General features: G+C 39.8%; 1 protein-coding gene across 3 annotated transcripts; it reads right to left on the reverse strand.

Moving 5' to 3' along the window:
- Positions 1–16,435: 16,435 nt before the first annotated feature.
- PDCD6IP (programmed cell death 6 interacting protein) lies at positions 16,436–46,892 on the reverse strand. Of its 3 annotated transcripts, none has more exons than XM_050971283.1 (18): positions 46,585–46,892; positions 40,562–40,616; positions 38,727–38,796; positions 35,534–35,661; positions 34,798–34,951; positions 31,548–31,648; positions 29,769–29,885; positions 28,711–28,933; positions 27,865–27,988; positions 27,041–27,218; positions 26,519–26,630; positions 25,264–25,433; positions 24,271–24,519; positions 22,847–22,981; positions 21,883–21,977; positions 20,442–20,574; positions 19,875–20,080; positions 16,436–19,012 (listed from the first exon to the last, which is right to left on the reverse strand). In XM_050971283.1, the coding sequence occupies exons 1-18, from the start codon at positions 46,788–46,790 to the stop codon at positions 18,847–18,849; spliced, it is 2,622 nt and encodes an 873-aa protein (XP_050827240.1). In that variant the 5' UTR covers positions 46,791–46,892; the 3' UTR covers positions 16,436–18,846. The 3 variants fall into 3 exon arrangements, with proteins under 3 accessions (XP_050827240.1, XP_050827239.1, XP_050827241.1); XM_050971282.1 differs by having other exon boundaries at positions 29,769–29,900; XM_050971284.1 differs by lacking the exon at positions 19,875–20,080 and having other exon boundaries at positions 18,924–19,012; positions 29,769–29,900.
- Between the last annotated feature and the right edge of the window lie 20,179 nt (positions 46,893–67,071).

Here is a 67,071-nt window from a genome sequence, read left to right on the forward strand (position 1 = left end):
TGGAAGCCCTAATCAGACCCTATTGCTCACTCCTGATCTGCTGGAGTTCTTTGGGGGAAAAGGTGAGCCAAGCCTTTCAACACTGCAGAACTTCCTAAGATTTTGGCTACCAAGAACAAGACTCTGTTAAGCTGAACTTGCTGCCCTGGGTGAGTCACAGAAGAGAGAGATCAGTATTTCCTGGTCTGAGCATTTGATCCAAGACAGAAGTGTCATTTGTTTCACATTTGCTTTCCAGTCTGAAACACAACTCTACCATTCTGAAAAACATATTCCTCCTGCTGGTCCTGATATAAGTTAGGCATGGTAATAAGGAAAAACTTAGAAAAATACTTTAAATAGTCTTTTCAAAATTTTTTAAAAGAAGATATATTTGCAGATGAGATGTCATTTGAGAAGCTGCATTCTGCTGTGTAAAGGGTATTAGAGAAAAACACACAGCATACCTAAGTTCAGGCACCGTGATCAAGGTATAGCTCTAATAGCAGGGGAAACAAGGAAGAGAAAGAGAGCATCTCCTCTCAGGGGAAAAGCAGTCTCACTGATGAATGAGACAAGATGACTAATAGCTCAAGGAGAGCAGATCAAAGGCTGAAAACCAAAATCAAAATACTAATACTAGCTGCCCAGGCAGGTGACACAGGCACAGAGCATGGCACACAGACCAATGCAGGCAGGTGGGAAAGCAGCAAGCTGACTTGCTCTGACCTCCATCAGGTAGGAGAAGAAGAATATCTGAAGGTCAGGCTGCAGCACAAAGGGGGTCAGGAGGAATGACAAGCCATAAAATCCAACCTGAATAGTTGCACACTGGTAGGAGCAAGGGTCCTGTCTTTGCTATCTCATAGCCAAGCCTAATGAGGCCCCAGCTTCACCAGCTAAAAACATTTTACAATCTTTCCTCAGGGCAAAGAACATTTGAGCCAAAGGACACTGGCACACCCAATTTTGCATGATCCTGTGTCAGAGAGCTGATCGTCTCCCAGGGCAGGCTTTAGGAAACTTGAAGACTTACTGGTGAAAGGCAGAATGTTTGATTTAAAAGCTAACAACAGAACTTGCACCAGAGGGTGTGAAGCATATTATTCTTTACACAATCATGCTGACTTGCACTGGACTGTTAGTAACAAATAAACATCAGAGAGAGAAAATACGTGCCTCCTCAACACTGCTGGGCCAAAATGCTCTCTGCATGTCATCATATGAAACAATGCAAGTTACAAAAATATGTGCATCTCAGCTAAGACAAAGCACAGCAGTACCTTCAGCCATGGAAAAACTCACATTGAAAGCATAAAACTCACACAGGTCTGGTACCAAAGTTTAACAGTACTGTTTGAGACAGATGCAGCTGCTCAGTGGCCTTGAGTTTTGTACAGGAGAGGCACAAAAGTTGTCCTGCCAGGTAAGAATCCCTGATAAGTAATCCTGATTAATCCATCAAATTATGACAGCCTTCTGAAAGGATAAGAAATGCTTCAAACTTCACGCTTCAAGGCTTCACAGTTGCAAGAAATCATCTCTTGTCAGCTTTCTGCAGGTTAAGTCAACCCCACAGTTACTGTATCAGACAGGTTGAAATCCCTTTCCAGTTAACAAATGCCCTTGTTGGCTGGGTCTAGAAGAATGCCTGTGAATATTTATGAATGAGGTACTGTGTGCAGAACAATGCCCTTGTGTGCTGTAGTGGCTTTGAGGGATGCATAACCAATGTGAGAAGGATATACCACCTGCTGGAGGTGAATATAAATGGGGTCTAAGTCAGAAGTGTATGGAGCGGGAGTCAAAATGTTTGTTTAGGGGGATTAGAAAAAAGAGCGACATGGCATTTAGGATGTCATTGCAGGGAAACCACAGAGTGTCACCACAGTCTTTCCTGGCTACTGGATTTCCCCAAAATTGCCAGTACAGACCAAGAAGCAGCAGTGCCGCCTCAGCTGGTGATCTGGGACTGGATACTCAATGCTGGATACCCAGAGCAGATTCAGAAAAGGAAAAAAGCTAATGCGTGAAAGCAGAGGGAATGTAGCTGGGCTATACAAACTACAGAGTTGTGAACATGCTGATACAGTCAAAAAATAGTCTCTCTTGCTTCTCACCTCCCCTGGAGCCTACACACAGATGTTTTCATTAAGGTATTAGGTACAGCTCATTTTAATGGTGTCAGGGTATTTGATCGAGCATCACTGTTTACAGCACAGGAAGAACACTAGCAAACTGGAAAATTCTTTTTCAGAAACACAATGATTAACAAATTGTTGAAACTTATACTCTGAAAAAAACCCTTTGTTTTTAATAGAGGAAAAAACATGACCCCATTGTGACAAATACGGGTGTTCCCCCATTTTGCTTGGACTGCAGGCACCAGGCAGTTCTCAGGGTAATAGCATTTATTTGGGTACCTTATAGTTCACTGACACAAAAGCATCCCAGATTTGTCAGATTCACTGAAATTCATGCTGAACAGCCCATAAACCTTGGGGGGGGGGAACCCAAGCTTGTTTTCCTTTCTTTTTTTTTCTTTTTTTTTTTTCCTCCCTGGCAAAGCAATGAGGCAAGATCTTAAGCAACATCTTGGAAGTAAAGTCACAAAAGAAAAGCATGGCATGAGTAAAGACAGACTTGAGTTGTGCTTGGAATCTAATTTGCTGCCAAGGAGTTATTTAAAGTTTCTCAGAAACTCCTTTTAGCAAAGTTACTTCAGATGCTAGAGGTGTAAGATCCATCCGGATAGAGGAAGTTACTCCAATTAACTGTGCCTTTCAGACATCCTTTAACTGAAAGGGATAAGGACTGGGCAGCCTGAAGAGAGCAGTCTGCCAACAGGGACCCTGCTTTAGCTCTCCCTTGAACTTCAGTGACACCTTCAGTTTCTCAATGTGACACGTTGAAGCTTCCAAGCAGTTCCTGGGTCCCCAGTTTTCTCCTTTTTTGCTGCATTTACAGCTCTGGTGGTGTCTGTGCATTTGTGAGGGCTCAAATTAAATACCACTTCAGCCCATAAGGAGATATGAAAAGGCATTTAGTGTTCTACACCCACTCCAGCTGGAAGACCTCCTCTCCACCTCTGGGATATCTTCTTTCCTAGATCATGCGTATTGCATTAGGAACTCACTCCTGGATATGCAGCAATTTGTAACTTGTGTAAACTAAGAAACATCTGCTCTGGGAGCTCTCTCAGATGAAACCTGCTTAGGCCTCCCTGCAGTGGTCCCTCCACAGTCATCATGGGGCAAAGTGGTACCAGCCCTATGCCAGCCCATGTGTGTCCCTTTGATGGGACAAAAAAAGATGCTTCTTGCTCTCCCGTCCTATTCTTCTTCTATAACCCCACACCCCTGTCCACTACAGCCTCACCCACCCAGCCCCTACCTCCTTATCCAGGCTCAGACACCTGCTTGCACCAACGGCCCACAGGCCTGAGCCTTGGGAGAAACATTTCCACCCCAACTAGTCCACGGCAATCATGTGCTCATGTGAAGAGCCTTCTCCTGCAGCCTAGCATCTACAGATGGTTGGGAAAAGCCTCTCCTCTTATGTTGTGAAGCCTTTTCTAAGAAAGATGAGGTCTAATTGTTGCTCTGCTGCTGAAGTAGGAAAACTCCCAATAGGGTGACAGGCAAACAGACCCTGAACCACTGGAGAGAATATCTACAGTCCCTCATAGGTATGTTATGCCAGATTCCTGAGGTGTTGTCTGGAAAGAGGCACACCAGCTAAGGAGGATCTCATATTTAAAGAAAAAAAATTAAAAAGAAAAAAAAAAAGAGATGAGGGAACTGAAGAGTACAGAAGAAGAGGTATAATTCGAGGTCTGTGGCAGCTCACTGGAGGCTGGTTTTCTGATCATACATGAGTCCTGCATGTATTTTTTGTCAGTAGAGCCTGTATCATCATCCAAAGGAAACTGCAACAACTCATCTTAGAGCCAGGTAAATTGAGCTTGGCTTAGAAGATGTTTTGTATCAAGAAAATAAAACAAAAGAGAAATACCTTTTTTTGGCACAGCACACAAATGCATTTACATGTCTTGCCTGAAGCCAAAATGTCACGCAAGACTGCAATAGGCAACCTATCTCTCAGATAACTTTCTTTTGAAATTTAGTTTCCTGAAAAGGGTCTGTGTTGCTCTGAAGAGGGCACAATTTACAAGCAACCTCTCTGGAAAGTTGCTAAAAACCATCTCACACTACTGCCAACTGCCCACAAATCAAAAGGATGAGCAATCAACTCAGCTGGCTGAGGATTTTACTGACTTTTGCATGACTTTGTCTGACAGGAAGTTGGATGATCCTTATGTTTGGAAGAGATGAAGGGATTGCTATGTTTCTTTGTTTCATGTAAAAGAGCCTGAAGCATATCCAATGACATCGCATTTTGCTTGCATTTGTTCTCTGAATATACCCCTTGAGACCATGAAATTCATGCTGAGGAAAAAAAAAAAACAGCAGAAGAAAGAAGCTTCTGAACCCACATCAAAATATTTGAAAAATCTGATGGGGAGGGAAAGAGCACAAGAAGTCGCAGTGCAGCCTTCTTGTCAGGAGACTTTCAGAAAAAGATCTGGCAAATTAATGTCACCAGGATGCTAAAACTCCTATCACACTGGGAAGGAAGGGGAAATAACCCAGTGGTAAAACCAGGGAATAGAAAAAGATGTTAAGGGCTCTTCACTGCAGCACTTTACCTTCTTGTAATATTTTGCCCTCATCTCTATGTGCTGGTGTCTTTTGATCTGTGTCCTCCCTATGTCAGTTCACAGAGGCCTGGAAGGCGACATGAAGAGCAGAGCAAACCATCCAGCCCACATACAGACTGGAAGAAGATGAGGATTCAGGCTCCAAGGACTGACACAGCAAGTATAAAAGGTGCCTTGGCTTTTACCCACTGGCACCCTGAGACTGTTTGTAGCTCAAAAGCTTTGAACCTAAAAGCATTTTCGTCTGCATTTCAGGAATGCCTGTGCTATTGATCTGCCTGACTTGAAAGCACCAACTAGACTGCTTAGCTATTCATGCCAGCTACTGAAAGGCATGTTTGCCAAAAGAGTAAGGTAGACTCTAAAACTGGTCATGTTTCAGAGGAGAAAACAACAGCAACAACACACCAACACTAAAAGGCAATCTGGAGAAAGACAGTGGTGCTCCAAACCCACCAACACTTAGCCATCACAGGGTACTTGCACCATATTTTGCATCCTGACTGCATCAGGCTCAGAAATCTATTTTTTCTTCTTTATGCATTTTTCTTGCTATTTTTATTTGTCCTTTTTTCTCCTCACTTTTTTTCCTCTTCCCCCTTTTTAAAAAAAAATCTTTTGCAATAACCACAGATTTTAGCATATAAAAGAAATTCCAGCTGCACAGCCTCTCTGGACCTGTTTAACCTGTGCCAGCCTGTCAGCCCCAGCAGGCTGCATAGGCAATGATAGGCAAACCATCCTTCTCTCTCCACCAGCAACCTGTTTCCCAGACTTCTGTGCACCACGATGGTCTGCTGGGAGATGTGTTACTTGTGAGCAATAACCAACAAACCACACCACCACCTTCACATTGAACCCAAGCTCCTGCCTGAGACACTGCTGGCCTAAATATTTAGTACTTGTTAGCACAGATGGCAACTCTTATCATGCATTTGGGAAGGAGGAAGAAAATCCAAAATAAAGGTTCTTATGCGGGAGAGCCATTTCACATCTGACACAGGGTGGCAAAGAGTCACAGTTAGCAGAACTTATAGACCTTAGAAATTATGCAGGTGGCTGGAAAAATCTCATCATCTCCTTGCGCAAGCAGGCTGATGCACCAGTGATCCAAGAGGTAATTCAGCAGCAGAATAGAGCACTGCCTGACCCTGCTCTGCTGAGCAGCAAGCTTCAGCTGCTTCTCTGCATATTACCTCTCTCTGCAGGTTGCCACAGAATGGTGCCCTAAATTCTGCCAAAGCTGCTAAGTGAAGAAAAAAATTGAGACTTTTGTTCAACCCCTAATCCCTCAAACAGGCCACCAGAAGAAATGTTGCAGTTTGGCTCTTCAAGGAGTAAGGCAGGCCGTGACATTTACCAGGCACCCCTTGCAGCCCAAGTCCTACAGCATCCTTGTGAGCTCAGCAATCTGTTTGTTAGGTCTCTTACAATAGTGCTGCAGAAGGATGAAAGACCTTGTCAAAAATTAACTTTTTTTTTATTTTCAGGAATGAGCCAGCTCTGTGCATTGAGAAATATTGAACAGTTTTGATAGTCAATAGCAAAGACATTTGAAATCTCATTGCAGCTTCAAGCGTTTTAGCATCTGGAAGCTCAGCATATTCCTCCAAAGGTTTGCAGGTGCAGAATTAACCAGAATACATCAGCTCTCTTGCAGACAGCATCATTTCTGATATCTTCAGAGAAAACCACATGGATCAGGAGGATTATTGTGGTATTAGCTGCCCTGATTACATTCCCCACAGTTTAATAACAAGAGCAGTGAGAATATAGGTGTATCAACAGAGTTTTAGATTTGTGAGCAAAGAAAGTTGGGGGTTATTAGCAGAATGTGAGAAAAGGTCACGCACTCAAATATGCCTCTGAGGATACAACTGACAATCTGTGGGGCAAGAGAAGTGATTTCTCAATATAGCATCATGTGTTTTCTGATAAGAAGCAATAGGGACTTTGTTAGCAAAGCTGTAGATCCATCTTGTCACATCCAGAGGGCTTTGGCTGTGAGCTTAACTCATAAAAAAGAAGGCAACCACATTTTGTAACACCTGCCTTTTATAGATAGTAGCTACAGTATGTGCACTCTTCACATTACTATTTACCTGCTGGTTTTGGCTGGGACAAAATTATTTTTTTTTTTACAATAGCTCCCATGGGGCTAAGTTTTAGATTTGTGCTTTCAAAAACAGCATTGATAGTTCAGCAGTGTTTTAGTTAGTAACTGCTTAGCAGGGCTTACAGAGGGGTCAAGTCCCTTTCTACTTCTCATATTGCCCTGACATTGAGGGAGGCCAGGAGTGCCCAGGTAGTTGGAAGGCTGACCAAAGGGACCCATATAACCTATGGCAGCATTCCAGTATATAGAGCTGGGGGGGGAAGAAGGAGGAAGTGGGGACATTCAGAGTGATGGCATTTATCTTTCCAAGTCACTGTTACTTATGATGCTCTCCTAGGGATGACTGAAGACCTGGACCGCCATAGGAAATGATGAATGGGTTCCTTGCTTTGCTTGCATGTGCATCTTTCACTTTACCCATTGAACTGTCTTTATCTCAACAAATTTTTCTGTTCAGGTTTTCTCCCCAGATCCACCATTCTGGGAGTGAGTGCCTGTGTGCTGCTTAGCTGTCAGCTAAGGTTAAACCACAGCATAACTGCACTAGTCCCTAGAATTTTTAATCATTAAGAAGAAACTTACTTTCATTGGATATAAAAAGCTAGGAAATGTGGTCTCAGAAAAATGGTGGCTGTTAACTGCATTGTTGCTCCTTCTGTCTAATGCTTTCCCCGAGGAGGTATCCTGCCCTTTCCACAGAAATTGTTTGGTTGGTACTTTGTGGAAGAAACCAAAGAGGTAGCTAAAGAACTTCATAGGCTGAGATTACGAGCAAGTAGTGAGATTAAACATATTTTTCCCAAGCACATTTACCAAAGATAATACAGAATAAGTTTACAATCATATTGTTCCACATCTCTGTGCTAGTTAAAGTGCAGAAGACAATCTGTAGTGCATATTTTGTATCTAAGCAACTGTCAGACTCTATCTCTTCTAATAAGAAAGGATATAATTATATGCTGCTACTTTAATTAGCAGCAGATGCCTATGTTTATGAAATAAAATGTAAGATTTTTCTAAAGTGTAGAGCCTTGCTTATGTGCAACTTACAGGAACACTTTGGCAGCTTCTGAAGGCTTTGTTTGGCCATGTCAGTGTGCTTCGGGCAGGGCACACGGCACTCACAGTCAGTTCCTGTGCTTTAGACCACTGGCTCAGAGCCCAGCTGTCCCGAACACCCATTTGGGAGAGCTGCAGGTCTAGGACAAATCAGCGTCTAATGTGCCTTTTTGACACTCCCTGTGCTGGCATGAAGCAAGTTCTTGTCCCTGATTCAAAGACCAAGAATGCACAGCTTGCTCTGGACTACCTACTGCAGTGGCCCAGAGGCTGCTTTCTGCAAGATGTGGTCACAGAGCAGCCAACACAGAGAAAAATCCTTAAGATGAATTTCTGATCTCATCGAGGTGCTTCAGCAGCACATAGTGATACAATGCAGCATTTTTCTTCAGAAAGAATAACAACAGGGGCTATTGCTGAGGGTCCTTCTTTGCATATAAGAGGAGAACAGTACCAACAACAGAAAATAAAATCCCAAAAACAAATGCAAACAGAGAATACAGATGAGAATAACCTTGTCCACGATAGAAAATCCTTGTAAGATGAGTCTCTAATTTCTATTATTCAGTATTTTTATCCTTGTTTCCATGGAAACAGCACTTGTGCAATGATGCTGTCCTGCAAGAGAGTGAGTGGATGCACGCATAATTCTATTCCTCTGTGAATTCTTCTCCTGGTCTCCAGCAACTTTGAACAAACCTACCAGTAAAGCCTCAGAAGCAAAAGGTTCTGAGGACAGTTAAATGGAAGGAGTTTTGTGAAAGCTATCAGGCAAAGGAAAACAGATCTTGTAAGTTTTCCAGCCAAAGAAATCTCACTAGATAATAGAAAATTTGCACAGGAGGAGAACAAGGCCACACCTGTAACTGCTACATCTCCAGAAGGTGCTTCCGTAGGAAAAGTCCATAATTTCTTGAACATTCAACACCTTCTCACACTGCCTGCAACAAGGCACAGATCAGTGGAAAATCTGTTCATGGGTTTGGAACTCAGGGCTCCTGCTTAGAAACTGTCATAATGCAAGAGCCTGCATGAAGGTTTAGGACGCCCACAGAATAATGTCTTTGCATGTTGATCCCTTGCGGTGCCTTGTCTTGTCACCTGCACCCAAAGAAAACAAAGCAGGCAACTAAGTTTGGCCCATCTTTCCTTTTCTCCAAAACAAGACACCATGCTGCTTTTCACGGCTATGTACACAAGAAAAAGGACAGGTCAGATCATCACAGTAAATTTAGGGAAAAAGCTGAGAATCCATCAGTACATTCATCATTTCAGGAAAATAAGAAATCCTTTAGCATACCTTTGTATTCATAGTTTTTACGCTCCCCTGTCACAGCTGGTAATCCAATTACAAGAACTAAGTTACACAAGGCTGCACCCTAGTAGGCTGCAAGAGCATGCGTACAACCCGCACCTTTGTCTTCTTTTCCTACACTTCCCCATCTCTAATCCGCTCTCTGCCGGCACTGCCAGCCACTTCTCTGCTCACTGTGGTAGATGCTGTCAGCAGAGACACACACCAGATGCTTTCCCACAGAGCCCAGTTTTGCTCTTGCCCTTACTCTGCAGCTCTCAATCAGAAGTCAAGATCATACCAATTGCAAATTTCTGTTTGTGTTTGGTCTTCCCCGTGCACAGCGTTAACTCACAATGTGCAAAGCAAAGCTGCCACAACAGGTATCACTCAGAGCACATATGGAGGCAGAAGGATCTGCTTGAAGGAGACACTTGCAAGCTGGAGCATTTGCATTTATTCTAAAGATTTAGGGACTAGCTTACCATGTAAGTTATTTGTGACAAAGCTTCATGAACCTAATCTTCAACATGGTTTAAGAAATCATCCATGATTAAGACCAGCTGTATAAAATCACTGTGATCTGCATTAATCAGCATTCTAGGAGATGAAAACTCTGTTTACACCTACAGTCATTTTCAAAGTTGAGCAGTATTTGAGGATTATCCTTTTCACAACAAAGGCTTTGTAAATTCTACTATGCACAGACAGTTTCAGTAACCTGTGCACAGGTAACATTCAGTAACAGGGAAAAATCAACTGAGTGTGGTCCAAATGCCTGCTCATTTTCTGTGCCATGTGATATGAATATTAGTGCAACTGTTCAGGGAGCAGATCTCCTCAGACCACCCCAAAAGACAGCAAGCACAGCTCAAGGGAAGCACACCAAGTCACAAGAAGTTTCTACTTGTACTAGCCTGAGCTTTCAGCTCACCCCCTCCCACTCCTCTCCACAGTGGAGGCCACATAAAACACAGCCACCACATGCAACAGGAGGCAAATAGTCTAGGTAAATTCTCCCTGAGCATAAACTGTACCATAACCAGCCTCTTAGAGCATGGATCATATTCAAGGCCCTACTGTCAGCTCTTTATCATGGCAGAAAGCAGTACAATTTAAATAATCACCTTTAGGACTCTTTTCCTTACGAAACAGAATAAACAGCTATCCAAAATTGTGAATGAAGAAGACTCCCATGTATGCTATTACCTCCTCTTCAGAGATTAGGAAAAGTTTTATACTCGCAAGGTTATTAAATTATAGTGTGGGTCATTGCTATCAGTATTTTACACAACCCACTGCCTTTCTTTCTGTTGACTAAAAATAAAAGGCACAGGGTGTTATTTCACAGAAAACTAGGGTGGGGTGGAGGGGGTCCATTGTTAAGCTCCACTGACAACCCTGTGGTGAAATGCCACATGCTTAACATAGCCCAAGTGTGTGTGTACGTGGGGAATGGCAAAATCCAGAAAACATTCTTCTTCTAGAGACTTACTGGTAGCATTCCAATTTCTCAAATATTTTCAGAAAAATCTTTTTCTGTTGCAAAGCAAAACTTCCTCTCTCATCAGCCTGCATCAATTTTGTTTTGACTCTTAATGATGCAGCTCAAAATTTTCCACACAAAGCCGGTGATGCTGGTGAGTGGTGGAGATTTAACAGCAGTGCAGTGCAATGCGCGGTGGATGCATTATATGCCTTTCCATATAATGCCACCTAGCGCTAGGAACTGCCAGGCACACTCGGTTAGGTATTCCTTCTACATTTGGGGATTGGAAATGCTCTGCAAAGTTTTGTTTACTTCAAAGCAAAATGAAATAGCGTTTCAATGTGGCTGTATAAACACATTGGAAAACAGCAAGGTGCCAGGGAAGTTTTTTTAATCTGAACCTACATCTGTTTCTGTGATAGATCATATACTCCTTTCCTGCTTATGGAAATTAATACTTGCTGGAAGGTGCTGGCTAATGAAAAATTTACTAATAGAATATGAAATGCTCCTTCACTAATGAAATGTAACTAGCAACTGCAAGAGGCTGATTAGAGAAGAAATTCAGCTTTCTTAAATACTCCATTTTTAAGATACTCCTGTCTACCACCAGGACTTAGGCTTTTGCACCTTGACCTGCTGTATCTCCTTTGCTTTACAGGCTGAAGTTTCATATCACCCCTTTTTGACTCCAACACTGGACACTGGCATGTAAGCACTTACCTTGATTCCTCTACTCTGGTCACTCCATGGATTATCCTACTTATTTCTGAGACATAAATACTCATTACAGCCAGCCTGGACCAACATTGTACATGATCTGCTGCATCTTCTGTCTTCCCTTCTAAAGACCTTCTCTGCCATCATCAACCCCCAGCTTGCATCCAGCTCTCTAAACTCACTGGATGTGGAGGGATAGAATGAAAGAAAATAAAGATAGTGCAGAAGGTAATCTCACCCTTGAGGAGTTGCAGCTGTAATAATCATCAAAGATCAGGAACAGGCCTGCCCTTAACAGGCCACAGCTGTGTCTAATAAGGATGCGTGCTATACAAGAGTGGGTTAGCTGAGTGAGGAAAGAGCTATAGTTTCTTAGCTGTGCTAAGAAGAAGTAGTCAGTGCTGTGAGGAGCTGCCCATGAAAAATCACCAAGAAGGTATGGAACTTTTGCACCTTTTGTATTAAGATGAAAACAACTGGATGCAGTTGTTTTCATCTTAATACAAGGTGAAGGAAAAATTAGTTTCCTTCACCTTTAAATTTCTTTTCTGACCTCTCTCTCTCTGTGCAGCTAAAGCTGCTTTTCCCCCTCACTTTACCAACATTGATTTTTCTTCTGTTTCAGTTAATATTTCAGTCCTTTCAGCTTGAATTCTGCATTCCTTGCACCACCTAAAATGTTATGATTCATGCTGTCAAAGTCTTGGGGCCTTTCTTCCATGCTTCCTCCTCTTCCTAAACTCATTTGATTTACCTCCTGTTTCCTCAGCCATTAGCAATCCCTCCCTCAGCTCTTCTTCCAATCTCTCTGGCCCCTTCTCCTCTCTGACCACTTAGACATCTTGCCTATCTAAGTGTTTTTCATCCCCCTGCTGCAACATCTGCTGTTAGCCCCAACAGTGTCAGAGCTGTTACTTCCAACACACTTCTCTCCTGCCAGCAGCACAGGACCCTTTTTTCTACTCCTTCTCTTAGAATGGGCCATGATGACACCTACCCTCCACTTTGTTCCACTGTCACCTCATTGCTGCAGCTCTTAAACCTAATCAGTTAATTTTGCATTACTCCAGGTAAGCAGACATCTTATCATGCCAGATGAGCTTAAATCACACTGGTTATATACAGAAAGACACTATTCAAGTATGCAAACTAAAAGTAGAAAATTCCCAAAAGATATATAAGTCCAGAAGGCCAATAAAGCAGTTTAGGATGACCTGAAATCTTACTTATTCCTTCACCTTGGCAGCACAGTGCTCCAAGTTTGGCATGCAGCTGATCAGGAAGATGGATGCAGGCAGCTGACATAATTGTCCCTGCATTTGGCTGGTTTTATAGTTCAGGCTCCAGGTCATCAACCAAGGAGCACTCATGGTATCTACACAAAGTTAAATTTGATGCTGCTTAATTAAAAAACTATTTGTCTGTCCTTCCACCAGCACAAACTTCAAATCTCTTTCTGCATATATTCACACCAAAAAGATCTGTTGGTTACACGGTTTCAGTCTGCCCTCTGCTGCAGTCTCAGCAGGCAGCTCTGTGATGCTGCTCATCTTCTGTGAATGTAAACAGGACAAACTGGATCTGTCTTACAACTCAGATATTGTGCATGTATACACAAATGTATATGCAACTCAGAAAAGTTTAAACTAGAAAAAAGTAGGAGGTGCCACCAGGTGTTGTTTTGGGGAGAGTTAAAAACCTTTAGTAGGAAATAGCAGAGAAACAAGATCTGGGTAGGCCCACCCTCAGGCAGACACCACTGCAGTGAACTCCCCAGGTGTAAGGTAGTTGGCACTTACAGCCTCCTACCTCACACACCACTCCACACTCTTGCTGTCACACACTGAAAAGCGGGCAGACCAATGGCAAATCTGTTAGATGAAATAACCTGTAAATGTTGTACCAGCCATAACACAGGGCAGTTGTCTACCTCAGGCAGCCTCTCTGTTGCAGTGGAAGCCATCATTAGCAAAACCACACTCTACTGGACACTCTACTCACACGCCATGAGCAAGTCCTCCTGCTGTCTGCTTTGGCACTAGGGTCATAGGTCCATAAAGGATCCCACTGCTGACATTGAAGCCACAGGGGTCTCCCACTGCTAGCAACATGCTAGCAGGACAGGAGAAGCTGGAGCTCAGTAATGGCAAAGGAAGCCACTTGCCCTTATACTTCCTGTAAAATAGCCCAGTGCTTTCTGCCCAAATCACACAATGCTGCTTGTCCCCAACAATTTCAAAGACATCCTTCCAGTGAGCCTGGGTCAGGCTGTGTCATGGGACAAAGATTACTTGAGATCAAGGGTTACTTCAGGTCAGAGGGCAAAGCTACTTGATGCCAAAGACTATTTTCTAAGGCAGATTTCCAGAATGAGACTAGTCCAGCCTCTGTCACAAGACAGAAGTTAATTGAGGTCACAGGACATGGACTCCCCAAGGAAAAAGGGTACTGGAGCTCATATACTGCATGAGGCCAGAATATAGAGTTTGTGCTGGGTCAAAAGTTCTTCAGAACAAAGATTACTCAAGGTACAAGGTTCTGCAAGGTCACAGGGCCAAAGTTAATTTATTTCAAATGTTACTCCACTGGGACAGAGCTTACATGAGGTCAAACCTTACTTCCAGTCAAAGGTTAATTGAGGTGACAGATTCCTCAAGGTCAAGAGTTAACTGAGGACACAAGACAGAGGATCCTCAAGATCAAAGGTTAATGGACCTTGAAGTCTAAGGACAGATGTCCCTCAATGGCAAAAGTTCCTCACAGTCACCAGACAAGTTACCCTAAGATAAACATTACTTTAGGTCACAGGACAGGTTACTCTAAGTGAAAGGTCACTTGACCTCAAATCTGGCTTTGGTATAAATCTCACTAGTGCCCACAATGACTCCATAGCCAAGTCTCAGCACATTTTTGTCACCTGGATGCTGTCAGCTGTTGCGTGCAGGCGTCCCAGGAGCACAGCCCAAGACCAGCTGGGTTGCTAGGCCCATACCCATGTGCATGCTCACCACCTCAGCCTCCAAGGAAAGGGACTACAGGCAAGCTGCCCACTGGGAATGGCCCTTCCACTGCTCCGCCTTCCCAACAACACACCTCACTTGGGTGGAACAGGCTACCTTCACACCAGCAAAAACTCCAGCAGCTTACCAGCACCGAAAACAGCACTCCAGCACCCAGGAGTGCTTGAACTTAGAAGTACAAAAGCAAATGGGTGTTGCCATGGAGAACTGCTGAATGGATTAAAGGTAAAAGGACTGAAGGGAACAAAAGCAGTAATCTGAGGTGAAGGTTTAGTGCTGATTTTACAATGGCAGTTGCCTCTTCCTTTTCATGCTTCTTCACAACCTGGTTAATAAAATTGGTGGCCAGCCTCTCACAAGGATTTAGAAACATTAAAAAAAAAAAAAAAAGGGCAGCACAATATACAATAATCTGAGATAAAGTTGTTGGCACCAGGTACTATTACACTCATTTAGGGGAATTAGATGCAAGAGTAAAGTCATAACTTGAGACTAGCAGTAACTCTGTGCTTGCCAGTAAATTACCAGAATTCCAAATTTAGGTCCAAATCGGAAAAATCTCAACTTGAGTATAAAGTTTAACTGTCAGAACACAAAAGCATAAGGAAAAGTACTTAGAGCAGAGCAATTAAAAAAACTAGTTCATTTTTTTTAATCTAGCAGTACTTAGCTATCATGATGAACAAAAAGTCTCTTTTTAAAAAAAAAATAAACATTGACCATTTCAAATATACCTTTCAAAAGTCATGGTAAACCTAGAAAGTCAGCACATTGGGTAATGCTAGTCAAAAGCAGCAAGAACCTCAAATCTTTCCCCATAAACAATACAAAAAAGCAATTTTGAGTTTTGCTCTGCTGTAATAGCTAATCTTTTCAGGCACTGAAACTTTCCAAATAGTTTCTTTTAAACTATACATAGTGAACTCTTGAAAACTCAGGTAGTTTCACACAATAGTATACAACCAAAATTCAACCCACAATTGCTCAACTTAGTCTATTTTAATGTTCTGCCAGGATAAATGCATCCAGAAAACAGCTTCTGAGATGCAAGTCATTTCAAAACTGAACACATTTTAGCAACAAGCAAGCACATCTCTCACGTAATGCAGAGGAGGGGGGGAAAAGTTTTCCAAATCATTTTCTTGATTTTCAGCTACCTGACAATGGGTGACCTCGTTACAGTATGTCAAAGTTCAAATATTGCCTCAAGGTACTTGGAAATAGCAAAGGACTTCATTCAGTTTAATTCAAAATAAATCTCACAAATCAGCTCTAAAAGCACTCAAAACAATGGGATGAAAGTAAAAGAATCACCATTAGCTGGCAGTGTCACATTAGTGGTCAGGAAAGAAGAAACTTTTTCCATATGGGCTGAAACCATGTTAATAAAGATTATGGAAAGACCTGCTAGCCTTGCAACAGTTTGGTATTTCACTGATGATCTGCTATTAGCTTGCTTCCTAAAACTTGCTTTTCTTACTAATTGCATTGAAAGCTTTTATGCAAGATGAAATAAATGCTTAACTTCAAAGTCGCTGAAAGGACATGGTTATAAACTTCTCCCTCCACACAGCAATTGAAACAAGCATGGCATTACAAAGCCTTTAAAACAAACAAAAAAAAAATTAAAACTTAATTGACTTCTTGGAGTGCCCATGGGGACTGTTTATTTGCTGCAATTAGCTGCCCTAACAAAACATTTTCTTGAAACTCATGCTTTAATGCCCATGATGCTGGGGGTCTCATCTAACCCAGCCTGAACACAAGTTCACAAAAACAAATTAGGAATACAAGTTTCTGAAGGCACAGAACCATTAAATCAATCTTAATCATCTCCTCCTCATATAAACAGAGAAACACTCCATCAGCTTTGGAAGTAAACACAACTACCAGGATCTGAACATGGCTGTTATTACCAAGCTGTAGCTGATACGTCTCCACCACAGCACAATCGTTCTTGGAAGCCCATAACTTGTTTCCATACTTTCCAAAATAACGCTTGTCTGAACCCAAAGGAGTTGAGAGAAACACCATGAAATCAGGTTTTCTAACTGATTTTTTTTAATAAACTATAGAAGAACAAGGTAACATTTCAACCAAAGTCATGACAACTGCATGCTTAAAAGCAGATACATAACGTGTCTGGATTTTTCTGTTCTCTTTAGGAAAAAAAAATGAGAAAAACTGAACATAATGCATAGATTTCTACACATATTCAAATAATAGACTATAGCAAGCAGAAACACAACTGGAAAAATGTTTTGACAGTAATTCCAAATCTATGAAATTTTAAAAAGGAAATTTCAGTTCTAAGAAACTTTAAGCTGGAACAAATGACTTTTTTTATACAGCATGAAAATACGTTTTATCAATTGAGGCAGTAGAAACAAACTTACACAATAGCTCAAATGTATCTAATTTGTGAACTGAAAAACCTACAGGCCATGGCAGACTAAAAAGTAAGAATTTAAAAGGTTGCATTAGACTTGCACTTGCACATAGACACAGTGAAATTAGTGGAAAACTACTGTTTTTCCTGTTACAATAAAATCAGGTTCTGATTGCTGTTTCCAAACAGTTATCTTCCTAGCTTTTTCTCATTGTCCTCGCTTACCTCATCATCAGGGAAAAAAACAAAACTGAGAGGTTTCTGTGCCACCCATTCAGCAATGTTTCTGAAGAAATGCAAAGCACCTGTCTTTGTGCAGCGATTTCATCTACAGTGCTGGATTCCCTTACTCCATCATGTTCCCCACATCACTGAGTTTCTACAGATTAACAAATTTGTTTAGAATTAGGTACTCAATACTCAATAAGTTCTATAAGGGGTGCTCATTTCTACCTTTTGATCCACACTTTCTGCAGGGGTTAGTGAGTATTAAAGACAAGGAGTCTTCATGCAGTAATTGGGATGATCACAGAGCAAGAGGAACTTGAGACGAAAGAAAGGAGCTCATATGAATACAAATGCTCCTTTCTTTATGAGGAAGAATATTCATGATCCAGTGAGGTTTCCACCCAGATGCTACAATAACTGGCATCTCTAAACACCCTACACTAAAATATACCTCGATATCTTAATCAGGCACTTTAATAAAAAAACAAAGGAGTAACTTTTTGCATCACAGCTACTGTTTTAGTTATTCTGTAAGGCCAGAACATGTTCTATGACGCATTCAGAAAATTAACTGTCCCACAGAACCAACTCTTATCCAGGGCTAAATGAAAGGAGAGTCCCTCATTAGACAAGCCTGTTAGAAAAAGAAAAGGCTGAAAAATGGTTAGCAAATATTTGGTAGAAGCCATTAACCCCAAACTTAGATTCTTCACTATCTTATGTAAAATGCAGTGCAAGGTTACTTATCCCTTGAGATGATGGATCCAAAAGTAAACATTCAATGTGCTTTAATTCACAAGATTCTCCCCCCCACCCCCCCAAAAAAAAAAAAGTTTTCCACTGATAACAAGCTCCCTGAGGGAATACATCTATTTTTTCAAGGGAAAAAAAGCAATCATTTAAAAAGCAAACTGCAAAGCTCCAGCAATCAATACTTGCCCTATTTTGAGCCATAACACATTTTCCACCACCATTTCTTTGGAAAACACAAGTTAGAACAACTACTCACTGGTCCTGTAAGAGGACCCTGACTTCCCTTCTTTTATACAGTATCCTGCAGATGACAGTAACCATTCTTAAAAAATGGTAATAAATGTATTTCAGTCCAGTACACTTCAAAGTTATAGGAAAACTCTACCTGTAAGACTTATCTACCAACACTTAAAGGGTTAATTATAGATTCTGTCACAAAAATACAGACTCATGGAAAAGAGGTGGAAATTCACTTGTAAGGCTAAACCCTTGAGAACTTCTTTGTTATGAACGTCAAGGAACAAATGAAACAATCTACAGACATAAAAACCACATTTTTATGGTAATGAGAATGCCAAGTGTTTAAACCGTTCTTAAGTAATTTATTTCTTTTTACTGATGATTTACAAGGCCTTGATTATTAGACAAAATAGCATATTTTAACTAAACTAAAAAAAAATACAAACCAATAGAGTATAGAAAGAAATGCTATATGGTTCTGTAGAATATATCACACCCAGTGCACACACCGCTTTGTTTTTCTCATCTGAACCTATTTGTTACTGAAGAGGACTTTTGCAAACAAATATTTTGATCTAACCAAAATGTACTGTACTGCTTCCAACCACTGAATTAGGCTCGAATTCTGGCATTAGTCTATGGTCTAAACCATTGCAGTAGATTTTTCAAAGCGTTTAGTGTCATAAAAACTGATCTAGACATTTTGGAGCAGTCAACAAGAGACAGGTGTTATAGCTGCATACAGTTCAGTATGGTACACTAACGGAAGCTAGAAGTTTTAGTACGCTTATTGCCAATATCTCCCAAATTTTAACAAGCAGAGCTTCTTTGCCGAGACATTATTGCTGATAATAAGGTTGTTGAGGAAAAGGGTATCCAGGTTGTTGAGGTGGTGGATATGGTGGCTGTCCAGGAGTTTGGTACACAGGTGAGGGTGCATATGGCAGATTATACTGACCATACATGTATGGATTATAGCCCATTGGCACTGGCATTTGGCAATACCTGTGGGGGGGGAGAAAAAAAAGAGCATACCTGAGTTGAAAAACACTGGTGATGGTAATTTGCAAAAACAACTCATTAATAGATACAAGCACACATGCAATCTCCATAATTGCTTTCCTTTCATTTTGCTTTGAGTGCAGCAGGGAACGTGGTAACTTTCCAGAAGTGAACATGAAAATTACTACAGTGTGTGGAACAGAAATGCAGACAGAAGGTGGAGTAAAGGCAACTTGCTGGAACTAGAACTGATCTAAATTAATTCTCAAATGTTTAATAACGTTGTGCATATTTCAACATTTGCTGAGCCTGCTACCAAAGGAGAGCACAGCTGCCTTCAATTCCTTGTGATGACACCAGAAAGATGGAAAAAAGCATAAGAAGAAAGCACTACTCAACTGGAATTTTCTCTGTATTTTTCAGTATCATGGTATCATACTAAAGACTTGAAAAATGAGATATGTCAACAGTTTTGAGATAACCACCACCAAATGATTATGCAAGTGTTGGCAATAATCAACAAACCATGGTTAAGGAAATGCAGCCCTATTTTCCTTCTCCTTTAAAGAAGACGAACTGTAAACACTTAAAACGTACATTCCCACAAAAAGTACAAGCAAATGATTCCTACAAGAGTTACGTGATTAAAACTAACAAAAAAACAAACAAACCTAACTCAAACAAAAAAACCCCCACCAACCAACCAAAAAACCAACCAACCAAAAAACTAACAATTAAAATAACCCCTTCCCTCAAACAACCCTTCAACTTTAACAATAACTAATGTTAAAATGTTACACACCAAATAAAATGCTTTTAAGTAACAGGAAAACAAAAAATCAACTTAAGTGTTCCTGCAACTTACCCTGGGTAACCAGGATAAGTTGGGTAAGGTGGTCCCTGTGCCTGTGAAGGTGCAGTGCTTGCTGCAGGTGCACTGGCTCCTGGAGTAGGAGCTGGAGCAGCAGCAGGAGCTGCAGCTGTTCCAGAGGGTGCTAATGCAGAAGGGGAACTGCTTGCTGCAGAAATCACTGGTGGTGGTGGCCGTGCTGGTGGCTGTGGTTTAGTCCCCTAACAAGAGAAAGTGAATTAAGCTGGAGCTTATTTATCAAAGTCTTGGAATCAAAAGCTGTGGTTATATGATTAATTCATTTTTATCTTCATTTTAAATAGACATTCTCTATTTTGTCTATACAGATAATGCAAAGCATCTAAATGGCACTAAGCTTTTAATTTCAAATCTAGAAATTATGAACATGAATAGAACATACTTCTCTGCAAAGCCTTAAGATTTTGCCGTCTATTTCACTTCAACACATTTCTGACCACACCAGTATACTAAGGAGTGATACACACTAATTACAGATCCCTTTAGAGTTCTCAAGTACAGACCCAGTATTTTCAACCCACTGATTCTGCAGCATGTATTTACCACCATGGTTCTTGGGGCTGGAGTGGGAGCGGGCGATGCTGCCGGCTTACTTCCTGCTGCTGGCGTGGTCTGATATGTGGGCAGCGGAATGGAGGGTGCGCTGGGCTCCCTAGCAATGCTTTGCTGCAAATCTCTATTAAAAACAAAAGAGCAAACATGCAGCTTAGTTTAAGAATGGTTTGTTATACACTTCAGCCAGTTAAGCCAAAAAAATGCAGTAGAGTATGTCTAATATTTAAAGCATGATCACTGAGTTAGCTCAAACTAAATCTGGAGTCCAAATCACTTCCACAGAAACCATCCTTTAGCCAACTCTCTGATTAACTGTTACATTTATTTTCTAATAATGTCTTAATGTACTAACTCAGTACTGGGTACAGATCACAACATTAGCCAAAACAGTGAAAGAGCACAGCAAGACTCAGCAGAATGTTCTATCAACACTAACCCTACAGCCTTAACACTGAACATAAACACAGCAGAGGTGTGAGATATTCAGCCTCTCCCTTAGCTAGGCACCCTAACAGCTTCCAAACTACATGAATTTTGGAAGCCAAATAAAGGCAGAAGGGGTTGTAATTCAGACTTTGTTTATAAGCACAGAGCCCAAATGAAAAATAGCAATTCTACAAAGGATGAAGTTTGGAAAAGTAAAAATTGAGGGTTGAGCAATCCCTTTTTAAGATGGCAAGTACACAGAACAACTGCATTTTCACCAACCAATATTTTAGTAACAAGTCCTCTTATAAAAGGCTACAGACTTTGCTAAAGAACACTATTTAATGGCAAACCTTTTCAATTATGCTTTCCTTTTAAGAGAAGAGCCTAAAAATCACATCTGAAACATACTATGCTAGGTCTGATCTCATATAGGGAACAATGACATCAAACAATCTTCCTCACATGAGGGACAAAATGTGCTTCTCTCCCCAGCATTGTAAGCAATCCACATATCTAAGCAATCATAAAGTATGAGACTAGAGCAGACTGCAAAGCAGAAGTAGAATACCAGTGCTTTTCCCCCATCACACTGAAAATATGGAAGCAAATCTTATGATGAAGCATTTAATTTCTGAAACTAAAGTGAAAGAAGGAGCAGGGTGTGAAAATCAGAAGTTCCTCAAAGGAAATAATAAAATAAAATAACTAACAAATGCATGCAAAAAAGAATAGAGAGTGAAATCATAACATGAAACAGATTTGTGTTGAACTGCACATAGGAACAATAGATCAGACTTCAAAGTAGATTTTTCCATTTACTTCTCCTATCACTTCCCTAGGAGAGATGAGAGTAGGACTAGGATTCAAGCAAAGAAGTGACAGGAAGAATAGGTGTGCTAAGCCTTTCTCATTTCATCATAATAAACATGTCCCCAAAGATAAATTTATAGTAAATACTTTAACATTTATGCAATGCTTAAACAGAACATTGAAATCTTACTTAAGCAGTTCATCTCTTTCAGTCTTGCGAGCAAAGATAATGTCACTGCACTTGTTCTGGAATTTCAGCAGGATTTCTGTCAGCTCATTGTAAAACTAGTAAAGAAAAATAAAAACACTATATGCTCAATCAACACTTTCATACTCCATGCTGGCATACTTCTACATACTGATCCAGCTATTGGTGTTGTACTATTACAGTACCCAGAACCTGTCATCCCAGTAAGGTTTGCTTTTACATTCTATTTTACTTTTCAAAACCAAAATTTGTCAGCTGCTGTTGCCCGTCACTATAATAACAGAGAATTTTGTGGGGGTTTGTGTGTGTGTGCATAAATATAAAAATACTTTGAGATAACTAAAAAAAATACTAAAACCAGAGCAAAACTAGATCACTTCTGGTGATGAACTATTTATTTTTGTAAAGGATAAATGTTTATTTTAAATTTTATTGCTCTCAGTTCCATGCATTTCATTTGAATAGATATCTCAGAGGTTGGGTTTTTTCTGTCTAATGAGCTAGTACATAAGCCATAAGACACAAGCCCAGATCAAAAAAAAAAAAAAAAAAAAAGAAGCTAAATACTGCTCTCATTATTTCTCATGTATGCAGTAACATTATTTAAAACACCAATTTTATAAGGTGATTAAACACCATGGGAGAACAGACAAAGAATTTCTCAGATAAAATGGCTCATCTGGGTGCTTCAGCATCATTTACTCAGCTGTAATTAACAACTTGTTCTGTTGCTCAGAAAAGCTTACTTTTCAGATAGGAACAAAGAAGCATTTCATAGCTCCTGCAGCAATCAAAACTCAAGAAACTCACTATCCTTGCTTGGGTAGTAAAATCCTCAAAAATGCACTTGTCAGCTACCGTGTCTCCAAAGTTTATTATGATTTTTGATTCACATCTCATTGTATACATAAAAAAAGTCATTTCAATCCCTTAAGCATTACCATACCTTTGTGCCTTCTTTTAAATTGGCTACAAGTTCCACAAAGTTGTCATTTGCTACAGCTAAGTTCTTCAAGACTTCTTCTCTTAAATTAGATTCATTATTTGATTGTTTCATCTTTGAAAAATCCTGATGCGCATTCTTGAAAGAAGAGAATAAACAGTGTAAATAACACAAGCTAGTTCCATGTAAGATTCTGTATGTTTTGTTTTCTTTCTCCTCTTGGTCATCGCTTCTCTTTTCCCCAATACCTGCTGCTCCTCATCTCCCATCCACACTGGACTTCCATACTTGCCACCTGCCAAGTGCAGCAGGTATTATAATGTATATTTCAGGCCTGTACATATATTAACTCATTGGCAGTAGGTATCACCATTTAATTACCTGTTCTGTGGTGGGCTACCTTTAATAATTCTCAAGTTCATCCTGCAGACTGACTTTCCAAGGCTACACTAATTAGGCTCTCTCCTGTACTAACTTCCACTGATATTCATAAAATCATACTAAAAGTCAGTATTTTTAAGAAGCATTACTTCAAATTTGGATGACACTGGCAAATTATTAAAAGGACAGGGAAAAGGAAAACTTTCAGAAGGATAACCTATTTACATCTCATTTCTTTTAGGAAAATAAACAAACAAATTTAAAAGACTCTTTCAACTGCCAGAAGCCAACAAACTTGAACTCCGGGACATTCAAATATTAAAGTAATACCCACCAGGATTTTTTAACTATGTTGAGATAAAAAAATATCCAAATATGATACCCTTGCTAAATATGGTGTATATTAAAAAAAAATTTCCCCCATTGGAAAAAGTGTCCATTTCTACTCAAGATGCCATGATCTTTTCTCCAAGTACTAAGGCCTCCTCTTTTGCCAGATGTTTCAGGTATCTGTCTCTGATAAATTAAGACTGAATTTATAAATAAACTTTGAGAAATGCTATTAAGTTTTACTTCAAAGAGCTCTGCACATACTGGAAGTCAAGCTTATATTGTAAAGAGCAATTAGGAATAAACCAAGCTAGACTTCAGAGACCCAAAATGCCTTCTAGTAGATATTAAGGACAAGTCTCCTGTTATCCCAGGAAAAATTAAAATGGAGTGAGGGGATAAAACAAAAATGCAAAAACTTTTTAACACACCACTTAAGCTTCTTTCAAGGACAAAACCATCTGCAGAATTGTGCCAAGAAAAGGTCCAGAAGAATTTACACGGGAGCTGTAGGGAGAGCCTGCTAAACATTCCCATTTCTTTTTTGTGAATAAAAAGACATCTATGTATTTTTCAGTGATCAAGGCATAAAGGAGTATCAACTAACATACGACAGAATAAAAAGCAAAACAGACTAGAAAGCAAACTGAGACTAGACAGGTAGAAGTACCATTGCTCTTAGTTTAGGAGAAAGAAAAACATGCAAAGTGGTGTACCTGAATGTTTTTGAGAAGTTCTTCCTGCTTTTTTAGGGACTCCTGCACTTTCTGTGTGTAATTTCCATAAATTCTGTCCAACTCAGTCACAGAGATAGCCTCCTCATTTATAGCACCATCCTGTGCAAGCGCAGTCAGGAATTTGTTTGTCATGTCAAAATTTACAGATTTCAGGTCATTTTCCAGTTGTTCTCTCTCCTTCTTAACTTCATCCAGACTGGCCAGCAAAGTTCTTAAGACATTAACAACCTAGAAAATATAAATGTCCTAAGTGAGACGGTTTTGAGGAACTACTGGGGAAGTATAACCTATTATTAACTTGTTTCCATCTTGCATTCCTCACTGTTACTGGCAATATTTCTGCATGCATACTTATTTAGGAATGTGTTTAAGGTGAAAAACCGGAACAAAATACGACCAAACAAAAGATCCTCAACCATTTCTCTATCTATATTATTATTCTACAGGTTTGCTTTTGCTGCATTACTGCAAAATGTTTGGGTTTTTTTAAGTTGATCAGATACCATCCAATAGGATATTCTAAGATGGCAGCAAAGACCACTGACTTCAAATCATCACTATGAGAAAAATAGTAATATTGCTGTAGATGAGCCATTAACTTCTTGGAAAAGCAAATTGGTGTAATTGCCTAATACTTAAAATAAACTTTGAAATACTGAGCCATGTCTTATGTTGTCCCAAGAACCTGAGCACTACATCCCACTTCCCTACATAACAAAAATATTCATTGCTCCTTTTATAACAGTCAACCAGTCTTGTTGTCCATGGTGATTGACTTTGCTCACATTCAATGTAACAAACTATGCTCAAGAAGATTTTAAACATGAAGATACATTTCTTTTCCAAATGTTAGTTACCTCATGTCTCAACTGAGACAGAAATAAATTAAATTACCAATTCACGTATGTTTACTTTGTTAAGACAAACAGCAAGCACTTCTATTCAAAATAGAGACAAATTTCACTGCTTTACCTCATTTCCCTGTAGTGTTTTTGCTGGGTTGGCAGAAGGTATGGCTGCATTGAGTTCTGCCTCTGGCTTACACAGAAGTGCAATCGTATCCCGGTGAGTCTGATAGCGCTTCTTCACCTGTCCATCTGCTTGCATAGCTTTATTCAAAATATTATGGTAATTGGCTCCCTCTGGGGGCAGGACGAAAAAAAGACAGTTTGTAAAATTTCAAAATTTGTTCCATCCAATCTTGCACCTGAGCACTTTCTGTGCTTTTCAGCAAGCCATCATACATTTTTATAAACCTGCACAATATGTAAGAATTTTATATAAACTTAGACTTTCAAATCATGTTTTAAAAAGTGCATAAACTAAGCCCCTATATTAATTCTCCCATGAAGCATACAAAGGTATACGAATAAACACTGCTTTGAGCTACACTGCAGATTTAAACCTCTGTAACTTTGCAAGACCAAGTCAGTGGTATCAGTCCCTTCTTAACTTCAAAAGACAACACATATTAGGCATGCAGAAAGAGTGATATAGTGATGGTTTTAAGTAGTTTGACTTAACTTCTGGGGAAAAAAAGTCCTACCAAATTAAAGAGACAACACACTGATGGAAAAAAAAAGTTGACAAAGAAAAATACATTAAAGTATTTAAGAGGCAATTGAAACTAGATCCTTAAGAAGGCAGGCATTTTTCATTTAATCTGTTTTCTGAAACTTTAGCATGCACGTGTATAAAGCAAAGTGACTCAAAGTCCCCAGGCAGTGCAAAGGAGAGCTGCTTTATTGCAAAAACCAGGCCTTTTAAAGCAATTAGCCAGTTATCAGTTTATACAGTTTTAAGGCACAACAAGACCAAGTCAATCAACCGTCATACACCACGATGTGAACATGTGGCAGTCATGCAGCACATCTCTCATGTCTCTCTACCCCTATTCCAGCTGAGTCACTCTCCCAGCGTTCCCTTCTACCTAGCCTAAGTAGCCTGAGCCATGATTTTACAAGGGCAACAAGACCATTATTTCACAAGACTTTACCTATATGCAACATGCACATACACACCAAGAGTGCAAAAGCAGCAGCAAATTTCGTGCTGTCACATTTTCCTTCCGCTCCAAGTAACAGTGCAGACTGAAATTGGGATATTTTGGCATAACCTGCCTCAAACTGAAATCAGTGTATTTATAGATAATATTAGAGCCTTGAAAACTACTTTAATTTACACTATGGACGTCTTTAAAACCTAAAGCATGAAACATGGACTTCACCTGCCCTCAGAGGCTTATAGAGTTCACTGGATGGTGTTCTTTGCCAGCGTTCTTTGAATTTTGTTCGCAGGTCATTGTCTGTAGCTTCTTCTTCATCTAATAATCTCAGAGACTGCGAGAGTAAAATGTTACATGCATTAGGAGCTGTTTTAAACATAAAATAGCTTCAAAATATGCAACTAGTGTAGACAACAAAAACTGGCTATACATTCTTCTAAAATATAACTTGACAACTAAAAAACAGGCCTGAAAGGGACAAATTACTCAGATTTCTTTAGAATGTTTTCCCAATGCTTCCCCCTCTCCACTAAGATTTTTAAAAAGAAAATATTTGAATGGAAACATGGACATGTGATAGCACAGTTTTTTTATGGGCTGGACACTTAAACAGCATATTTTAAAAGTGTTATTAAAGTTATAAGAATTTTAATAATTGTGCACTTTTTCTATTGTCATTTAATGTGAAGCATTCCATGGAGATGTATTTTAAGAAGGTTTTAGTGTAGTGGATTTTGGGCTTACTTCATCTAGAATTTCTTTGTTCCTTTGCAGCAGTTCGGGCAGATCTTTAATCAGCTGATCAACAGTCTGAATTCCCCCCTGCTCAATCATAGACTTAGACTTGTTCAAAATAGACTGAGGAACAGTATCACCAGATACGTCTTCAATAGCAGCAGGAAGATTGAGGGAAGCCAACACACTGAAAAAGTAAACAAGTTAAATAAACAACTTTTATCCTGAAAATAACACTGCTATCTAAACAAACAAACAATCACACAGTCAATTATAATGGAAATGGAGTGTAATGTACGCCTAGGCAGAAATTTCAAACATACACCTCACTAAAAATACATTTCAAAACTCTTAAAAAGCTAAAGAAATCCTAGCTTTTTAGCACTTATAAAACATTTTAGGTAGTGACTGGTAGACAAAAGAAACAATTGCTTTAAGTTACATTGCTATCTCTCAGCTTGGTACAACTTTTTTATAATTATTTAAAGAACTTTTTTTTTAATGACCATTGGGATATGAAAATCCTTGTAGATTAATGGTACTGGTTCTGAGCAAGTATTGGACTCCTAAAAAATAAGGAAAGATAGCAGAAAAATAAATACTTCTTGTTTTTAATAAGCTTTCAGATTTAACACCTACAGAAAAGTAGTTCTAAATCCCCCTGTTATGGTTTAAATTTGCCAGCCTACCATACAGTAATGAAAAAACACTGCTATAATCTGGATATCTGCAGGCTGCAAGGCACGCAAAGCTTATAAGCCATGTACAGCCTCACTTGAGAAAGAAGTACAAGCTGCGTACAGCCTCACTTCTTAACAAGAAACCATATTTACCCATTTGCCAGATTTGTGGCTTCTCTCATCTGGGCTATTGACCTGTTTACCAGATCTGCCTTCCTCTGGTTATAAACACTCACAGACTGTTGCACTTGCAATGGAACCATCTTCTCAAACAGGTCTGCAATTAGAGTAGTACAAATTACACAAGCTGCATTATGAAGCTAAAAGCACAAACACCTTCACAGCTTTTTTGTACATATTGTACTACAGAGACTGACCTAAACAGTTTAAGATACCTTCCTCCTACTCCCCAAATAGTCTTAAAAACAAAACCCTATTTTTAAAGGCCTTTATATTTCAGTTTTTAAGGCTGAATTGAGTTTGAAATAATTTAAAGACAATATATTTACACCAATTGTAGGGTTACAAATTAGATTTGCCTTAAGGCTTCATTTCTTATTTCGTTTCATTAAAGGAAAAATATAAGAAAGTTAAGAGAATTTTTTTGTAACTCACCTGTAGAGCAAACAAACTATAATTTTTCAATTTTATAGGAGACCAGAAAAAAGGTGAGTTAATATTGCATAACTTGGTACTGTCCCCTACAGAACTTTTCCTTCTGAAATCAAAACATTGGTTTAATATAGAAAATACAATTGCTTAGAAAAATCTTATAAAGATCTTTAAGAGAATTGTATATTTCAGGTAAGAATTTTAAACCTGTGCTTTATTACACTTATTATCAAGAACAACAACAAACTGGAGAAGAAAAACAGCAGTTTCAAAAACACAGCTGTACCCTTAACAGAATGCAAAAAGTACATGTTTATTTTTGCATGGCTTTGTTGACGTGTTTCACAAGGTAACAATTACCCTGTGCACTCCACACACTTTGCTTACCACTGAATTTCTGACTGAGTGGAACAACAACTGGAGTAGACTTCACAAGACTGGCTTTTCCAATGGGCTCCAAATCTTTCAGGTCAGGAACGCGGTCATGGTAGATGAAGTCATTGTCTTTCTTGGCAGCTGCAAGTGCACGGTTGATTTTGTCAACTAAATCTTTAACGTTTATATATTCATCATAGCGAGATGCCACTGTTTTCACCAAATCTGCTGCATGCTAGAAAAAAAATTTAAATACAGTTAAAATAATAAATTTTCTTTCTCCCTTTCATATATTCTTAAGAAAACAGATGAGCATACAAAAAAGAAGTTTCAAGCTCTATCATGCACAAGGTTCATAAATGCAAAACGGTGACTTTCAAGATGCCAACATGATCATCTTATGTAAATCTGTCAAATTTCCTGCATATCACTAGACACACAGTGCACATGGATCTTCACTATCAGTTGAAGCAGCATTTCACATATTTATTTTCCAAAAATAAACTTCCAGGGACTTGAAAGAAGAAGTTCATTTTAGCAATTTTTTTTCTCTACTGCATTTAAAATATGAGAGGACCTTATTAACTGCAACATCTGAGTCCCTCTGGAAACCCTATACATGGGGAAAAAACTATAAAGACTAAAAAGAGAACTGTTTGTACAATTTTTTAAAATTACTCTGATTTAGAGCAGGATATCAGCAAAAGAACTAGGTCTAGATCAGGTAGAATTTTAACCTTTGGGGGATTTTTAATAACATTATATAGGAAAATTTATCAACAAATCTGTCATATTACCTGTACTTAGATATGAAGCTTATGCAAACACAAAGATAAAGATTTATCATGTCAAGCAGCATCAAATTGCCCAAAAATCACTTAAACACAACTTCACAAAAGTTAGAGAGGTGCCTTTCATCTTTCCAGCTGATAATAATTCAATTCATGTGATAAGCATGCTCAACAATTTCTGAGTACATTTCATTCTTAGTTATTTGAATTTCAGAACTCCAACCCAGCTTTCCAGGATTAGAAGTGTTTCCATATTTTTCAGAGAAGAAAGTTACTCACCTGTAACCTCCCAATTTCTTCACCAAATTTCTTCTGTTGTTTTGCCAGGATAGACTGATGATATTCTGCATTGGCCTGCATAATGCAGTGTTTTGCAGCCAGAACAGGAAACACCTCCTGGAAATAAAAATACTGACCAGGGGAAAGTCCAACCACAATAACCACCAAAGACAACATGGGATGCAGGAAGAAAAAGGAAGAAGAAAAGGAAATTAGATTCACCCAATTAATGATTTAGATAGGTTAAAACATTAGAGGTAAATGTCAGAGATCATGTGGCTTTGCATGGATTGAATATTTTTTTTAATCTGCTGTTGCAAAATTCTTGGTGTTCATTATTTTAAATGAACTATGATTTAAACCCAAGCCATGAAGCCACATTTACTTCAAAGATAAGAAATGCATGCATGTAGTAGAAAGGACAGTTGCAAGAACACACCCAAACACCCCCAAACAAAGCCAAGACAGTGTTCTTAAGAAATGGAGGTGGGTGGAAAGATAGGTCTTCTAGGGGTTTTTTGGTTTGATTGGTTTTTAATAAAACAAAGTAATTACACTTAAAACAGCAGCAGGCCTATCAAGAAAGCAACTACAATTATGAAAGAACAAATAAAGAAGACCAGTGACTACTGACATGGAAAGCAACTTAAAAGTCATTTTTAGACTTTATGTAAGTGCACTTATCTTTGCAGGAGTACCAACCAAGACATGAAGAAAACATTACGCTGCAGCACACAGTACAGACATGGTCTTAGATCAAGGGATTTGGCCTTACTGTTTTATTTCTTAAATCAAGGAGCACTGGAAAACCAGAGTGATATTTTAAAGACCTCAGTATACTAAGACCTGCTTCTTCACATTTCTGCAAATTTGCAGCTCCCCCAGAGATGAAAAAATAACATTAATAAAAGGGTAAATTTGGAAGACAAAGCTGCCTGGAAGGCCTTGCAACCGGAGTTCAACTCATCCAATCAACTTTCACGGCACACTCCTAAACATGTAACTGTTCTCAGAGCTGGTGTTAACCAGCAAACCTTATCTTCTTTCCAATAATCTCTTGACAGATTACTTTGCAACTGGAACAAGGAGCAGATCTACAGCTTAGATCTGCTGTACACAGCAACAAATGATAAAGCAATGGCTTTATTATATCTCACTGCCTGTCAAAAATCATCACGAACATAACACCTTTGTGAGAAACATTCAAGGAACATGAGAAAGCTCTTTTTACCTCTTCCAAAACCAACAGATTCAAATCACCAGTCAAGATTAAATTGGAATATTTTACAAGTATCAAGATTGCTTTGAGGCAGTGCAAGAGAAGGCAAGCAGAAGACACACACTGACTTCCAGTCATGTTTTTCACTAACAGGTCAGTGAACAGTACCTCTGTATTCATGCTGTACTCAACATGAGAGCAAATTTCACATGGAAACAAAAACAATTAAGCCCAAATAGAAAGTGTTTGTTTGAAAACAGATTTAGTAAGGCATTAAGTTCTAAGAATGTATCCCTAAATAACACCATAACCATTTCAAGTTTACTTTAATGAAATGCATTACAAATAAAAGCACTTCATGTAATAAGATCTTACTTATTTAAAAAAACCCACACTCTCTTGCCCCCTTGATTTTTCACTGTTTTTCAAATTACAGGTTCATTTTCCTTGAAAGCAGCTCGAGAATATACATTTGAAGTGTCGTTCTTTGAGTACATTGTGAACAATAACAGTTACTCACAATAACAACACATCCCACATTATTTCCATGAGTTACTAACCTTGGGCAAAGTATCTTTATATTGACACTGTTTGTAAGCATCACCATAGTAATCTGCAGCTTGATTTGCTAGTTTAGCTATGATACCATCTTTCATTTTATCTGTGGGGAGAAGGAGAAAAGGCAAAGAACCATTAAGATAATCATCAATTTTTACAACTGAACAGGTGATTATTTAATCTTTAAACAGCAATAACTGCCTTTTAAGTGTACAGCTTTACATTACATCTCAAAGGTGGGATCCCATTCTTCCCTCTTGACATCCAGCAGCATTTCCAGAATTTCTACTTCAATTATGACACCCAAGGTTCAGTCTCTTGTACAAGAAATCTTTTGGCAGCTACAAGCATTTATGCAGGATTAAGAGGGATGCTTTACCTCAAATGGCAAGCTGCCAATAAAAGTCACAACAGTCCCACTCATAACTCTGGCAGCTTGCTCCCAGGCCCTTCCCTTGCCAGCACAAGCACTTGTGCAACAATAGTCAAAGAATTTAGCCGAAATCTAGTTAACAAAATAGGTTTTATTTTCAGCAGGATTTGTACCTAACCCAGTTCCATGTCAGGACTCTGAAAAACTGCAATAGGGAAGGGACTGGTCATTTCCATTGCAGTCCACACCACTGTTAGCTTACAGCAAATATAGTAACACCACTCCTAGACATAAATAACCACAGCTCCTCAAAGTCATATCCACTACTTCCTACTAGTGCATTATCTGCAGTGGCATCCCCTGCCTCACATCCTCATCCTGCTCTGGAAGCCAAAGCTGCTAGAATAGGAACATTCTGCAATCTCTAGCTCCTTTCATAAAGGAGATAGGCACTATTGGTAGTGCAGGCTGGAGATTATCTACTTTTACAAAAAAGATAAAGATAAACCTCTGGCCTGCACTAGCAATTCAGCCTTTCAAGACAAGGCAGGCAATCAATGCAAACACTGGCTGTCCACTCTAAATAGCTGCCTTTAGAAACAAGCATCCAGTGACTCATAGGTACTGACATACTGATAAGCATGACTGTGGACTATGGGGAGATTAGGAATTCTGCAGAGTATGTTTATCTCCCAAAATTCGACCAAAAGAATTCCCAAGCAGTCTGCTAATACCAGCATATTCACACATCTATCTACAAGATTTCAAGCTGTGATATACTATATTCAGCTTCTATGAAGTAAACATGTTTAAGGTATGCCAGGAAGATCTTTTCACTGCAGAACAGGATTTAGACGACAAGCTGGGAGAAAGTAGCTTATGAGATATATTACCTTTCTTCTCTGCTAGACTGTTTCTGTCTGGTGCAGTACAAACCACACAAAAAACCTAAATAACTTTCCTTTCTAGCCTCACCAAATGTGCAGTAGTTTCATCTTCCTTCCTATAGCTGGACCATTAAGAAAGGAAAAAATACTGGTATACTAACTGCATTTCCATTACAAAGAAAATGTTAGAGGAGACTCATCTGTCCATGCAGGCAACTCAAAACATATCTTTCACCATTAGAAGCTTTAGTTTTTACTCAGGTATCTTTAAAATATTGCAGCTACAATGTAAGTCTTGATTCAGAACAGCAAACATGTTCAGACTTCAAGACAATTAAAGAAAGCACTAGGAAAGGCTCAGAATTAAAATAATTGGCCTGTAGTTATGTAATGAAGTTAGATATGACTGACCAATGTGGCTTTTGCCAAACACTTATACTTTCTTTTAACTTCTAAATAAACTCAGTTCTATCAGAAATACCATTGTAGCTGGTAAGCTGCTAAATAGACTATCTCACATGAGAGAAAGCCCAGAAAATTCCAAGTAAGGTAAATAGTCAATGCAGAAAGAAGCCTAATTTCTGTTTTGAGATCTGACTTTGAAGGATTTGCACTTGAAAAAATAAGTTTTTGAAGGTAATCATGTTGTCAAACATCATTCTTCACAAAATGTCTTTCCCCCCAGAGAAAAGAACCTAAATCCAGCAAAATCTACAACCTTCATAATCAGATGATTATTAACCTTACTATCTTTAAAACACTGTCAGACTTGTGGTATTAGGAGCAATCACAAAAATCTTCCGGTCATGTGCAGACCTGGGATTTGGATTAGCCTTGTTTTGTTTTTTCATGCTTTGGAAAAGAAGAAATCGAGTCAATGACAATCTATTTGTCACGCAAAATGATGAAAGCACCTCTGTTCCTGAAGGAAACATTTCGGGCATTTGTTGTACTAATTTATTTCAAAACAATGTCCGAACAGCCAGAGACTAAAATACTACTACCAGCATGATAAAGAACAAACATAATTTATCAGCTGGCTGAAGGACAACAGTTTCTTGTTGAGCTTCTCCTAAAAGCAGAAAGGCTACAAGAGTTTTCAGGTATCTTCCCTGTGAAGACAAACATAGCAGCTCAGATAACCCACATCTTCCTCCAAAGTATTCCAAATCATGTCAGCAGAGAGAGCCATTTATGGGCAATCACATTTGTCCTCTATGTCCTTAGTTCTACTTTTAAGTATCTGTAACTTCTAGATGAACAACTTTTTCTGAACAAAGAGAGAAGAGCAGAAGAGTAAGAAATTTTTGTATCAAAGATAGTACCATTCCACGGAAAATTTCTTTGAAGCCTAAGTTCTCTAATAGTTGTATTAAGATAGCTAGACTCTGAATGTGTATTTCATAATCAACCCTTAACATCTAGGGAAATTATATTTTTTTTCTACCTGCAGAATTTCCCTTTCCAAGATCAACTGGGTATTCTAAGAGAATTGGTCAAAGAGTTTTTCTGTTAAGAGCAGGAGCAACCAAACAGAATTTGCTTCCCTTCAACTCTTAGAAAATCTCATTGGTTTCTAGCACAGTCATTTCTTTCTAAATTCTTGTGAAATCACTCCCTAGACAGAGGAGTAGGGGAGTACTTGCAAAACCCCTTATGCACTATTTTTAGAACTCTCAGTTATTTACGAGAGTCTTTTGTCTTCAAGGGGGAAAGGGAAAAAATATAATCCAGTAATATCATTTGTAAAGATGAAGAACATAAAAAAGCAGATAAGAAAACTGCACTGTCAGGTGAACCTTAGACAAATTCTTAAGGGACATCTGTATTTTGTGTTTAATGACCTGCAAGGAGCATGGGAAGGATCAGAAAAGGCAAACAAAAACCTCTGAAACACCCTTGACAGGCTCTTAACAACTTAAAACACTTCTAAGTTTTTGGGGACAAGTTGTAACATGCCTTTAAATACACAAGCCAAAAACTAAAATATACCTCTTGTTGCTTTCAAAAAAAAGACTTCTTGGGCTTGAGCCAGCATAATAAGACTGAGAGTCCCAACTGTGTCTGGAGAGATGTCCACTGTAGGTTCTCGATTCAAGGCTGACAAAACTGTGTCTTTAATGTGTTGAAAAGCACCACTAGCAAACTAAGTAAAACAAAATAATATATTATCACCCATTCTTTTCATATACATTTTCCCACTAACAAATATAATACATATAATTTTTTTTAAAAAAGTTTCTTTGGTGTATGGTCTCCCATTTATTGTTTAGCCACTAAAACCAACTCCTTGTGACCTCTTGTTCTTGTAGCCACTTCCCATGAGACCATTATCATGACAGACTATAAATAATGGTATATTGGTTACACCTAACAGCCTAAGATTTTAACACATTCCAGAAAGACGTAATATTGTTACTGTAATACTTGTGAAAACAAAAATTTATACTAGCTAAAATTATTAAATCTTAAGCTGAATGTTTAGTTACCAACTCACTTGAAGGAACGAATATGCAGAACTCTATAGAATTATATCCTCCAAAACTGATAAACAAATATGACACAAGACCAGGTACACAGCCAATCAATTTTTGCAATTAAGAGCAAGAAAATTTGTACATATATATTTTTATAAATGTGTATATAGTTTTAAAATTGAGAGATACTTGTCTTATGTTTTAACAATACAAATTCTGAATTCATAAGCAGAAGCAGGGAGCCTCTGTACCTGATAGTGCTTAGCTGCAGCTTTTAGTCCTTCATCGTTATCCAGATTCTGTTCTGCTGCAATCTGGCTTGCCAATGCTCCACAGTTGAACAAAACACAGGTCTTCTCATATCCCAAATTTGCCAGAGCTGCAGGCAAGACAGACAGTTAACCAGAGTGTTAAGAAAATAAACTTCAGTTCTCTAGCATCCTACACATGAGGCCAGCACTACTCTTATCAGTAAAGGTATCAACAGTTTCGAGTAAAAACAAACAAAACCCCAATCTTACTGAACTTTTCAAGATCAAGTCATCTTCAATCTAAAGACTTTACAAAGTTTAATTTAGTACTACCACAAAATATTTCCATGTGAGCAACTACAGAAAGCAACACAAAACATAAAAGCAGTAGCATGAAAATGTATACAAAATATTCTCAAAGTCTTTCTAATTAGAGTGCAGCTTTTTGGCTCTTGAAGCACTACCAAGTGGTCATCTGAAATATGAACTTCCACACACTAATCACTTTGTAATAACTGACCAATTACAAAGACATGCCCTGTTTTCTATCTACTTAAATGTAGGGAAATTTTCACTTTTAAAGGTATTGTATCAGGCTGAAAATGCTGAAAAATATCTTCTTTATGCATGTACTGAAACAGTTAAGGATTTACTCAATTAAAACTTGATCTCACTAGACAACAGTGTAGACCGTCCAGAAGTGACTCCTGCAGTACTTCATAAGCCCAGAGGATGGAGCCCACACTTCTGAAACTCGAAATACCAGAACAGGAACCATTTTGAATATTAATTGCTTTCAAAAGGTTAGTTGCCCTACACAAGTACTTGAAAAAAACAAATACTGTAGATGTAAGTTCCTACCAGTGTCAAAAAGTCTCTAGACAGTCCCTTGGAGAATACAGGAGTGATAACTAGTGAATTTTCAATTTCACAAATGCAGGCACAGTTATCGTTAAAACATGAAGGTACTTAACATGTACATTTGTTTAATTTCACTGACATCCAGCCTCCTTAAACAGCTACATATTTATCTAACACCTCTCTGAAGCTCCTATGTTAGTGCTCACTAACCTGCACCAAGTTTTCAGCAAGCAAGGCTAAATCTGAGGTGCCTTTTTTCCCCACTTGTTTCCAAGTGAGTTACACTGTCACAGTCACTATTTTACCTGGATCACTTCCTTTCCCTAAGTTTATTTTCCAGAATTTTTCTAAGAATAAGGTCTTGAACTCAGACAAAAGTTGTTTAGACTTGAAGAAGACTAAAACTCAAGACAGGACAGAAAACATGGCTTGAAAGTTTCTGAAGTGCAGAATTACTTTATACTCTGGACCACACCACAAGTGCGATTTACTATAGCAGTACAGATTTTCCACAGACACATCTCTTTACAGCACTACCTATTAACTTAAGTCAGTATATTTCAGATTATGTGTCACACTGTGAACTCAGTCACTTTTCAAGCAGTCACACTATCTGTCAGCCACCACTGTGATACAGACTTGGGATTCAGGGAAAGGTGGGAAGAAACAGGAAACACCACAGCAAGAGCCAGAATTCTCAAGTTGCATCCCTGCATCTTGTTGCCACAGATATCTCAGGAGTTTTATCCTGAATTTCTATCTGGAAACTCCTCTTAGAAGTCAAGAGAAATTTTGCTTCCTTGATTTACTGACAGCTTCGCTTTACACTAAGAAATCTCACCACCAATTCTGATCTCCTTTTGTTAATTTCTTTCCACCAAGATCTGCTTTAAAGTTTCAAAATTACCTTTATCCCATTGTTTGTTGACTGAGCATTACTCACATCTCAGTTAAAACTTCTTTGATATTTGACACAGACTGCTGCATAAATTTTTGGCCATCTACCTCAGAGATTATTTAGACTAGCATATAATTAACCTGCAGACAGGAAAGCTTCCTCAAGCTGCAGTAACATCACATTTATTCAAATTGTTATGGTAATCATCAATGTTATGGTTATTGATTTTTTTTCTCATAATTATTACAGATCCCTAGTGATTTACAGACTATGTTTACATCATAACTAAACATTCTGAACTTTACAAAGAAATAGATTTAACCCTCATTAAATATTAGGTCCAAAGAAGAAAGAACTAGCCAAATTCTGAGAAAAAAAACAAAGCATCTTCAGGAAGATTTCAAATTATCCATGACTTCTTAAAACAGTTGGAACAGAAAGCAAGGATCACCTGAGTATGCATAGGTGTATGGTTACAGATATAGTTTACACAAGCACAACTGTCAGCATGTGTATTCGCAAAGACTTCCAGTAGCTGCTAACAGGGAGATGTATAAAGCAGGCAAAATCTTTAATAAAAATAAAACCAGAGTAAAGTTCAAACATCTTTTTCAAACTTTATCTGGAACTTCAGAATTACAATGGTCATCTTGCAATGCTGATCATGATGAACACTTAGGTATAAATAAAAATACTAAAGAATGATGACACACAACTGAACTGGTCCTCACTAACTCAAAGGATTTAGTCTTACTTCTATATTGGCAAGTGTCCTAAATCCATTTCATGACCCTGAATTTGTGTGCAGGATTGTCCCTCTATGACTAAACAAATCAGACTCCAACTCATTATGTTCATGAGAAAAAAATACAATATATTTCTTCCGAAGTGTTTAAATCTGTATGAAAATATTTCAAAAAGAAGTGATAGAAGAGTAATTTTGGAATACAGGTAACTAATTCTATTCTCTTGAAAACGTGGTACCAGGACTAGGTTACTGAAGCCAGCTACCATAACTGTTCTTCTGGAATGGACTCACTCACTCCTAAGCACCCTTCATCTTACTAATGTAGAACAGGAAGAGCTGCATTTCTCAAAATCTAGTGGATCTTAATGTTAACATGAACAATTTTGATTCATTTCAACCAGAGTTGTTCCCAGAAAACACCTGAGAAGCAGACAGTACAACTACTATCAGACTGCAAATCTATTTGTGCCTCTGGAAATCTAATATAAAATCTCAATTTTGTAAAAATTCTTTGCATGGTGCCTACTTGTTCATTCTCAATGTTGAAGTGATTAATTTGTTACCAATATAGTTGAATTCACTTGAAAGCTACGTTGAGAATGCTGGAAAGACATTAATTCGACTACATAAAAATATTCTCAAACTTTAGTATCATTAATACTTGTTTTTTTAGTACATTCACATACCCAATTTGGCAGATCCTCCAAAAAGTGATCCTTTATCAAAAGCATCTTTCCATGTAAATGTTACACAGACCTGGAAATTGTGAAAAACAAAGACCTTTACCTCTAAAATCAAATATAATCTTAAAATACCCCAAATCTATCTATTTAGCCTTCATATTCTAATTGCATAAAATCTTTCATTTACTTCTTGAAACACTACAAATGTTCTGGAAGTTTCAGGAAATCATCAAGAAGTATTCAAAACAAAATTATGCTACATTTTTTCCTTCCTGTTAGTTTGCTCAAAACATTTCAAGTAGACAAGACAGATATTGTCAGAATCATTTTTCAGCTCTGTTCATATTCTGAGCAACAGATAAATTTGTTTCTGAACAAGATTCTCCTCTCCCAGTAAGCCTGATGGGTTGGTATAATCACAGTTTAAGGAAACCACCCAACCAGGCAGTTTCCAGTGTGCCAAATTACCTATGTATTTGGATCTGTTCTGCAATACCAAAATCCACTCATTATTACAAGTGAATTCAATAGCAGCATTATCACAAAATGCCCTCAGGAAAGAGAATGGAGGTAGAAACAGTGTGGTTTATTTATACGTCCAGCATATACTTCAGAGGCAATGCAAATACTTCATTGAATCTGCTTTCATACTCCAGAGTTCGATTCCTTATTCACTGATCAAATAATTGTAGGCAACTGGTATCAAACCAGAAAAGATAGCAAATTTCCTCAGTTTAAAGTGCCTGGGGAGAATCACTTCAGAAAGAGCAACAGTACTATACTTGAGAGTGTATTTTCCTCTAGCAGCAGTGCTAGTGCAGGACATTCCGATCCCCAGATGCACTGCTGTTTCCACTGACTACTTCTCCCTCTAGGTGGAACAGTTTACAGACATGCAGATCTCGCTCTCTAAGTTTTCCAATTTTCCTTGTCTCAGGGTTTGCAGATTACCAAAGCAAAGGATTTACTCACTGAAAACCAATGTGCAGTTTGTGGCTGCAAGCAAATGCAGCTACATGCAAAACTCACATAGAAGTTAGAAAGAGTTTAACATTATTTATTATCTGTAAGACTGAAAGAAATTAGGAAATTTCTCCTTTTAATCATAATATTACCATTTAAGTATGATTTGTTGATAAAGAAATATAAATTCTGCCATATTTGTAAACACATTGAAAGAAAACCCACACCTTTCTCCAACAAAATACAGGAGCCTACAAATCTATTCCAGTCTCCACCTGAAGAAGCCTTCAACAGGGAGAAGTTCAGCTGAATTTCTCTCTAGAGACATGATTCTAAAATAATATGGCAGGAAAAAAACCCAAACCTTAGTGAACATCATACCTATATAAAAACTATGTCATGCAGAGGCAGGAATAAAGTGATAAGCTTTTAAATGGATTATTCTGTTGAGAAGGAAAAATCTCTCCTAATTCAGAAAACAAAGATCATATTCCATCCTCTTCTATAGTTTTTCCCATAGAAACTATGAATTTAAAATCCTTTAGAACATAGCATGAAATAGACTTCTTAGAAAGCAGAGTGTTGAAGATGAATCAGCACAGCCCAACCTTTTCTGCCCTAGACCAGTGATCACCTAGCCAAAGCCAACATATTTCTCAATCTGTAAAACAAAGTCAATTATGTCCACCAGAGGTGAAGTTTCAGCATAGACTGTATGTGAGCACCGACTAGAAAATAAACAGATTAGGAAAATAAGGCTCAGAGAGATTAGCTGTCTTGTTCAATAAAAGTACTCATCAGAGGATTAGGTACAGGCTTGGAAGTCACACATCATAGGTGCCATGATTCAGTAACTGGTTTGGTAGTCTTCTTACCTGATTTTCAGAGAATGGAAACTTTGGTTCAATTGAACACAGCTGATCATAGTATCTACAAAAAGAAAAAAAAAAAAAGAAAAGAAACACACAGCTATTAGATAAATGAAATTAATAGTTTTGGTTTATTAAACTGGCATATAAAGTAGGGAGAAGGGCACAAAAATCCTACACACAAGTAAGTTAAGAAGCTCCTTTGTAGAAATGGAGAATTTGCAGGATGGACAATTTCTGTCTAAAGAGATTCTTTCATTAGAGGAACAAGTTTCATTAGAGGAACAAATTCAGCAGGAGGTAGTTTTTCACAGATAACATGGGAACCCTGTCTCAGTCGGAAGTAAAACAGTATCATGGACAAAGCTGATCCAGATATCACTACCTGAGGGATGGTGGATTAGAAAAGAGCACCATGCAAAGGAGTCCCGGTATATACAGGCAGACAATGACTACATTAAGTCATGCTGCAAAAGTAAATTAAGTACAGAATTTAACATAATATTAACGTGCTACACTGTACTCTCCTGATCTTACCATTATAACCTAATTTCAATGTATTTGAAACAGATGCCATTTGCCTTGCACAGTTCTAGTTGGAGAGACCAATCGCTGATAAAATTCTTTAGTTGTAAACTTAATTTTCATTGGAATATATTCTAGTAGTCACAGTGAATTAAACCCACAATTTCTACATGCCAATATTTCATCTAGTCACAGTGGAAGATGTTTAGGGAAGAATGCCAGATAGACAATATACTGAATATAGCACAGTCCCTCACACAGTCTACCCAGGCAACAGTAAGGAATTCCAAGTTTTCCTGAGTGGTGACCTACACCCACACCATTTGTTAAACATGACAGGCTAAATGCAGAACATGAAACCCTAAACTGCTAAGAACATATGTGAAGCCTGCTTCCTATACTCTTCCTGTAGCACTGGCCATACAGCTATATGCTCAACATTATATTGTTAATTCTCAAATTATTTTATAAAGAATTTATATTCCCAATATACAAAACCCCTTGTAGTTATGGTTTTCACAGTCTATGAAACAGGACTAACACTGTTCCCAGCTCCTTTCACTATTAAATACTGATCACAACAGATACAGGCATGAGATGCATGTACAAGACCTGTGTTGCACAGACAATAAACATTTGTTTAAAAATTCAAGAAAAATTTTCAAAATTCATATACAATAAAAATAGTGTTAGTGTATTCTTCAGTTAATTGTATCTGCCAATGTATATCAGACTACAGGTTTCTGACCTCAAATGAGCCACTGCAATTTAAGACACAATATACCAAGCCATGTTAAAAACTACAATAATCGACAACAGCAGCAGGAATTCCACCAACAAATGAATTGAAAGAAATTGCTTGTAAGGCTAAAAAAAGTCTGCAAATATTTACTGCGATGGCAATTTTATCAAGATTAAACAATTTACCAGCTTTGTGAAAGGTATAGTTAAAAATAATAACTAGCCCTGAAGATTATTGCAACAATATATTTAGATAAACTTCCTCCATTGCCCTGGTCTGGTCTCAACACACTTGCTTCAACATAGTATCACAAAGAAAATGAGACTTTGTCTCCTCTTGACTCAGTTTAATTTGTTACCCAAAAGCAGCCACTAAAGCCAAGCTGTCCTCCCACATTCCAGGATTACAGTCCTCATCTGCCATGCGGATGGAGCAAAGGAGCAAAGCTTGTCAAATGTCCTTGTAAAGCCGGGTGTGGCCAAGCCTTGGCTCCCTGCAAACAGGCTCTTCTTTGTGTCAACATTACCACAGACAAAATAAGCCGGAGAGGTATATACTCCTCCTGAAAAGGGCTTTTTTTTCGGTTGGTTTTAAACAAGTTCAGAATTTATGTCACTGTTTTCTTTACTATTTTAAGTATGTGATGTTATTTCTTCTTATTAGAGAACTTGAAAATCTGCTCAAGATTTAAGAGCTCTTTAAAACTCTGCACACAAAAAAAAAAATCCCAGAATACAACCAGGTAAAGTTTTTTAGTTTTATATATATAAATGGTATAAATATAACAGATGCATGAAATTAAACACATAAAAATGGTAAATGAAGATGGTAACCACAGAACAGCACAAAACCATCAGTACAAAACCAGAAAGAACTACAGGAGGAAAAGCCACAATGGATGCACAAGTCAGTTACACACAAAAGATGACAGTAAATACAAAGGTGTAATTTAAAACTAAATTTACAGTAATTTACACTAACAAGATAGGAGAACACAGGGCACAACATAGGAGTGGTGTGTTTGGCTGTGCCAGTGAGGAACTACAATTGCAGCAGTGTAAGGGGGGGGGCACATGTCAGCAACACAGATCTAGTACTCAAAATACAGCAATCTCTCATCAAAACTGGCATTATACACTCCTAAATGCTGGTAAGAAAACGACATCAAATGAGTAGGAAGTCAAGGTTTAAATTAGAATTTAACTAACATTTATGTACTGCATTAAACTCAAATACTGTGCCTCCTCCAAAGAATCATAAAGGAAAATCTCCTTCAAAAGAACATCAAAAAGACCAAAGATCTGTCTGTACTCTTCAAGATAAGAACCAGTCCTGAACTCACAGCTGTAAACAACAACTGCAACTTTCAGCCTTAAGAGAATTTGAGCATTCAAAATAAAACCATGCATACCTCCCACCCCCTTCTTTTTCTCCAATTTTCTTTTTTTAAAAAAACTGCAGTTATTAGCAAAATTAAGCCAATTAAACTTGTACCAATATTCCATGTCTTCAGAAAAAGAAAATAAAATCCAGGCTATCTTTAATATTGGAGGAAGCAAGGAATCCTTTCAAGATATAATTATACTCAGAACTAAAAAAAAAAAAGAAAAACACCACTAAATCATCATCAGAATTCCCCTTGAATTCTGCTATGACAGAATTCAAGGGGAAACATCTGTACCAAGCTCACCTACATCACCTTCAGAGCACTCAGATTCTCATTAAACAAAGCAAGCTTGGAAGCATGCTGAAGTCTTTCCCAGTTACCCAGTGAAAAGGGGCACCATTTATCTCAAATGCTTCTCCAAGAGAAGCATTGCATTCAGCAGCTGAACAACAGCACACCACACGCTTTCAAGTTTTATTGGTCAATGCTTGTCTAGGAAATGTGGCTGCAACAGGGTTCATTTCTTCCATAAAAGAAAAAAAAAGCCTGTAGTGACTACTCAGCGAAACAAGGCTTCTAGAAATTAGAAAACCATGGGCAAATCCTAGATTAGTTGGCAGAAGACTAAGCCCTCATTTCTTAACAGTTAAATGGTCTACAATGCTCTATTAGGTATTAAGGTCTATAAAAAGCCACAAGGAAGTAAAACTATGCAAATTGTATGCAATGTTCTAATTAGTTCTTCTAACCTTACTTCACCAACAAAGTTTTAAACTCTATCTAACTTCAATGAAATTAAACATTAAGACTGAGTATTGTTCTTAAATACCAACAGGAAAACATTGGAAGTTGGAGAGGCAAGGAGATTTTCAGAGGAAACACAAGGCATTTAGGCACTTGTGTATCTCAGCTGGATACTTCAAACTTCTGGATGTGCAGACAGTTTAAAATAACTGTGCCTTACAGAATAATTAAGAGAATATATGTCAGAATGCTCTTACAGAGTAAGAGCAAAATTATTTTCTAGCAACTGTAAAGAATATAAATGGTCAGACATGGACCAAACACACATAACTTGTTAGAAATAAGAGAAAATATACATCTGCTTGTTTAATCATTAATATACATCTGCAGTTAATTCAGACCTTCATCTTATCTCACTTCCACTATAAAAAGAACAAATATTCTCAAGCAATACAATTAAAAATGCAGATGTTTTAAGAGAGGAACTTCAGCATGGGAAGGATATCTTTTCATGTTTACATCAGTTCAGAGCTACATCCAACAGCTCCAGTCTACTGCACCAGCATCTGGGGCAGCTAAATTCATCTGCTGATCACCGATCACCAGCAGACAGAACAGATCACTGACATGGAATTGACTCACAGCTGGTAATTATGCAATTACAAGTGGTTTCCCTTGATTATTCAGAGGGAAAACCTAAGGTGAAGTTACATACTATGGATAAATTAATTTCATTGGCTGGCTCTGAAAGAGGGAGGTCCTGCTCATCCTCTTGGCTTTCCAAAACACTACTTTTATTTATTTTTGCACCATCTCTGATGTTTATCTGACCCTCCACTAAACTCATTCAAGTTGCTCAGAATGCCATACATACATTCTGTCTTCCAGAAAAGGTGTAAGGATCAGAATTGAAAAGTTGGCTGCCTTATTTTGCTGCTGCAGAACAACTGTTTGGGTGAAGTGGCACAATGTGTCTGGGCCAAACAGGGATTTCAGAGACTAAAAAAACCTGACTGGCACCTTCAGAAAAGGAAGCTCAATTCCAAGGGAACATAATATGCTTTTCAATTTGGATAGCAAAGTTCCTCTTTCAGTTAACAGATGCTCACAATTTCCCTGACCTTCAAAGGCATAAACTCAAATCCCTTCAAAAGCATACACAGCAGTAGAAAAATAGAACAGGGAGCTGCAAAGCTACTGTAAAACACAATCAGTGGAGTCAAAGCTTTTACAGCCCAAATACCCAGTGAAGGGTTGATAATCATCAGTAACTTATTTCACAAAACCTGCCTTCTTTTTGGCAAGGCACTTGTTAAGTGGGTTTTGAAGGTCTCCAGAGACAGACTCCACATCCTCCCTGGACAACCTGTTCCCGCACTCTGTCACCTTCAACATAAACAATTTCTTCCTCATGTTGAAGTACAACTTCTTGTGCCTTAACTTATGCCACTGCTCCTCATCCTTTCACTGGGCACCACTGAGAAGAGACCAGAACCATCCTCTCACAACTCGCCTTTGAGGTATTTCTCTGCACCCATACGATCCTTTCCAGTCTTCTCCAGATTAAACAGGCCCAGCTCCTTGTAAGAGAGATACTCCAGACCCCTAATCATCTTTGTGGCCCTCCTCTGGAACCTCTCGAGTAGCTCCTTCTCTTTCTTCTCAACACTGCAATCCCTAAGTACTTTAGAGAGATAGGACAATGGAGCTGTTAGTCATAATGCGGGCCTTATGCACTTCACCAGCCAGAAGGCACAAATTAATCTTTTGCACATGTAACCTATGGTAACTCCAGCACCACAGAAACTCTATTAAACTTTCTGACAACAAACTAACTGTGTTAACCAGAAAAAAAAGAAAGGATGTGACTTAACAAATACATTTAGAAGCTTCTAAACATAGAAAACAAAAGGAAATCACACTGGTAACAAAATACAGAAACAAATCCACACACAGAACTGAACAGGAAGTGAAAAGAAAGCTATAACAGCACAAGGAAACACTGAAGAGAAAGAAACACCAACCCTATATGCAAAACAAAACGGTCTGTCATAGGCCCAAGTTGGAAGAGGGGAAATTTACATTCGAAGAAACTTCCTACTGCGAGGGAGGGGAAGCACTGGCAGAGGGATTTCCCCAGGGAGGTTGTGGATGCCCCAGCCCTGACACTGCTCAAGGCCAAGCTGGATGTAAGGCCTTGAGCAACCTGGTCTAGGCGGAGGTGTCCCTACCCATGACGGCTGCGGGGGTTGGAACTGGAGGATTTTTAAACTCTCTTCCAAACCCTTAACGTTCTCCGGTTTTACAATTTCCACGTACACCTAAGAGCTACTGGCACGACACTGGGAAGGGAATATTGATGGGGACAAGGCCTTCCCCTCCCTGTGCTGCCATCATGTGACACCCCGCGACACCCGAGCGGCGCGGCGAGGGCCGGGGACGCCGGGATGCTACAGGACACCCGGGCGCCTGCATCCCACAGGCCGCCGGAGCCGGCCCGGCAGCCCCCACCCACACCTGGCTCCGGCTCCGCCATGCGCAGGGCCCGGCGCTGCCGCCGGTGCCCCGCGGGGAATCAGGGCTCGGGGAGATGGAGGAACCGGGAGATAACGGGGGTGGGGGGGGCCCTACCTGAGGAGGGTCTCCAGCGAACTCTCGTGCTTGTCGAGCGGGCGGCCGAGCGCGCTCTTGCGGAGCCTGCTGAGCTCCTCGGCGGCCCGGCAGTGCTCGGCCTGCGCCTCGGCGCCCGGGTAGCTCTGCTGAATGAACTTGCACAGCGGCTTGGCCAGGTCTACCTCCGAGGCCTTCTTTAGCTGCACCGAGATGAAGTTCGTCATGGCCGACGCCGGGCGGGCAGAGCCGCCACCGACACGGCCGCTCCTCGCCGCACCTTCGGGCTCCCCTTCCCGGTCCGCCGCCGCCGCGTTTCCGGGAGCACCGCGCACGCGCACGCCCTGTCCTGCCTCCCACGCCGCCGCCTCTGGAGCGAAAGGCTCCTGAGGGGAGCCACTACTGAGGGAGGTAAGCGAGGGGCGGGTGGTGACCCGCGAAAGGCGGGCTCATCCGTCATCAAAACTTTATGCTGTTTACACATATTAAGAAACAAAGGCATCAGCATTTACTGGTTGTAAATTGAATAACTTTCTTAATTAATTAGTAATCAAGTTCCTATTTGCTGGTTATATCTGTGGTGCTAATTAATCTGCCGGCGCAGTTGCTCCCTCAGTTTGAGTCTGGGGTCTGCTGAGTTCTGGAGTCCTCACTCGTGGCGGCTCTTGTCCGGACAGAGCATTTTGGGATTATTTTGTTCTCGAAACAAAAGCTTAGCCAAGCATGCAAGCAGACAGAACGACCGGATTGTTAGGGTTGGAAGGGAGATCGTCTAGTCGAGCACTCCTGCCAAGGCAGGGTCACCTAGTGCAGGTGACATAGGAACATGTCCAGGTCGGTTTGGAATGTCTCCAGACATTCGCCCTGGGCAGCCTGTTCCAGTACTCGGCCACCCTGAATGTGAAGTTCTTCCTCCTGTTAATGTGAAACCTCTTGTGTTTTAGTTTATGGCAATTGCTCCTCACCCTGTTGCTGGGCGCCGCTGAAAAGAGTGTGGCACCATTTGATGGTCACTATACAATTACTTAATCATACCTGCCCAGCTACAGCTAGTGATTAACGATTTAAAAAAAGGTACAAAATTTAATTCAAAGCTGGAGGGACTCAAAACTCAATGGGCTTGGTATCATCCTCTCCTCTAAGACTATTTAAGACTATGAGATGCAGGGTTTGGTATCCCTGGGACAGCTGCCTGAGGGGAGAAGGGCACAATGCTCCTTCCCCATATAAACCCCTGGCTGTCAGAGGCCCAGCAATCCAGTAGGAATCCAGGAAGGCAGTGACCTCAAGGACGTGAGATGTGACTGTGGAGCTTGGCTGTGGCAAGGGAAAATCTCACCAACTGGGAACACAAACCGTGACATGGCAGTGACAGTAATGGCCTTGAAAAAGTGGTGCAGCAGACAGACATGTAATGCCTCATAGGATCCTGTTCTCAACCCACCCTCAGGGTTGCTGTCTTAAATTAAACTGAAACAGGGATTTTGCTGTAGCAAAAGTTGAAATGTCTCTATTGGCAGCAAAAGGAACAGATTCTGTGTAGTGTAATCATGGATCAGCTGTTCACATCACACCTGCTTTCTGCTGACTCAGCCCAGCATGGCTCAGAGGAGTGAAACAGGCACTCAGCCTGCCAGGCTGGCTGGTCTGGGGACCAAAAGGGAATATTCAGCCTTTGTGCTCATCTCCTCCTTTCTTCTGCCCCTTGTGCCAGATCGCTAAGTCTCCAAGCCTGATATTTTCATAAGCGACCAGGTGATGACACCATAAAAGGAAAGGTAAAAGTGCTTTTAAAATTACATATTTGTTCTCATGTTGTAGCAGGCCACAAGTTTTTCTGTAAAGCAGGCAATCACTCCATTCTGAAAGTGTTCTGTACTAAAGTTGAGCTGTCTTTGTCATGACTGTCTAAAGTGGTGGTGTGTTACCCCGTTCACAGGGGTCCCATGATGAGGGAAGAGACGAGAAAGTTGACTCCATGTATCAGAAGGCTTGATTTATTATTATATGATATATAATATATAAAAACTATACTAAAAGAATAGAGAGAAGGATTTCACTACCATGCTATGCTAAGAATAGAAAAGAATGTCAAAACAAGTCTTCTCAGACCGAGATCAGCTGGACAGGTGAACTGTGATAGGCTCTTAATTGCAAACAGTCTGACGGGGCCAAACACAGATTTCCTCTGTTGCATTCCACAGCAGCAGATAAGAATTGTTTACAGTTTGTTCCTGAGGCCTCTCAGCTCTCAGGAGGGGAAAAATCCTAAGTAAAGGATTTTTCATAAAACATGTCGGTGACAGTGGTGCATAAGAGGAAAAGGGTCAAGCCTTGGAAATCAGTCTTAACCACTCCTGTCACCACTGGGAGGGGCAGCTTGTCCAGTATTAAGCATTCATGTACGCAATCCAAAGATGCTGTGGCAACAGTAGCCAGGCCTTCCCAGGGACAGGTATAGGGAAGGAGATTATGGAGTTGTCCTAATTCTGCAGCATCCAGTCACCTTCAGTGACACCCAAGTGGATGCCCTTGGAGCTCTGCCATATTGCTGTAGTCACAAAATGTGACTATATGTTATATATTTATAGTCATACAACTGTATGTTAACAGTCTCTAGCACCCCTGCACCGATTAAACCCCCCTGCTCAATGAAAACTAAGTTATAATTTACTTAATTTTACATTAAAAAAGGTATTTTTATCCTACAGTGAATGCAAAAAGTAGGCAGTCATACTCCTATCTGTGTGCATGAGTTCCTCAGTGCTTGTTGCCCACATACACTTGCAAGTATTTTGATCTCTTAGTTTGAGTTAGCCTTGCTCTGGCCATACTTTCCTGTTCAGGGAAAACCTCCTCCCTCATAAGCTCGCATTCTGATCCATCTTAAGATATACTCTTAACTTTGGACAGTTTCCATTATCAAGACCTTCTGGAGTACAGTTAGCCTACACATCATTCATTACAAGATACTTGACTGCCTATATATGGAAGATGGAAGTCATCAATACCTTCCAGTGTAACACTCAAACACAGAAAGGGTGTGAACAGGGAAGGGCAAAAACTGCAGCTATGAGATCATAGTTCTGCTTTAGAGCCCCAGTGACCTTTAGATGGCCGTTGCTTAATGAAGGGAATGACTGGTACTTTGCATTCCCAAACGTCCATCAACATAGCAGAGGAATTTTTCATTTAGAACAAGTTTCCAGAACTTCAAACAAGTGATTTGTTTCTTTCCCACAGATCTCTTAATAAATCAGTACTCCTGAAAGCTTTATTCTGATTATTACAATTACAATGTTATAAGTAGTAATGACTTGTCTCCATGTTACCTATGTCTAGCTAAGTACTACTTCCCAATTTAAAGGTGAGGAAGCAACAGTCACTAGTTATCAGTAGAGGGGGCATAATCTACATCCTCTGACTCAGAGTCCTGTGCTTTAAACAACAGACCATACTTTCTTCTTCAACAGATTTATGATAGTATCTAAGGCAACCACTTTAACACTGGTTCCTCTAAAATGTTTAAGGTCATGCAGCATAAACACATTATAACAACATGTAAGCCTTACCGTGGTCACTGATGCGTTTCAATTTAGTGTGGACATCAGATGTCCCCAGCCTTACTCTATTTCTTAAATAACCATTTTTATTCTGTAGAGTTTGATCATGCTGCTTTACTCAACCACCTTTCAGGAAGTTGTAGAGAGTGATGGGATCACCTCTGAGTCCAGGCCAAACAACCCCAGCTCCCTCAGTCATTCCTCACAGGGCTTGTGTTCCAAGCCCTTCACCAGCCTTGTCGCTCTTCTCTGGAGACGCTGCAGCCCCTTCATGTCCTTCCTAAACTTAGGGGCCCAGAACTGGACACAGCACTCAAGGTGTGGCCTCACCAGTGCCAAGTACAGGGGAAGAATGACCTCCCTGCTCCTGCTGACCACACTATTCCTGATACAGGCCAGGATGCCATTGGCTTTCTTGGCCACCGGGCACACTGCTGGCTCGCCAACTGTTGACCAGTACCCCACATCCTTTTCCACCTGGGTGCTGTCCAGCTACACCATCCCCAGCCTATAGCACTGGAGGGGATTATTGTTGCCAAAATGCAGGACTCAGCACTTGGACTTACTTAACTCCATCCCACTGGACTCTGCCCATCCATCCAACCATTCCAGGTCTCTCTGCAGAGCCCTTCTCCCTTCCAACAGATCAACACATGCCCCCAACTTGGTGTCATCTGCCAATTTACTAATGAAGAACTCAATTCCCTCATCCATGTAATCAGTGAAGATACTGAAGAGAACTGGCCCCAGCACAGACACCTGAGGGACACCACTGGTGACTGGCTGTTATCGTCTTATCGCAGGGGTTCTGTACTGTTGTTTCCTTATCACAAAAGTTTCATACCTTCTTGGTGCTTTCTCATGGGTAGCCCCTCAGAGCACTAACTCATTATTCTTCACAAAGTAGCCAGCTGACTCAAGTTGCCCTCTTAACCAGCCAACCCACTCTTTTATAACACTCTTCTTCTCATTGGTTACAGCTGTAGCCTGTTAAAGTCAGGCCTGCCTAATCTTTGATAATTGGCCCAGCTGCAACTCCGTAGGGGTAAGATTACTTTCTACACTGTCTTCATTTTCTTATATTCTATCCCACTACAACTGGCTGCCAGCTGGATACAGCACCCTTCACCACCACTCTCTGGGCCTGGCCATCCAGCCAGTTCTTAACCCAGCAAAGAGTGCTCCCGTCCAAGCCTGTGGGCTGTCAGCTTTTCCGGGAGTATGCTGTGGGAGAGTGTCAAAGGCCTTGCTGAAGTCCAAATAGTCAACATCAACAGCCTTTCCTGCATCCACCAGGCAGGTCACTTGGTCATAAAAGGAAATCAAGTTGGTCAAACATGACCTACCCCACCTAAACCCATGCTGGCTGGGCCTGATACACTGTCCATCCTGTAAGTGCTGTGTGATGGCACTTATAAATTGCTCCATTATCTTGCCTTAGCTCCGGCTAAGTGGTCTATAATTACTAAGATCCTCCTTTCTACCTTTTTTTGCGAATGGGTGTCATATTGGCCAGCTTCCAGTCATCTGGAACCTCACCAGTGAGCCAGGACTCTTGGTAAATGATGGAGACAAGCTTCGCAAGTTCATCAGCTAGCTCCCTCATGGATGGATCCCATCTGGTGCCATAGATTTATGAACATCCAAGCAGCTCAGCAGTTCTCTGACTGCCTCCTCCTAAATTATGGGGGGACCACTCTGCTCCCTGATACCATCGACCAACCCAAGGGGGCAATTTTCCTGAAGACAAGTCGTCTTCCCACTAAAAACTGAGGCAAAAAAGGCATTAAGCACCTCTGCCTTCTCATCTACAGTTACCAAGTTCCCTTCTGCATCTAATAAAGAACAAAGATTGATTTTACCCTTCCTTTTATTGTAATATATCTGTAAAAACATTTTTATAATCCTTTACTGAAGTTGACATTCTAAGTTCAAACTGAGCTTTGCCTTCCCTAATTTTTCTTCTACATGCTCTAGTAGCCCCATTAAATATTTCCCAAGAGACCCGACCCTCCTTCCAAAGATGAAATATCCTCTTTTTATTCTTAAGTTCCTCCAGAACCTCCTTGCCCATCCAGGCTGGGCGTTTGCCTTGTTGCCTCGTCTTTTGGCACACGGGGACAGTCTGTTCCTGTGCCCTCAAGAAATCTCTGTTTTGAAGCACTTCCACTTTACCTGAACTCCTTTGCTTTTAAGGACTGCTTCCCATGGAACTCTTTGAACTAGCCTGTTAAATAGGCCAAAGTTTGCCCTCTGAAAGTCCAGTATGAAAGTCTGATTAATGTTCCTCCTGACTTCACCAAATATCGAGAATTCTATAATTTCATTATCACTATGCCCCAAGTCAGCTCCAACTACCACATCTCCCACCAGTCCATCTCTATTTACAAACAACAGATCTAACGTAGTCCCTCCCCTGGTGGGCTCACTCACCAGCTGCAACAAAAACCTGTCACCCAACTTGCCTTTCAACCACAAGATAAAGACAGTGACTATGTCTGATTCTTGCTTGAGGAGAGGGTGTTGGCTGAATGGTCTAGAATGAGAAGAGCATCACATGCTTAGTGCCTCAGAAAATAACATTGTAGATGTTTATAGAAAGATATTTGCCAGACCTGGAAACTGTTGACCTAGGTAAATAATTTTACTTGCTGTGTTGCTCAGCATGAGCTGGCGATGTGCACTTGCAACACAGAAAGCCAACCTCATCCTGGACTGCATCAAAAGCAGCCTCAAGTCAGCAGGATAAAGGGGGGCATTCTGACCCTCTACTCTTCTTTGGTGAGACCCCACCTGGAGTGCTGCATACATCTCTGAGGCTCTGAAAATAAGAGAGGCATGTACCTGTTGGAGCAAGTCCAGAGGAGACCACAAAGATGATGAGAGGGCTGGAGCACTTGTCCTATGAAGACAGGCTGAGAGAGTTGGTTTATTCATCCTGGAGAAGAAAAGGCTTCTCAGAGACCTTAGAGCACTCTCAGTACCTAAAAGGGGCTACAAGCAAGATGGAGAAGGGCATTCAGCAAGGGCATACAGTGCCAGTACAAGGGGTAATGACTTTAAACTGACAAAGAGTAGGTTTAGATTAAATATTAGGGAAAAATTCTTTACTCTATGGGTGGTGAGACACTAGAACAGGTTGCTCAGAGAAGCTGTGGATGCCCCATCCCTGGCAGTGTTCAAGGTTAAGTTGAACAGGGCTTTGAGCAACCTGGTCTTGTGGAACATGTCCCAGCCCATGACAGGGGTATAGAACTAGATCAGTTTTAAGGTCCCTTCCAACTCAAACTGTTCTGTGATTCCATGATTATTGTAGATGAACTAGAACCAAGCAAAAAGGGAATCCAACCAGCATTAGTGCAATATTTTCCATAAATGCTTACAAAATTATTAGCTATTAGGTCAACTACAGCACAGCCTAGAATTTTCCTGAAGTCTCAGCAGGCTTCAGAAATATGCCATATTACTGATCACATAATGATAGAGGCTGTGCTTGTTAATCATATACCACAGAAACATGAACAAACAGGTCTTCACTTTCTCACATCATGGTTTGTAGTAGTGAGTATATTAAGCACCATGGCATTGCTAGAGTGTTTTAATATATCCTATTAAAAATGTTATTATTTTTACTGCTTAAACTATTCATATCACTGTAGTTCTAGAAGAACTTGTGTTCTAGAACTAGAGTTCTTGTGGAAGACAATAGCAGCTTCTAGTTTAGTAGGAAATATCTGAGATGTTGTTAAAACACGTTTCCCACAAGCTGAAGATCAGAATTAGTTCAAGATCTGTGAATACAAATATGTTTTTTTCACAATGTATTGCATCAAACTGTTTTCAATTAGCTATGTTACCATTGTACTATATGTTAGGGTGCAGTCATGCTCAACCTCCAGATATGCAAGAGACAATGATTATAGAGGTAATTGTCCTGAAAGAAAGCAAACCATAAATGTGCAGTGCTATAGATTTTGTGATACAAGTCAGTTGAGTAGAAGGCCCCAAAATGGCCACTTCTACTCTGAATGAGAGTGTTTGTGAGGATATAAGTTTATACTCTGTTTCCCATCTATTGGTAATGGGACAAGTATGCATAAGAAGAAGTGGATGTAATAGAGAATATCAGTCTAATTTAATCCTGTGCAGATTATACTGATTACAGCTATTTACTGAAACATTGTGTATAAGTTTCTGAAAAATCCAAAGTCATGCCTGAGTGTTTAACTTATATTTTGACATGAAAAATCTGTAATCAACAGATTTAATTGCAAGGTTTATGGTGGGGTGTTAAAAAAAACCTTCCAGGATGGCTAGGGCTTTGAGGAACTGGTTCTAGTGAACGGTGTCCCTGCTCATGTCAGGGGTCTTGAAACAAGATGATCTTTAAGGTCCCTTCCAACCCTAACCATTCTAGGATTCTATAATTCTGAGTTTGTTGAAATGAAGAAAAGGTTTGCCCTACTTTTGTTCAGTGTTGAACCACTGATATTACCTACTAAATCATTAATTCTATTTTACATATATAAATTATGGAGTTTTAAACAATTGTTACCCTTAAGAATGGAAAACAAAGGACCTCCCATATTGCATTGAAAACAGAAAAATCAAACGTCTACTTTTTGTGATAATGGACTAAATTTTCCCTTACTCTGCACTTATTCTTGCTATGAACCATTCCTTGAAGTGTCATAGGATTTCAGAAGCCCCAACAGGAGATGGGTAGTGTTCTAATGTTATCACATCTTTAATTAAATGTTTGAAGAAGAAATTATTAATGACCTTGAAACAGAAGAGTTTTGCAATACAGCCTTCCCCTAACTATGCTGTGTTTTATTTCTTCTAATTTTAAAATAAGAAATGACTGAACTTAGGTATGTGATTCTTTACTCATTCTGGAAGAGAGAATTTTTATTTTACAAAGTAGTCATACAAGCTTTTCTGTTCAATTATCTAGAACTCCTTTACTACCCAAAACAGTGGGTTTTGAGAAGACAGTAAAATAAACATTTTCCCTCCTATGGGCTGTGTGCTTGTGCTCCAGCAGAGACAATAATATGTGGCGTGGGAAGCATCTGTCATTTGGCTGGAGGTGAGTGCCTCTATTCCTGTACCTGTGGCAGTGGCTGCCCAAAGAGGAAGCTCAGCTCTTCACTCACTGCCAGGTTATTTGCCACCTACTCACTACTCCAGATTTGGAATGTGCTCTTCCCACTCAGTGAAGGGTGTGAGGGGTTTTGAACCAAGGTGAATAGAAAGCCAGACATGCTTTTGAGCACACTTGTGTGGGCCGATCCTTCATATATCTGCATTTGTGCATATTGCCGCTGTCACTGTGCACATGGAATCTATTCTGTGAAAGCACCTTACAGTCAGGAGAAGGAATTTGCCATTCTGCTCTGGATAGAGCAGACTCACTCTGCTGGAAGGTACTAGGAGATGACAACAGGGGTCAAGGCCTAATTTTAGGTTCAAGGGGGATGACGAGCAGGTAAGGAGGAAAGCAAGGAGGTGATTTAAAAGCTGCCAATTCAAAGTTTCTCCTTCTAATGTGAGAATTGAATGAATTGTTCCCCAGGAGCATGGTCCAGGAAGCACAGCTGTGGTCCTTATTCTCTGGAAACAACACACTCCGGTGCTAAACACTCTGAGACCTTACAAAAAATCCAAAGATCAAACAAAGAATGGAAGATCCTGAGCTCAATGTTGTTCCATGCTCCATATAGGGAACAGTTTATGACTTTTCCCATTTTAAAACACCTCCTTAACACATATACTGATGGGTTTACAAAGAGGCACCTCCAATAACTACTGAAAGCTGTGAAGATCTTCACGTCCTGCTGTTAAACCTGTCTATAATATGAGGTTTTTATCTTACACATGCCAAATATAATGAATAAGAGCAAAGTTCCTCTGTTAAATAATGTAACAAATGCCAGTACAGGCAGCTCTTTTGAAAAGTTTGGTTTGACCACAAAAATCTGGGGATAAGGAAACGGCAATAGGATTTGCTGACCACACTGCCAGAGGATTCCTCCTAAAAATGATTTCTTCACAAGGTTCAAAGGAGAAGTTATAGACAAACTTGTATTAGTGCAATCTGCAAAAAAATAAGATGCAAAAACTGTTGTTTAGTCTTCTATTTTATTGTTCTCCAGGCTCTATAAAAATGTATGTGGTGCAAGCAGGCACCATTAATGCAGCATTAACGGTGTGATTTTGAACAAAAATGGAAGGAAAGAATGAGTTGATAATGAAAATTTTTACAATACATGCCTATTTATATTTTTTTTCCATCAGGGGAGATGGAAAACTGTGACTCACATTGTTTCTCATTGTTGTAGGACATCCATAGGACCTCCCATTGTCTGACTCAGACACTAAAGAGGAGAGTTTGAGAGAAACTGGATGAGCCAGTTTGTGGTATGACACCGCACTTCAGTCAACACCTTTGCAAAATTTCCATAAATTAGGGCAGATTTCAGTGCACCATTTGTCATATATAATTCATTCTGGCATAAAGTAGCTGGACAGGGCTTGACTAATGCTAATATGTAAACCTTGCACTAAGGAATATATAATGCAAATTATATTTTAGAAGCTTATGAGTTTATCCCTAATACTTACTTCATGGATTCCCTCTGCAGGTCCAGAAAGTTCTTAGTGTCACAAAATGTCATGGTTTGAGGCTGGCACAATGCCAGTGCCCCCATGAAAATACATTCTCCCTAATGTTCACTGTGAGATGCAATCAGAAATAGAGCAAAGCAGGCTCCAGTTTAGGAATAAAGGGGGGAAAAAACTTTATTAACCTACAGTATATAAAAGAAACACACAGAACTCAGGAGAAAACCTTCCAAACATTCTTCCTCCCCCCACCAAATTTCCAATACATCACAGTAAGACAAAACCTTGGATTCTCAATTCAGTTACCACCTCTCAGATCACTAACTCTCAGTCCATCTTCACCCTTCAGATAATCAATTCTCAGTTCATCAAGAAGAGAGGAGTCCCTCTTGCACCATGGGCTTCCCCAGAAAACACAGTTGAAACCTCTCCTGTTTCCATGTCACACGTGGCACCGCCTGGAGAACATTGGCCATTGTGACATCTTCCTTACATGTACAGTGCTCTCACCACTGCGCATGGACCAGAGCTGCTTCTAGGGTTTTCCTTTTAAGGGTGCTTTGCCCGGTTCCAAAAAGAACACAGTCTCTCACTTTTGGGACACCTGTCTCCCCCAAATTTCACCCTCTGGGGCCAAGGGGTCTCAAGAACAGAGATCTTCTCCTTCACTGAAGATTGAAGGAGAAGATCTCCTTCTTCACCACCCTCCTCACCCATCATCTCTGTTCATGCACTCCTTTACATCACATCACTGCACTTTCTTGGCTCCGAGCCATTGCCTCTCGCTAAATGCAGTCTCTGTGTCACAGGAAAAATGGTTCTGTCCATGGCTATGCAAGAAAAGTCCAGCCAAAGGCCATTCCATCATCTCCTCCCACCTAGGATTCTTCTCAATTTCTCTTGGACATCTTTCACTTGCACAAACTTGCACCACACTTGCCCATTTCCTGCTATTCCATCTCTATCTCTCTCCTCATTCAGCTCCAGGAGGATCAGCATTTGTAAGATTTCCATCATCCAAGAAAAGGGTTAAAATATCAGGCTCTGCTTGTCCAGAACTCCCACGCTGGCCCTGCTGGGCACCTTCTCACTGCACCCCCCCCCCCCTTTCTCCTTCTTGGCCAGGCCGTGCTATCAAATTTCAAGGTGGCACCAGCACAGGCACAGGCTCTTTCTCCCTCGGGGGGTGGGGGGCTGCCCGATGTCTCTCAGTGTTCCTCCACCCTTCCATCCTGCAGGGGCCTTCACCTCCCTTCTCTGTCCAAGGCTCCATCCTACCTCACTCAGGCCTTGTGGCTTCCCCTCATGGACGGAACCCAAGAGAGCTTCCCCCTGGGAGTTCTCAGCTTTTAACCCCCCTGTGTTCTCAGAGGCGTATCCATGCCCTCAGTAGCCACACCAGGTGCCAATATTCAAATCTGAGCACCTATTGATTTGACCACAGCATCCTAAAAAAACTCACTTCCTCTCAAACCAGGACACATACACAGACTGAAATTTATGTAATGAGTTCCTTAAGTGGTATTTCCTTCTGCAGAATCCAACATTCAGCTTATTTGAACATGCAATTTTCATTCAGGCTGATGTATAAACTAGAGTGTTGCATTCCTTTCAATCTGGTGTGTTGGTAGGTCTAGGTGCTTAGAACTGTTTCCTCTCCTTTCAGATACAGACGTGGTGACATACACAAATAAGATAATTCAAGGAATATGAGATAGGTTGCTCCTGCTTCCAATATTATGTTTAAAAGAGTGCTTAATTACTATCCACTCTCTTGCAAGCATTGACAGGTTTATCAGCAGTCACTTTCACAATCAGCTGGCATTACCTCCAACCTACTTAGCTAGGAATTCGACTATGACTAGGCAGAAGTGACATTAAATTGCCCTTGGAATCACTCTTAGGATAGCAAGTGAATTTCAAAAAGTTAAAATCAAAGGCTAACCACTTTTCTACTGGTACAATCCTTTATGCTTCTGTAACTCTGATAACACCAGATGTACATGTGTCTGTCTACTTTCAGGCTTCTGGTTTTGTGTATTCTTTCTGTACCCCTGTGTCTACATGCACTTATAGCATCTGCTTCCTCCACTTTTCACAGGCTTCAAAGAATGTACTTTGGATTGATTAGCAGGATGTGTCATCATAGCAGGTCAATTCATTTTCCCATGGTGTGTTTTGTTCTACCTCATGCATGTCACTTTTTCCATTTTGATCATACCAGTATTACCTGCTTGGCATGGTAATACTTTTATCTGTGCCTGTTTGCAGGGATGAAGCAGCTAAAGAATTTTTGCTCTACCATGCAGATGACTCAGTGTGACTTTTCATTCAATGTACCTAGTGTTTATATGCTAATTCTTTAAATGTTACATTTTATTGGCCAGAAATGTATGCAGTGATTCAATGGTAGCTCTCTCCTCCTGTGTAAAACTCATATACAAATACATGCACATCACATATATATGTTTTACACTCATATGAGTGTAAAACTCATATATAAGGGCTAAATACATGCACATCAAAGTAAATGCCAAAAAAAAACAGCTCAGTAAGAGATGAGAAATTTTACTTGAGATGTGTTATTTGTTAAGAGCAAAGATAAAAATTAAAGATGAAAACTTAAGGGTCTCCAGAATTTTTTTTCAGGACTGCTATAGTTGTACCCAGTCATGTCCACTCTTGGGCTGTGACAATTTACTGACACCGTATTTCATCACTGACAAACAAAAAGGTTGCTTCAGCTCATTTCCTCTCCTATGTTCTCCCTTGCTCACATGGAACAAAAAACCATATTTGAGAATGGCATATGAACCAGATTCTATGCATGGAAATGTAGGAATTAAGAATGGCAATTCTACAGGAAATGGACAAAAAGAATACTCTAAAGAATGGAGGACTGTAGGCAATTATTGGAAGCTAAGGTGATGATACAATACTTGTGAAAAAGCAGCACACTTAGGGTGTCCTGAGTAGGATGAATGTAAAATTTTTAGGGCTTTTGGATGTTCAATGAGGGATATAAGGAGCATGGTTTTACTTGCCATAATGCCAAATAAATAGCCCTAGATGCATTCAAGGGTTTTTGCAAAGATTTAGGAACACTTTGTTAAGTTAGACAATAATTGAAGCAATTATATATTAATAGACCTATCATAAATATACCAGAGAAGTTATTTGCCAGAAGAGCTCTCACGCTAGGCCCAGCAAGAGAACCAGGGGTTTTACCATATGGTGGACATTAGCTGTCCCTGACTTTCCTCTTCTACTTTTCTTCACATTGTACCTGCACCAGAAGAGGTCTTCCAAAAAAAAAAAAAAAAAAAAAGAAGAAAAAGAAATTGCAAGACTGGTAATATTTGCTTAAGATCTTTCTTTGTTTGAGCAGTCTGGGGTCTGGGCTGTGGCCAGGATGTTCTTTGATACCTGTCATGCAGAGAGCTGGAAAGTCCTATGGGAAACACAGCAATTATGGTACAAGTTAGGGCAACTCTTAGGGTAGCTGGAATGTTTCCAGGAACCAAACTGGCCTGTTGCAACATTAGAATGGAGATAAATACCTATACCTTCCATTTGCTTTCTGCTCCATACTACACCTGAAGGGAACTAAGCTGTCTGACACTGCCTCACTTTTGGAGTGTTCTCAGTTTTACTGTTCTGCTGAGGAAGAACACAGGTGCATGAAATAGTGCACAAACAAACAAACAAAAAATCAGTCTGATGCACCTTATAATTGTAACGAGCTAACAGATGAAAATAGGTGAAAATGTACAAGGTCACTTATTTAATGTGCAGTGCAGAGATTCCTGAGGTAGCCCCAGCAGAAGTACTTCTCAGAGCAAAAGCCTGTAGAAGCACTGCTGCAAGCAAGTTAGCTCTGCATCACAGCACAGAGGCAGCTCTCACACCACTGTGACTGTACAGCACACAACATTGTCACCATCGGGGGGCAAAATGCACTTTTCTCCTTTCTAACTTAAAAACTCATTTTTAGGAAGGAATGAAAAAGTTTTAAAAACAATTGCCATGTGAATAACATTTCTACCATCACCCTCAGCTTTGCCTAAATAAATAGTGGATACTGATAAAAATTATAGGGAGCTCATTTTCTTCTAGCCACAAGATAATGCTAAAAGTAATAATATTCATGCCGTGGTTTTGACTTATTTCCAGAGAGGAGTGGTGTATCACTTGAACCTACTACCAGCTGCAAATGCCATGCTGATAAAATAATTCTCTCAGAGTGAAAAGATTACACTGTGCAAAGCTACTATGTAATTTAATATTGGATGTTCTCCTTGTTGCAGGATTAGCACTTTTTATGATTACTGACACATGAAATAAAGAACAGTGACCAGAACACTTCTAAAATAAAGTCAGATTTTATCATATAATGGAGGTTTATCAGAGTAGGGGGAAAACAGGGTTCATAAAACCAACAGCTAGTTAGTGGTTATGGAAAGAAAGTAATTCTGCAATTGAACTACAGTGGTGGTACATTAAATAGGAGTGAAAAATGGTAGCTGAACTTAGTTAATTACAGCTGGAAATATTTAAAATAGCTGGAACAGTTTTATACTGAAACCAAGTTGGCTTGATTGCTCTCAGAAGGCCTGCTGCTGTACAACCCTTCAGGCAGAACACCTGCTGAGATCTATATGCTTATAAGGAGAAAGTACAGACACATTTTAAAGCTGATAAAGATTGGATTCAAGCAACAATTAAATAGCTATTGCCCGGTTCTGTGAAATATAATTTGCATTATCTTTCCTCTTTGTGGAAAAATATTGTTTGGATTAGTCATTCACATGGACTACTGGACACAGTTATGGCTCAGGGAAACTTTTTGTAATAATTGTGTTCTTGGCTTTTAATGTAACAACCATGTCTTGGCATGGAAGGTAGAGTATATTTAAAACTAAGGTTTCTGACAGAGGTTTTGTGATCTCAGTGTATTTCCATACTAGGCTGTACACTGCCTGAAGCCAGAACCCCTGACTGTATACCATCAATTATTTATGCACACCCTGAGGCAGAGAGGGCAACCTCAGCACGGCAGCAGAGGATGCTCCTCACATGTCCACCAGTGCATGTGAGGGCGAGCTCTGGGCCCTGCTGCAAGGACAGTGACAGGGGCACACCACAGCCTGCACCACCAGCACCTACCCCCATCTGCCACATGCTTCTTTGGGCCTCCTTGCAGCACAGGTGGGCCATTCAGCTGTCTTGTTTGCTAGGCTGACTACACAGCAAGGAGGCACTGGATAGGAGGTCGCACTCCAGATCCAGAAGGGCCAAGTGCTTGGTGACTGCTGGAGCCAGAATCTGCCCCGCACCTACAGTGATGAGCACAAAGCACTCTTGGTAGTAGACAGACACAGACACAGCAGCTATACATGTTTTCACTTTGGCTTTCACCTGCAGCTGCAGACCTTCCTCCAGCAATACCGGCTGAGCACCAGACCCTAGGACGCCAAGCACAGCCTAGCAAGACTCTCTGGAGCTGACTGTGACAGGCTCTGGCTACACTTATGCTAATGAGAACAGGAAAAGTATTTTGTGTTGAATAACACTCCTTGAATAAAGCTCCTGGCCTGGCCAGGAATATGGTCACATAACCACACAAATACTGTTCTTCCTGCAACGCTGTCTTGAAGGCAGCTTCTGGTCTGCACAAACATGCATCTTAAAACACATCAGGTTGCACAGATATGCAATCAGAAATGCTTTCAAAGCCAAAAGGTCTGATTTCTCTCTCTGCTATAACTATAGCATATCCCTATGTATGGACATCCCTGGAAGCACACTGCAGTCAGCAGTGTGAACATGGATAGAGTAACCTCAAATGAAGTATAGACATAGCCAGCGTATCTGCTCCATTCTCTAGGATCAAGTTAGCACTTCTTGAAGCAGCATCAAGGTATCCATTGCATTGCATCAAAGAAGGAGAATGTTGCTGGTCTAATCTTTCCCTGTGAAACCCAGAGAGCACAGTCATCATGGAACTTCCAGGATCCCAGGGAAAAGAAGGTAGTGCTACACTGTGGGAATCCACAAAATCAGAGGGTTTTGGAAAAGCTGCAAAAGGCAGGCCTCAGAGACAGCAGAACTGTGATTAGAGCTGAACAGTAGCCATGAGATAGGTCAGCAGAAAAAATATTTTAAAAATAGAAAAGCAAGGACGAGTAGAACAATGGTCCATGTATTAATGCTTGTCTAGGATAACTTCCTAAGCTGCAGAAAAGTTTATCCAGCAAGATATTAGGAAGTTTGAAGCTTAATAATGGAGCTCTGTGCATTGTGTTTTAAGGCTTACAAGCAGGCATTGTATTCAAAAAAAGCAAGCATTGTTTTAACTAAAGGTACATGTGCTTATAGTGGTTGGATGGAACCACTGTCAATATGCTTTTGCTTTGTGGGATTGGTCAAAAAAGTTATAAAGTAAGTTGTAACATTAAGTTCTTTGTCTGCTGCTTGGGATGTGAGCTGCTGGCATCTTCCCATTGTCATAGCCATGTAATGAGACTGATGCTGAAAAATAAAACAGCTCAAGGCACGTTCCACAGCAGTCCCATCCCGTTCGTGGTTTGTACATAGCCCCCGGCGGGCAGCACTACACAATGTGAGAAATGTCAAAAGTTTTCTAAAAGTCTTTTCAGTTAGCAAAATCTGATTGATTAAAGTGTTTGCTTGAAGAGTAAGGGGGATTATTGGAAAGCACTTTCACCGTATATGCTTCAAAAAAATAAAGTTGGGAGAAGAAAACATTTTCTGTTTAAATATGCCTCTCATTTTTTTTTTCCAAATATACATATAACTGGATGCTAGTTTTGAAAATGTCACCATTCCCCAGGATTGCATTCATAAATATGAGGAGTTGTAGCAATTGCCAAGATATGATTCATTCCTATTTTTGGGCATACTTCAGAAGTTCATGCTTGAGCAGCTCACTGCCCTCAAGGGATGTTGTGCTTAGGCATTAGGCCTCATCACAATAGGATTTTCTGGATTTCTGAATCTCAATGCAAGTCTGCTGCTAAAGTTTTGAAACTAGTCCTTAGACTTCCAATGGTTCTACAGCAAAGCCACAGAGATAAATAAAAGTGAACTGTGGGTGGAAAATTAGATTTTATGTTGAAATTTTAGATGTTGTCATTCAGGTCCATCTCAAATCCACAGTTTGCATGGACTGGTTCTACTGCTCTTCCACCTCTTTTGCCGTGTAGCTTTGTGACAGAAGTGGGATAGAAGTTCAATATTCAAATGTTTGAAGCATTTTAAGCAAAAGAATATTTCCATTTTCATACACATAAAGAAACATGTATTATACACTTCAGAAAACAAGAGAGTATATACAGACCTAAGAAACTAGTCTATTTCAATTACAAGCAAGAAGTCAGAGATCACAAAAATACCATTAAATCCAAATTATGAGGATCCTTGGGTGCACACCCCCAGCAGAGGCGTGACTGCCTGTGCTGGAAGCCAGCACTGATGTGGTATAGCTGCCCAAGCTTGGATGACATGGCTGTGAAAAGCTGGTGGGTGAGAAGCTGTGAGAAGCCGCTATGGAGGTCTCCTTGCTTCACCTCAGAGCAGTGCTTAAGCTCCATCTGTTGCCCTCAGCAGAGGTACATGGTGTGCCCAAGTCAGACACCTGTCTCGACCTGGAGCCTGCCTTGTGACCAGTGTGACAGCTGCCTAGCTGCTGGCTGACCCTGGCACTGCCAGGGGACAGCTTTGCTCACCTTGCTCCAGCACAGGGGTCAGTGGGACCCCTACTCCAGCTTGCCCAGCTGGTGGCTTTCCTTCCCTTACAGAGCAGCCTGCTCTGGCTGCAGTGATCCCTGTGCTGTTCACAGAATTCAACATGAACCTGCAAGAGCATCCATCTGTCTGATATCAAGATCCTTGAATAAAAGTTACATTGTCAAGACCTAAGAACCAAGAACATTGTTTTATTAAAAAGACCCACAAGCTACTAAATTCGTCACTAAATTGATATTATTGTAGCAGAGGTTGCAGAGTCTTTTCCTTCCAAATGGATCAGGCCGTTGGTTGGCATTTAAACTAGTTTAAAATGAGTCAAAATGTATAATGTAAACAGGTACCTAAACTGAACAAACTAAAACTCTGGTTATAGATGACTTTAAGCTAGTCATCCTCACATATACATTCTTGATTTGCTATGAGTGTCTGGCATGACAACTATTGGAGTCAACACAGGGGATGGTTCAGACATCCACTGCAAAGATAGGTGTGTACCATACTGAGGGTGGTAGGGCTTTCCCTCTGCTGTCTCTAGGAACACTGACATGCTTGCGCATTTATGCACAGGGTGTACATTCTGGAAAATCCATAGCAGAGGGTACGTTTCTATGCAGAAATATTCATAGGCCGACTTTTTGATTTCAATGGGAATTTACTTCTAAATAGGCTGGTTATTGTCTTTAAATGCTGGAAATGAATACAAGAATGTCTCTGCTGTGACTCATGAAATATTGAAAAAAAAGGGAATTCATAATTGAGACATCACAGACATCATCATTACTCAGTCAAAAACAGATTAAAAAGAGTCCACTCTTGCTGCTACACATTTGCATGATATTATTTGGGATTTTATATTTTAAAAAATTTATAGTGTTTCCTACAGTGTGACGTGTTTTTCTTGACTCATCTTTAGTTAAATAGTCCCCCAGACCTATGCAGTGTGGATAACTGAGCTCTCTCAGTGGAAAAATAGAGCCTCTAAAAGGGGAACAAAACCCCTATTCATAATCTGACTCTAAGAAATTTTATCCCTTCAAAGTGCCTGTGTTTCCAATCTGTACATTCACTTCTCTAGCCATTTCCCTTCTAGAATGTAGAAATCATAAAGAACCTATTTTTTAAATAAAATATCAATAAATTGGAACCAGCATTGGCTTATGGAAGTTCTAACTCCAATTTAATGGATTTGGGCAAATGAACATAAAATTATTTATATGGGTGTGTAGACAGGCACCTGCTAACAGCAAGTACTTTAAAATCATAGCATCATTTAGGATGGAAAAGAATTTTAAGTTCATCAAATCTAATCACTAACCCAGCACTGTCAAGTTCACTACTAAAATTAGTGGCTGTAGGATTTATTTGGAAGTACACTGAAAATCTACATAAGTTCAATAAACGCCAAAGAAAGGTTTGGAGGCTGTTCTGAATAATTCTGAAGAAAGGGTGGGTTTTAAATTAAATTTATGCACATATGTTTTTATAACAATTTCTCTATTAATTTTTAACAATTACACTACATTTTAGTTTTAAGAAAATTTTCAATTACTTCAGGTAATTATTACTTATTTCCACACGCTTTCTTTAAGAGATCCCCTCCATACACATCACATCAGTACCTCGTTCTCTTTCTGCAAATAAACAAAAAACCAACCAAAATAACAAGCTAAATCCCTGATTCTGGTCAGAGTCATAGGACCCAAATCCAGTCTTAGTTTTCAAAAATTGTGTGATTTTGAGCTTCTTGGATTCATGTGGGTTTTTTTTTACTTCTTTTCCAGTTAGATGACCTTTAGATGTGCTTAAAAGCTGTACTTTCTTGACCGTGCAATCTATTTATTGATCAATAATATATCATGAATTCAACTACTTGTAAAAAGTCCAGTTCAGAACCCACATACACAAAAGCAATCTTCCTTTCTTCCCCCTTAATCTGCCTCAATTTTCCCACTATTTTACTCGACTTACATTGCGATTATCTTCAGAGCTGTATTTATAGCTATTTGTCTCATTCAAATATTCATTCTGAAGTGTATAATTTAAATTTTATATAATTTATAATAATGATATAAAATATATAATATAGAAACATATAATATATAAAATTATATAATTATAATAGTATAATAATTTATATTATACATATTATATAATTTTAATTTTATAAATTTTTTCTCCCACCTAGCTTGGGAGATTTGTACAGGCTATCACTTTAGCCATGGGAAAACAGGGAGAATTGGTGAACTCTGAGCTTTCTTAGAAGCATCCCTCACACGTCCATGTGTCAGGCGGTGCAGACACCAAAAAGCCATGACTCATCATCTCACAGCAGACACAAAGAGCTGGCTGCAGCAGCCCCACCACGGGCTGCTGCAGGGTTTGTGGCTGCTGCTTTAGCCCATCACACTGCAGATGCACAGCTTCTCCCAGGTCAGGAGCTGGGCTGGGGGAGGGAGGGAAGGAGAGAGGAGAATGCCTGAAGCTTTCTTTCTGAAACTCCAAGTACTCCTCCTGAGCCGAATGGGTGACAGTTCTAAGCTGAAAATGA

Source organism: Serinus canaria, chromosome 2 (assembly GCF_022539315.1).
Source record: "Serinus canaria isolate serCan28SL12 chromosome 2, serCan2020, whole genome shotgun sequence".
NCBI lineage: Eukaryota > Metazoa > Chordata > Aves > Passeriformes > Fringillidae > Serinus > Serinus canaria.

What these genes read in the sequence shown, in the direction of transcription:
- PDCD6IP (XM_050971282.1), bottom strand. Translation starts at nt 46,790, where the DNA reads ATGACGAACTTCATCTCGGTGCAGCTAAAGAAGGCCTCGGAGGTAGAC. An exon ending in TCGCTGGAGACCCTCCTCAG is followed by an intron (nt 40,617 to 46,584) that starts GTAGGGCCCCCC and finishes TTCTTTTTGTAG; the next exon opens with ATACTATGATCAGCTGTGTT. An exon ending in GAAAGAGATGAACTGCTTAA is followed by an intron (nt 20,575 to 21,882) that starts GTAAGATTTCAA and finishes TGTTTTTAATAG; the next exon opens with AGATTTGCAGCAAAGCATTG.